At 42.9% G+C, this 60948-nt stretch overlaps 1 protein-coding gene, 1 long non-coding RNA gene and 1 pseudogene across 8 annotated transcripts; 1 reads left to right on the forward strand and 2 right to left on the reverse strand.

Annotated features, from left to right (window-relative positions):
* Positions 1-15018: 15018 nt before the first annotated feature.
* LOC100396831 (S-methyl-5'-thioadenosine phosphorylase pseudogene) lies at positions 15019-16627 on the forward strand (annotated as a pseudogene).
* Positions 16628-28336: 11709 nt separating this feature from the next.
* On the reverse strand, positions 28337-59151 carry SEMA4F (ssemaphorin 4F). 7 transcript variants are annotated; one of them, XM_078349008.1, is made up of 14 exons: positions 58910-59151; positions 55885-56036; positions 54410-54469; positions 54083-54181; positions 49243-49336; positions 39107-39226; positions 38855-39006; positions 38025-38203; positions 37666-37813; positions 37317-37539; positions 37067-37176; positions 36792-36952; positions 33336-33394; positions 28337-28443 (listed from the first exon to the last, which is right to left on the reverse strand). In XM_078349008.1, the coding sequence occupies exons 1-14, from the start codon at positions 59052-59054 to the stop codon at positions 28352-28354; spliced, it is 1794 nt and encodes a 597-aa protein (XP_078205134.1). In that variant the 5' UTR covers positions 59055-59151; the 3' UTR covers positions 28337-28351. The 7 variants fall into 7 exon arrangements, with proteins under 7 accessions (XP_078205134.1, XP_078205135.1, XP_002757633.1 ...); XM_002757587.6 differs by lacking the exon at positions 28337-28443 and adding an exon at positions 29915-33080; XM_078349009.1 differs by lacking the exon at positions 54083-54181.
* Positions 28752-31084, reverse strand: LOC144579249 (uncharacterized). Its single transcript, XR_013526435.1, has 2 exons — positions 29944-31084; positions 28752-29143 (listed from the first exon to the last, which is right to left on the reverse strand). It is a non-coding gene; the product is annotated as an uncharacterized LOC144579249 (long non-coding RNA).
* Positions 59152-60948: the final 1797 nt, after the last annotated feature.

The following is a 60948-nucleotide window of genomic DNA, read 5'->3' on the forward strand; positions in this document are numbered from 1 at the left end:
TGATTCACACTTCCTGCCTGCCTTCTCCCCTATGCGGTCTAATCTAAAATGGGTACTAGGAACTCGCACTTCTCAAGCCCTACTTTGCACCTGGCTACCACCTACAAGGTTTGTGTCTGTGCTCTTTGGGGCTCCTCTAACACAGGCTACAAGTGGGGCTTGGCCACATCTCTAGAGTACAGGTACAAACTCAAAGCCTTAAGAGATGCAGGAAGACCCTCCTATTGGCAGCTCCTGGTAGTTAACTCAGGGCAATCTGTGGCCCCCTTGGATTTTCATGCTGCAAAGATTTGGAAGTAGAAGGTGTAACCAAGTTTTCAAGGATTGGTTCCTACTGAGTCCAAAGCCTGAGCTTGACCTGAAAGACTTGTTTCCTCTCCAGCCAATTTGACCAGGTCAGGTGGGAATCCACTGAAGCCATTGTGATTGTTTTTCTGTGCCTGTTACAGTATCTCCCCATGACAGCCTCTTCCTGGAAAAGGCCAAGATTAGTGTTTCATTTTGGCCCATCACAACACAAGCTGCTTCCCAGCAGTTAACGGGAGGGGAAGAAGGATGAAAAGAAAACTTGCTTCACTATTTCCCAGCTAAGTTCCACTCCCCTCATGAGACTTTTTCCAGACCACTCCTGCCAACAAGTCCTTGGGCTGCATTCCTCCCTGCTCCCCAGCTTCTCTGAGCTTCTAGAACATTGCTTGTCTCAATGTACATAATAATGCCTTGTTTGTTCTATCACCAAAATTGGCATGTGAATGCTGTCTTGTTTCCTTAACCAAAATGGGCATTTCTGGAGGGCTGGGACTGTATTTTAATTTTTTTTTTTTTTTTTTTTTTGTATCTTCCCCCAGCTCAGAAGATGACTTCATGGTCCCCGATCACTGAACTTAAAAACTCCAAATGAATCATCTCCTCTCCTCCAACCTGGAATATAATTTATTTTGTTCGATTCTGACCCCGCAATAGAAGGTTAGCTTCAGAAATGCAGGGATTTTCACCTGTTTTGCTCACTGATTTTCCTTCAGCATTTAGAGCGTGCCTAATATACAGTAAATGCTCAATAAATACATGCTGAATTAAAGGACTAATTCAGGAAGAATTATGAAGTGAACCCTCAATATCTACGGGGGAAGATGACCATTTTCTATTTCAACTTTTCAATGAGTATTTTACATGGTTCTCTTTATGCATTTCAGGATAATTTCTTTAGGTTCCCAAATCAGTTTCATTTTTTACTTTATTTCTATCTGAGAATACCCTGTCATCACTACTAGTAGTTAACTGAGCTTTTACTATGCATCAGTGACTACACATATTCTCATTTAATCAACACCCCCCTCCCCTAGCTTGATCCTATTAAAACCACCATTTTGCTGATAAGGATATGAAGCTTCTGGAAAGCAAGTAACTTTCCTAGTCTCCCAGTCTTGCAAGCAGTAAGTGATGGAGCTAGGGCGTGAACCGAGACCATTGATCATCAATCTGCCTTCTTGCCTGAATGGAACCCAGGTTTCTAGAATTCCCCTTGATCTTCCTTCCCCTGCAGTCTTCAGGCCCTAATCAGATGAGACCAACCTTTTGATGAGAGCCTAGATCTGGAGATGCCCAGGAAGAGTTCAAAGTTCACTACTAACAAAAGAACGAACATAGAGTAAGTTTATGGAAGAAAAAGAAACTAAAACAACAGTTTCTGGTTGACAACGTTGTTTCATTATATGCTGATGAGCAATTTTAGCTGTACCATAAACATGAACTGAATAGAGATGACTGCAGATAGAACAGGTTTCAGGGCAGAAGAAGGAGTTAAGTTTTGGTCATCTTAAGTTTGAGATGTCACTTCAACACTCAAGAGCAGATGTTCCATAAACAGTGTAAACAGTCTGAACTTTAAGAGTGCTAGAGATATAAAATGGGCAGTTGACATCAACGTGGGGGCTTGTTAAAAGCAAATGCCTCAGGGCTGGCTGTCAGGTCTCTAATCCTGAAGATCGTGTCAAATGTTTTTGAGAGGCTCCTAGCCACGGAGAGACATCGGTGTTCCTGAATTGCTGCAGCTGCAGCATTATGAAGCTCAGGTTTATCACAAGGCCCTTCTCATTGGGGTCCCCCTGGAACTCCATGAGTGTATGTGTGATCAAATGCAATTGTTCAATGGCTGGAATGGTTGACCTCCGGAATTACCTTTTTCCTGGGTTTCCAGGCTGCTCAAGGCACTTGTAAATGAACAGGTTCTTTTTAGATAGGTTAAAGCCGTCATCCAGGCTTGCTTCTTTTCGGCGACTTTGCATAGCTCTGAACTGAAACAAGTGGCACAGATTCCATGTGTGAGGTGAGGTCTCTCCAATTTCCTTTCTTTTCGGACTCTGGGCACAGCATGTACCACTTCACCAACTACTCAGTCAATATGCATCTCATCCCTGCCTCCAGCTGTGAAAATGGAAGAGGTGCTGAGGAAAGGGGTGGGACTCATGGAGCATGGTGAGAGCCCAGAGCAACTGACAGGGGGTATCTGAAAAGTACTGACTAATGAAAAGATTTTTTTCAGCAGCATTGAGAACACAGCTGAGGTTGAAAATCATAAATTTGTTCTGGAACCAGTCAACCTGTGTTGAGAACCAGCCCAACCCTGCATGTGGTTGCCCTTAGTCCAGGTGGTGATGAGGGATTGAGAAAAGGAAATAAAGACAGAGACACAAGAGCAGAAGTTACAGCATGGGTCCAGGGGACCAACGCAAGTGTGGCAACTGCATTGGCCCCAAGCTCTGGGCTCCAAACACTTTTATTATGTGCACAATCTCATTGATCTTATGGGCGTGGAAGGGGAGGGTGAAGGGGTAGGTAAGATAGCTGTGTGGAGAGCGCTTGAGATCCTTGTAAGACACGCTAAACTAGTGCTCTGAGCATCCAACAGCACTTGAGATCCTTCTAAGACATGCTAAACATACTCTGAGTTTATCACCGATTGTTATCAGGGTGTGGCTGCATCAGAAATAGAGCGGATGAGGAGCCACCCAGTCTGACCACTCCCAATGCATCAAGGGGCTTTTATCTCCCAAGCATTGAGGACATAGAGCAATTAAAATCACTCCATATTCCGAGAAACTAGGCAGAGCCTGAGATGTTCCGTGATTTCTGCCCTGCAAGGCTTTTCTCCTCCTTGCCAGCTCCCATCTGTAAAGACCCTCCCGGATCTTGTGAGCAGAGGTCGCCTCCCTTCTCAGAGATCTTTGCCTGAGCCCTCTTTAAGAGACCCTCATGCAGACTCCATGTTGAGAAGGCATTCATGGGACCACAGCAGTATCCCCTGCTCTGCAAACACCCCGCGGTGTTTCCCGTTGTTAGTGTGCTCTCAGATGGTCTTTACCTTTGGCCTCCTGTTGCCACTGAATTTCTAATTAACTGCACCAGTAATATAGTTTAGTTTGGTGTATAAACTTCAATGCACCATAAGCCAATCAAGCTTATTGTTTGGAAAACTCTGCCCCTACCGCAAAATCTCTCTCTCTTTCCCTCCCCCACAAAGAGGCTCTCTTATCTCTCACTTTACATACCGGCCCTAGCCCTCCCGCCGCCCAGCTTCCCGCCGCCCAGCTTCCCGCCCAGCAGTTCAAACTGACCAACAGTTGCCCACCACCTCGGCTTTTGGCTTCCCCACCCCCCAGCCCTTCAGCCCCCTATAAAACAACCCTGCCCCTCTGAGCGGCGCGGCCATTTTTCCTTTTCGTCCTGGCTGGTCCGCCCGGAGGCTCTTTCCTCTCAATAAAGCCTGAACTTAAGGAATTTCCTCTAGCCTGCGGTCCGGTTTTTTCCGAACGAGCTCAGTCTTCCCGCAGAGGGTAGGTCGGACACTTATAATTATTTAGCTAGAATTAACATAGGTCTCCCCCTGGCCATCTTGACCCACAAACCTAGCTGTGGAATTTTCTCTAGCTGAGTTCAACCAGAGAAAATAAACGGTAGGGCTGATTCAGGACTGGGAAGTGGCCTGGCAGGTGCACCGGGAGAGCAAGGTGGGAGTCATTGATGAGAATGTAATTGAAATTGCCGGTGGGTCCCAGTCTGGGTAAGGAAGGAAGGGAAACCCAGAAGGAACTGTACACAGTGTCCCATCTCAGACAGTCCGCCGGTGAACCAGTGATCACGTTAAGAGGATGAAGTGTGGGGGGATCCAGGAAAGGCAAGGCCAGAACAGTGGAGACCAGTGCAACTGATACCCCCATGTCTGGTCCAGCTCAGTAATCTCAACAGCCCCATCATCTCCCACAAGCACAACAGCAGGGGTGCTACACATTCCCCTCTGGCTAAGCTATACCCTGACTATTAGAGATCCCCAAATATCAGGGGCTACTGAAGGCTGAGTGTCCCAGGGATGATTCAGAACCTCCAGCTGAATCTCTCCAATTTCATGTTTTACTAGAATGACACTGGGTTTTCTCATAGCATCAAGGGAATAACTGAAGAATTAAGCCTCAAGAAAGCAGGAACAAGGAAATCTCCAGGGGCCTCAAGGACAAGAACCAGGAACTGAAACACTGTTAGAACCATCACTGTCTCGCCCCTTCCTTCTCTCCTTTGTTCTACATGTTACCTTCAGTTTCTCTTACTAAAGAAAGTTAAGGTGAGCCAGGCGCAGTGGCTCACGCCTATAATCCCAGCACTTCAGGAGCCCAAGGCAGGAGGATCACAAGGTCAGGAGATCAAGACCATACTGGCTAACACGATGAAACCCTGACTCTACTAAAAATACAAAAAATTAGCCAGGTGTGGTGGCACACACCTGTAGTCCCAGCTACTCGGGAGGCTGAGGCAGGAGAATTGCTTGAACCTGGAAGGCAGAGGTTACAGTGAGCCGAGATCAAGCCACTGCTCTCCAGCCTGGGCGACAGAGTAAAACTCTGTCAAAAAAAAAAAAGAAAGAAAGTTGAGAACATGGTCTCTGGAACCAGTGCCTGAGATTTGAACCCTTGCTCTGCTCTTCCAGCTGAATGACCTTGAGCAAGTTGCTTACACTCTCTGTGACTCAGTTTCCTTGTGGAGATAACACTAGTGCCTACCTTGTATGGTTGCTTGAAGAATAAATGATTTAATACTTCCAAAGCACTTGAAAGAATCCCTGCCACACCCCCCAGGCTTTGTCTCATCTAAGAGTTTGGAATGGTATTATTTAGCAATCTATCCTACGAGGCTGAAGATAATAAACTGGGGTCCCATTCAGTCCAATGGTTGGATCCAATGCCATGGATGGGGTAGGGGGCAGCAGGAGCCATGGTGCTATTCAGGGTCAGGCAGGAGACATATCATTTAGTGAGGAGCAGGGAAAATCTATTCCAAAAGTATTTACTCTCAGACCCTTATTCTACTGTAGCAGGAGCGACCGAGGGAAATGGATCTCTCAGACACCGAATACAGGAGGAAGAAGTTTATTCGGCTGGGAGCAAGGTGGCATAGTTGCCTAACAACCAAGCTCGCCTAACAAAGGAAGGTTCCTTCTTTATACAGGCTTATACCTCAGATGTTACACATGGAAGAATCTTAGGTTTATAGCTTAACATATGAAAAGGGTCTCGGTTTACAGTCTCAGGAATTACATATGAAAAGGGTTTCAGTTTACAGTCTTAGGAATTACATATGAAAAGGGTCTCGGTTTACAGTCTCAGAAATTACATATGAAAAGGGTTTCAGTTTACAGTCTTAGGAATTACATATGAAAAGGATCTCGGTTTACAGTCTCAGAAATTACATATGAAAAGCGCTTTGGTTTACGGTCTTAGGAATGAAAAGGGGAAGTTTACAGTCTTAGGAAAAAGGGGAAGTTGATCTGAGATGCCTGGGTCTCCCTCTTCACTACCATTGCTCACTTTACTCACAACAGACAACCTCATCTACTATGTCAAGGCAAAACTGGGCATCTTGCCCTGCATCTTACCCCTACATTCATTGAGAGATGTCTGCTCTGAAGCCCATCCACATTGCCTTTCCTTCCTCTCTGTGAATGATCTGTCCTCTCTGAAGATTATTTAAAAATAATCCCCTCCACTGTCCTTTCGTGCCTTCAATGCTCTTCCTCAAGATCATGCCAGCCATGGCTTTCTGCCCACTCTCCACCTATCTTCCACCTTGTCCTCCTCCTGGCCCCTTACATTAGCATTGAAACAAGCTTGGGTCTCTCCCACCCTAAACACAAATGACACTCCTTTGACTCTCCCTTGCCAGCTAGCATCTCAGAAAGTACTCTTTACTCCCTGCCTCCACTTCTCTACTCCCATTCTCTCCTCAGCCTTCTGTTCTCTAGTTCTCATTGTCATTTCTCCTGAGAAGCTGCCCAATGCCTGGGCCTCTGCTACTTTAGATATCATTGCTATCCCTATTTTGAACACTCTCCTCCCTGAGTTTCTATGGTAACAGTCTCTTGATCATTCCCCTGACCTTCCAACTGCTCCTTCTCCATGTCTCTTGTGTGCTCCTCCATCTTCCTCCACCTACCCTTGAACAATCCATCTTCCCCCAGGTTCCATTCTCTCTTTATCTTCAGTTTCCATAGGTGACCTTAACTACCTTCAGCCACCCCCAACACGAGCTAATGATTCTGAAATCTATACCCATTTATCTTAGTCCTCCCTCTGAATGTCAGATAATTTATCTAACAGCCTATGTGGCATCTTCACTTGGAGGTCCCTCTGAGGCATTATTCCTGTTTTCAGCCATTCTCCATATGATATGGTTTCAGGAACTCTCCCCTACACCCACATGCTGAGTGCCCTGCATGTGGGTGTAGGGGAGAGTTCCTGAAACCATATCATATGGAGAATGGCTGAAAACATAGGAGGTGTCTGATCCACAGAGGTGGCTCAGATGAGTTATGGTAGTAAACTGGGCCACAGTCTGGGTCAGCTGGGAAAGGCCCTGAAGATACTCTGCGTGTACCCCAACAGGTGAAATGAAGACCAATGATTGGAAAATTGGAAAACACAGATTTCAGCTGAACCTAAACAAGACCCTTTGGAGGTCAGAGTGGCTCAAAGGTAAACTTGGCTACCTTGTAAGTTACCTTGGTTACTGAGAGCATTCAAGCACCAGGCTTTAAACTCCCTCAATAAGGCAGGGCACAGTAGCTCACACCTGTAGTCCCAACACTTTGAGAGGCCAAGGCAGACTGCATGAGGCCAAGAGTTTGGGTCTAAGCTGGGCAACATGGTGAGACACCATCTCTACAAAAAGAAAAAAATAATAATTCCCTAAAACTTGAGGAGTGTGTGATTCTGTGAGAAAGCAAAATAGAGCTTATGCAGATTTGACAAAACACAGTGAAACTGGTACTACTGCGGCTTACTAATTGGGCATTGGTTTGCTTGTGGGGGCTGTGACCCTCTGAAGTGGAAATAACAACAGGGATCTTTTAGGATACCTGATAGAAGTGAAGAAATTGAGTAAGCCCTCAAGAGGGAAGGACTGATAGTCAAAGGAAAACTCACCATGGCATGACTTTCTTGGAGGTATTTGTACTTAGTTATATTTGTAAGGAACCCCTCAGTGGTTATGGATTCAGCATGACTCACATTGCAGTAGGACCTTTGTGCTAAGGTTCTGTTTCAACAAACCTAACCAGATATTCTTTCAGACAGGGCCCCCTGAATCTGGGTGGAGTAAAATGGCCTGACAACCAGGCTGGTAAGGGCTTCTGTGACTGAGTCTACAGGTATCTCTGACTTCTAGGTAGAGGACAGAAGACTAGAATTGCTGTCTGGAAAAGGATAGCTCCCACTTACAGCCAGCTCCATGCACAACTACTTGACCAGGTACCCCAACTCTGTGACAGCTCCATCCCAGCCCATCCCCATCCCTGGGCCATCCCATCCCATAATATGTATTATACTTATATTTTCTTACTTATGTGGCTCCTATAACCTCTGACTTCTTTCTCCCAGTTTAAACCTTTTTTTTTTGAGATGGAGTTTTGCTCTTGTTACCCAGGCTGGAGTGCAATGGCGCAATCTCGACTCACTGCAACCTCCACCTCCTGGGTTCAAGCAATTCTCCTGCCTCAGCCTCCCAAGTAGCTGGGACTACAGGCATGTGCCACCATGCCCAGCTAATTTTTTGTATTTTTAATAGAGACAGGGTTTCACCATGTTGACCAGGATGGTCTCAATCTCTTGACCTCATGATCCACCCACCTCGGCCTCCCAAAGTGCTGGGATTATAGGCATGAGCCACTGCGCCCAGCCCAAGCCTTCTTATTATGAACAGATTTCTCTGACTTGCATCCAGTTTTTTTGCGCCTGAATTTTCCAGCTCTGCCTAGTGCCTTCGGATTGATGGTTTGACTAGATTCTTTCCCATAGCATCACCCTTACACCTAGACCCTATGTTTTAGAGGGCTCTTCTTTGGGGAAATCTATGGGCCCTAAGGGATGTGCTTATCTGGAGTCCAAACCTCCTTTTGGACCATCTTCCAGGTACCTGGGACCCTGGAATTCCCAAACAGTCCTGATCCTGTTTCCAGGGCCTGGACAAGCATCTTCTCTGGGTCTGGAGAGTGGACCTTGCTTCCTGTGAGTAAACTCCCAGGCCTGAGGGGTGGCTGAGGCCAGTACACAGGGCTTTTTGAGATGCAGGTTGGAGCCAGGGCCAGGAAGAGAAGGGGGAAGACTAGGGGCTGGGATCAGCTGTTTTTACTCCTGCCCTGGCCTGCTAATCCTAGAGGTTCCAGGTACTAAGACAAATGAGGTCCAGTCCCTGGCCCGAAGTAACATCAAGAACACAAGCAAACCAGGGATCAAAGTTGAACTAAAGATTGTTTCTTTCTTCTGCCTAAAGCCTGGAGCCTGGAGCAGCCTTCAATGTGCTGCTCTCTACTCCCTTGGAATTTGAGGCAATCCCTCCTCAAAGTGTTCCCCTCTCAAAATGCTCTCCAGTTCATCAAGACCCCAATCTTACAACTGGGGCTCATCTCAGAAGAGGAAGGGAGCAGTAAGAAAGTTCTAGCTCACAGGGCATAGTGGCTCACACTTGTTATCCCAGCACTTTGGGAGGCTGAGGCAGGCAGATCACGAGGTCAAGAGATCGAGACCATCCTGGCCAACATGGTGAAACCCCATCTCTACTAAAAAATACAAAAATTAGCTGGGCGTGGTGGTGCGTGCCTGTAGTCCCAGCTACTTGAGAGGCTGAGGCAGGAGCATTGCTTGAACCCAGGAGGTGGAGGTTGCAGTGAGCTGAGCTCACGCCACTGCACTCCAGCCTGGTACCTGGCGACAGAGTAAGACTCTGTCTCAAAAAAAAAAAAAGAAAAGAAAAGAAAGTGCTGTCTCTTTCCTCTGTGCCTCAGCTTCTTCATCTGTCAAGTGGAAGTCATAACTACCCCCTCACATCCCACCAGATCACTTTAAGGATAAAATTAGAATTGATCACCCGATTGCCCAAATTTTGAGGCTTTTGTTTTTCTTGAGATGGAGTCTTGCTCTGTCGCCCAGGCTGGAGTGCAGTGGCAGGAGCTTGGCTCACTGCAACCTCTGCCCATTTGAGGCTATTCTAAGCAACAGCCTCTCAAAGAGAAGTGCAAGGAAGAGCTAATCTGAGGTGAAAGACACTGATACTCTGGACTGTACATTGAGCACTAGCCATGCCAGGTTCTTAAGTCGATGCTGGTCTTCCATGTTACCCAGCATGCCTCAGGACTAATGCCCCCACCCCAGTATGTACTCAAGAGATGAAACAGAATTTAATTTTGGTCCAAGCAGACTATAACCTGGGAAGACAGATCTCCAGCAAGGGCTAATTCTAGCTGTGAAGAGACAGGTACACTTCTATTTTGTTCATGGAAATGCAAAATGGTACAGGCCTTTGGGAAGGTATTTTGGTAATATCTATCAAAAGTACATGTGCAATTACTTTTTGACCTCGCAAATCCATTTCTGGGAATCCACAGATACACATTCTTATGAGATGACAAATGTACAAAGTTAGTTATGACAGCTCAGGTTGTAACAGCAAAAGATTAGAAATAACCCCAAGGTCCATAAATAGAGATTAGTTAAACATACTATGATTCAGCCTTACAACCCAATACCTTAAAACAGAACAAGGACACTTTCTATGCATTGATGTGGAAGGATCTCCTTGATATATTGTTTAAGTAAGAAATGGTGGAAATAAGAATGCATTTTAACATTTTTTTTTCTTTCTTTTCTAAAAACATTTTTTATTTCCATAGGTTTCTGGGGAACAGATGGTATTTGGTTACATGAGTAAGTTCTTTAGTGACAATTTGTGAGATTTTGGTGCACCCATCACGACCATCATACACTGAACCCAATTTGTAGTCCATTATCCCTCACCCCCTTCCCACATTTTTATATTTGATTATATTTTCACAAAGAAATGCTAGAAGGCTATAGAAGAAATTAATAAGAGAGGCAAGGCCGGGCACAGTGGCTCATCCCTGTAATCTCAGCACTTTGAGAGGCCGAGGCAGGTGCATCACCTGAGGTCAGGAATTCGAAACCAGCCTGGCCAACATGGTAAAACCCCCATTTCTACTAAAAACACACAAAAAATTAGCCGGGCATGATGACATGCACCTGTAGTCCCAGCTAATTGGAAGGCTGAGGCACGAGGATCCTTGAACCTGGGCGGCAGAGGTTGCAATGAGCTGAGATCGTGCCGCTGCACTCCAGCCTGGGCAAAAGAGCAAGACTCCATCTCAATTTAGAGAGAGAGAGAGAGAGAGATAGTAGAGAGGTTCTTCAATATACAAATTTTTATGTTGCTTTTATTTTTAAATCGTGAATATTTTAACTTTGCAAAAAGGAAATTAATATTTTTTTAAACCACTTCAGAATGCCTTCTAGAAGGGCAAGAAGTGCTGGACTAGGTGGCAGAGGTTCAGATTTGATCTTGGGTTGGCCCCTGGCTCCTCTGAATTTGCTCTGCTGTGAGACTAGGGTGGCCCTGAATGCTCTCAGTCCCTTCTAGCCCTACTCTTCTATAAATAAGATTTTTTCCTGGCTCATACCCTATGTTATATTATTGCTCCCTTCTGTGCCCTTTCGTTTGTACAGACAATATCAAGCTTACTGAGCATGTTTGGTGTCAACTCCGGGAGAATTCCCAGCATCTCACAATTCATATCTGGTTACTTCCTGCTCTTGGATTATATCTGTCAATTGTCCACGTCATGAACTTCTCTCTTAGGCTTTTAAATTTGCAGTTTAAGTTGGATTAATCCTTTTGGAAAGCACTTTGGTCATATAAAAGGTAACTCATTTACTCTTTTGAAAGAGTTTAATCCAGCATCCTGTTTCTTGGGAAATTACCCTCTATATGACAAAGTCCAGTTGTTTTATTCACTGACTTGGAATTACTTCTGTTGAGGGTTGTAGGGTTGAGAGAGTTGGGGTAACAGAAATCCGTGAGTAGAAGAGATGGAAGATGAGGTGAGCCCACTGCTCTGCTGTGTTTGGGGAAGGAAAGGGCAAGGCTGAGGACAACGAAAAACCAGACAGGGGAGTGCTCTGCGCAGGTCAGAAGCACTGCTGTGCTCTGAGGTTGTGCAAAGGAGATCATTGTGTGAGAAGTGTGGAGACAGCGGCCGAAGGCTTAAGGAGGATGGAGGAGCTCTACGAGTATAAGACAGGAGCTCTGCAATTGAGTCTGCTCCCAGTTACACGGGAGTCAACTCGACTCTCACATCTGGCTGGGTGTCTAATGCTGGTGTGAACAGTGTTGATATAACCTGTTGAAAAAAACCAGCATGACAATTTTCTTCTTTTTACCCTAAAAACCATTTTTGCTCAAAAACAAAATTTCAAATTAAAAAAAAAATTCTCAACCCAGCTGTCACATTCCTCAGGATTTACTCAAAGGAGTTGAAAATTTATATCCACACAAACAACTGTACATGTATGTTTATAATAGCTTCATTCATAATTGCCAAAACCTGGAAGCAATCAAGATGTCCTTCAGGAGAGGAGTGGATAAACTGTGGCACACACCCAGACAATAGATTATTACTCAGCATGAAAAAGAAACAGGCTATCAAGCCTTGAAAAGGCATAAAGTAACCTTAAATGCATTACTAAGTGGAAGAAGCCAATCTTAATAGGCTACATACTCTATAATTCCAACTATATAATGTTCTTTTTTTTTTTTTTTTCCACAGTTTCCCTCTGTCACCCAGGCTGAAGTGCAATGGTGCGATCTTGGCTCACTGTAATCTCCGCCTCCTGGGTTCAAGCGATTCTCTTGCCTCAGCCTCCCAAGTAGCTGGCATTACAGGCATATGCCACTGTGCCCTGCTAAATTTGGTATTTTTAGTAGAGACAGGGTTTCGCCATGTTGGCCAGGCTGGTCTCGAGTGATCCTCCCACCTTGACCCCTCTGAGTGCTGGGGTTACAGGCATGAACCACCGCATCCAGCCATTCCAACTATATAACATTCTTCTGCAAAAGGCAAAACTATAAAGACAGTAAAAAGATTAGTGGTTGTCAGGAACTAGCAGGGAGAAAGGGATGATTAAGTGTAGCATAGATGATTTTTAGTACAATGAAACTACTTCGTATGATATTATAATGGTGGATACATGTCACTATATGTTTGTCCAGACCCATAGAATGTACAACACCAAGAGTGAATTCTCATGTAAACTATGGACTTTGGGTGATAATGATGTGTCAATGTAGGTTCATTAATTTTAACAAAAATCCAACTTTGGTGAAGGATGTTGATAATGGGGGAAGCTATGCAACCGCCTCCTGTATGAGGGCAGATGGTTAATGGAAACTCTGTACTTTCCTCTCAATTTTGCAGTGAACCTGAAACTGCTTAAAAAATAAAGTCTATTTTTTTATTCTAATTACTCTCACCCAAACACAATTCTTTTTTTTCTCTTTGTTTACTTCCGGGTCCTGATCATAAAAACTTATTCTTCCAGAAGTAGAATAATTCTATAGGTAAATTTCTGATGTCTTCATTTAATATCCCTTTATAAACCTGAGGCCTGAAAGCCTTCAAAATGATTATTTTAATGACTGAATAATGTTCCATTGCATAGATATGCTGTAATTTAGTTAACCCTTTCCCTATTATGTTAAATTTTCTTATATACTTGGTTTTCCTATCCTCAAAAAATTTTCTTTAAAATGAATTCTCAGCACCAGGCAAGGTGGCTCACACCTATAATCCCAGCACTTTGGGAGGCATTAGCGGGTGGATCACTTGAGGTCAGGCATTTGGCACCAGCCTGGGCAACATGGCAAGACCTCATCTCTATGAAAAATACAGAAATTAGCCAGGCATGATGGTGTGCACCTGTGGTCCCAGGTACTTGGGAAGCTGAGGTGGGAGGATCACTTGAACCTGGGAGGTAGAAGCTGCAGTGAGCCAAGATTGTGCCACTGCACTCCAGCCTGGGCAACAGAGCAAGACACTGTCAAAAAAGAAAAAAAGAAAGAAAGAAAGAAAGAAAGAATTCACCAGAGAAGATAACTAGGTTAAAATCTATGAATGTGGTGGATGTTTTCATTACTTTCTTACTTTTTTTCTGTCTCTAATTATCTTATCTTCAGCCACGAAGTTAGCAAGACATTTAGGCAGAGCATCTTGGCCATTACTTGGGGTCAATAATTCATTTTCCTGTGTATTTTAATAAGCTTTTTTAAACCTCTCATTTAAGTTACCATAACCATTATCTTTATTTTAAAAGTAATGCTATTACATTGATCATTTAATCTACTATGTTTTTAAGTTCTTTTTTGAAATTTTTTATTGCTATCAATTTTTTTCTTTACCACTTTTTTCTGTAGCTTTAGTTCTTATAAAATTATTCCTCCACAATAGAAATTAATACTCTTTACTGGTTTTTCCACTACTCGATTTAGAGGTTTAATAAGCTTACAAATCTGGAGTTTAATTTGATATGTGGTGTGTGGCCTTGAGAAAGAAGAAACTAGTCTTGATTGATTGATTGTACTTATTTCACAATGTATAAGTCCCTACCCTGGGAAGTCAGTTTGGCAGCATTATCCCATGGGAGCAGTTATTTACAGGTTAACCAGTCAACGTACATATTACTTGGCAAGACCAGGCTTCAGCTTGTCCAGCATGAGTCTCGACTTACCCTTCTATATTCCCTGCAACAACTAGCCCCATGCTTTCCACCTGACAGATGTTCCACAAGTGTTTGTTAATTTTACCTGATTGGCATCAAAACGAAGATAGCAACACAGAGCTGTTATTTAAAAGAATAAGCCAGAAGCTGAAGGCTACTGTTTTTAACTATTAGGACATGTTGCCACACATTAGTCTTTCCCAGCTCATTGTTAGCTAGGAATGACTGCAAATGGGAATGCTGGAGGGAAAATTCTGGATGAGTGTGGCTAATAAAGAGGATATGGCTGTGGAGCACGTAGACTTGGCTTCAAGCTCTGCATTAACTACATCCTAGCTGGGGACCTTGAGCAAACTGAGCTCTGGGTTTCTCGTTTCGTAAAAAGAGTTCAAAAGAGCTCTCGGTGTGGTTGAAATGAGAGTTTGAAATAATACATTCAGAGCACCTGGCAAAGTGTCTGGCCCTGGGAAGGTGCTCAATACCTAACAGTGATTATCACCTTCCTTGCTTCCAACATGTGCTAGAAAATATAAGTAAGGCCAGGTGCTGTGGCTGATGCCTGTAATCCCAGCTCTTAGGGAGGCAGAGGCAGGAGGACAGCTTAAGCCCAGAAGTTCGAGACCTGCCTGGGCAATATAGTGAGACCCCATTCTCCACAAAAAGGAAAAAAACAAAAAGACAAAAAAAAAGAAAAGAAAATATACATGCATTAAAACAATGAGTGACTGAAGGATATGAATCACTATGAGAAAGCATGAATATCAAGAAGAAAGCATAAAAGGCTGAAAGAAGCACGCACACACATGCACACACACGCACACACATGCACACACATGCACACACACGTGCAACAATTCCAGGCCCAACTGTCTTGGCTGCAGATGTTTTATTAAACATAAGAATATAGCTTTTTTTTCCCGTGCAGACATGGCTTCAAGCACCACCACCACCGTCGTGAAGATTGGAATAATTGGTGGAACAGGACTGGATGATCCAGAAATTTTAGAAGGAAGAACTGAAAAATATGTGGATACTCCATTAGGCAAGCCATCTGATGCCTTAATTTTGGGGAAGATAAAAAATGTTGATTGCGTCCTCCTTGCAAGGCATGGGAGGCAGCACACCAACATGCCTTCAAAAGTCAACTACCAGGCAAACATCTGGGCTTTGAAGGAAGAGGGGTGTACACATGTCATAGTGACCACAGCTTGTGGCTCTTTGAGGGAGGAGATTCAGCCCGGCGATATTGTCATTACTGATCAGTTCATTGACAGGACCACTATGAGACCACAGTCCTTCTATGATGGAAGTTATTCTTGTGCCAGAGGAGTGTGCCATATTCCAATGGCCAAGCCGTTTTGCCCCAAAACAAGAGAGATTCTTATAGAGACTAAGAAGCTAGGACTCCGATGCCACTCAAAGGGGACAATGGTCACAATTGAAGGACCTCGTTTTAGCTCCCAGGCAGAAAGCTTCATGCTCCTCACCTGGGGGGCAGATGTTATCAACATGACTACAGTTCCAGAGGTGGTTCTTGCTAAGGAGGCTGGAATTTGTTATGCAAGTATCGCCATAGCAACAGATTATGACTGCTGGAAGGAGCATGAGGAAGCAGTTTCCGTGGACTCTTTCAGAGTCTTAAAGACTCTGAAAGAAAATGCTAATAAAGCCAAAAGTTTACTGCTCACTACCATACCTCAGATAGGGTCCATGGAATGGTCAGAAACCCTCCATAGCCTGAAGAATATGGCCCAGTTTTCTGTTTTATTACCAAGACATTAAAGTAGCATGACTGCCCAGGAGAAAAGAAGACATTCTAACTCCAGTCCTTTTGGGAATTCCTGCTTAACTTGAAAAAAATATGGGAAAGACAAGACATAATGTGTATTAGAGACTCCTAAATGACTTGGACAACTTCAAAATACAGAAGAAAAGCAAATGACCAGTAAACATGGGAAAAAAATTTTACATTTTAGGAAAAACAAAACAAAAAACACACCATTTTCTTCTCCCGCTCTTAAATTCGCAACAATGAAGGGTAGAGGGTAATCTCTATTTTCCTATCCTGCCAAAGAATATGAGGAAGAAATGGGACTTTTTGGTTATTTAGTGATGCAACTGTAAATTGGTACATTATTTCTAGAAAGCAATTTGGTAAAATGCATCAAAAGGCTTAAAAATACTGGCATACTTTGTGCTGGGAACTCTACATCTAGGAATTTCTCTTTAAAACCATATCAGAGATACAAACAATTATGTATAAAGAAGCGTGTTTAATAATGATAGTGATAAAAGCAAATAATTAAAACAATCTGAATACCCAGCAACTGGAGATAAATTATGTCTTAGTTATAATTAGATTGTGAATCAGCCAACTGAAAATCCTTTTTGAATATTTTACTATCCTAAAAAGATACAGTTGCTCTATATATGAAATGAAAAAATGGATATGGTAGCATTTTATAGTACTAGTTTTGCTTTAAAATGCTGTATATATATATATATATATATATATATATATATATATATATATACAAAAAAAAACCTCAAAAGAAATATATATATAAAACCTTGTTATTGTATTTGGGGGAGGGATACTGGGATAGTTTTTATTTTCTTTGACTCTCTCTGTGTCTTCACATTTTTCTACAATGAATATAGTCAAATAGTAAAGTTGTTGTAAAAATAAAAATGGATTTAGAAAAATCCAGTTCTTGAAAACACTGTTTTTGGTAATGAAGCAGAATTTAAGATGGTAATATTAAGATGAATGTCATTTAAGGAAGTTACATCTTTATTCTGCTCAAGAATCATTGATTTCTATAGTCAGAACAGTACTTGGGTTTGCAACAGCTTTCTGAGAAAAACTAAGTGCTTAATAGTAAAGTAGTTAAACTATTTAAAAGACTTAATGCACATATTATGGTTCTGATTTTTTTTTAAGTCATATTTGATTCTATTTTTTATGAGTTAAAGTATTTTACATGAGTTGATTTTTGCTTTTTAATAAAAAAGTGGAAGCTTGCTTTTTAAACTCTTTTTTTATTGTTACTTTTATATAAATGCTTTTAGTTTTCTTCAGTTTATCATGGGGAGATCTTTTTCCTCAGAATTATTTTCTTTTCACTGTGGACTATTACAGCATACTTTAAGATCAGGATACGGAACCTTTTATTTAAAGAGTTTGTAAAGTCAATGTGTTTGTGTTTGTGAGACTGACTTCAAGATAATAAGCTGCTAATTGTAAACAAAACAGTTACCCTCCAGTACTAATCTGAGTCATTAGTGTGAGCCATTTGGGTCAAGTATGATTATCACCCTTGGATTCCCTGATACAGTATTAAATTTCAATTCTGATTGTCCTTTAGTGATCCATAGAGACCTTAATGAACCTGAACCCAGCCTTCGCTAGTGCTGTGACCTGTGATTGTTTTCACTACAGTATGATATATACGTAGATGATACCTTAATTTCCCTCATTCTTAGTGGGTGTCTAAGAATGTCACGGCAAAAATATGGGCATTTTTCTTGTGTTCAGAAAGTATAGTTTGCTCCAACTTGCAGAGGTACTTTTCTTGATTAAATAGCCTTCCCTAGCAACATCATTTTCAGACTAATCATATGAATGCAGTATACTCCTTTCTTTGTTCCCAATCATTCATTCCTTATACAAAGCCAATATAATTTTCCTCATACCTATGCTTAAGGATATTGTTGAAGAACACTTCCTAGAACACTTCTCACTTGTGATGCTGTGCTACTGTTTTTTTTAAGCTAGTAAATTGAGTGAACACCATGGTTAGTTGTGAGCATTTTTGTTTCCCCAAAGATGGATGGTGAGCATGATGGGAAAGCTGTAGTTTAATGACTTAGCATTAGATTTGCATGTACATAGAAGTCTTTGTTGGCATTATAATTTGCTGTTGTGTTTGCCATTGAATTTCATGGTTTTGAGAATGACAGCCTGGCCCTGTGGTCCCTAAAGGTCACAATTCTTGTGACCTGGCCCCTGTTCACTGCCCCCTTTGCTGGCACAAGTCACTATGCAGGGCCTGAAGTAGCTACCATGGCTTGTATCAAGGAAGAAAGCTCCAGGACAGCGGCGCCCTCATGAGTGGAGGATAGTGAACTTCCCTGAAGAGGGAGTGACTGAGGCAACCTCTGAACTGCCCCCAGCCAGCCACCCTGCAGGTGCCATGTGAGCCTGCTCTGGCATCTTCAGGATGCTCCTGGAGCCTCTCCTCTGGCTGTTCCCTCAGAGGCGTGGTTGTGGCCACACCAACACCTATTTTCCAAATAAATCATTGTTCATTCTTGTGACAGTAGCCCAAACATGTTTTGAATTTTTTCAACAAGCATTTAGCCAGCACTTATCCAGTGAAACAACCTGATAAGGTTTTGAGGAGCATCTGCTAGATTAGGAAGTCATAAACTGAGGAGTTTGTGCCTCATTTGCAGAGTCCCTCCTTGATACGGTTTGGCTGAGCCCTGACTCAAATACCATCTCGAATTGTAGTTCCTCTAATCCCCCTGTGTTATGAAAGGGACCCAATGGGAGTTAATTAAATCATAGGAGTGGTTACCCCCATGCTGCTGTTCTTGTGATAGTTCTCACAAGACTTGATGGTTTCATAAGGGGCTTTTCCCGTCCTTTGGCACTTCTTCCTGCCATCATATGAAGAAGGATGTGTTTGTTTCCCCTTCGGCCATGATTGTAAGTTGTCTGAGGTATTCCCAGCCATGTGGAACTGTGAATCAATTAAACTTCTTTCCTTTATAAATTACCCAGGCTTGGGCAGTCCTTTGGAGCAGCATGAGAATGGACTAATACACTCCTCAAATGTTTTGAAGATTGTTGCACCTTGGAACTATCAGTGTGCACAGAATCCTGCTCAGGAAATGTGTTGGCTCAGCCAGGCAAAGAACTAAAGTTTCAAGATGGAAGAACCTATGTTGTCCTCATATTAACATAAAATAATTGAAGATAGGCAAGAAGAACAGCAGTGAATGAAGACCATGGAAGAAAAGAAGAAATGCCAAAGATTGAGGAAATCTAGCAAGACTAGGTGGGTAGTCCAGAGGAAGCTGTTTCAGGGCCTATTGCCAGCTGTGCCTTTGAGAACCTGGGGATCTCGAAGAATTAGGGGAATTTCTTCAGAAAGGCAATCTCAGCATGCATTATTTCTTTGTTTTGGAGATTCACTCATGTTGTTTCATGCATCCATAACTTGTGCCTTTTTATTGCCTAGTAGTATTCTGTCATATGCCTATCTTACAGTTTGATTATTCACTTGTTGATGAATGTTTGAATTGTTTCCATTTGAGGAATTTTATGAATAAAGCTGCTATAAGCATGAAATTACAAGTCTTTTTGTGAACCTATTTCTACTTGTACAAATGCCTACACTACTACCAGTAATTTATACGAATTCCAGTTGTACAGTATTCTTTCCAAAGCTTGGTATTGTCAGTGTTTTTAATTTTAGCCGTCTATTGGATGTATTTTGATATCTCATTGTGGTTTTGATTTGCATTTTTCTGATCAAAGACATTGAACTTCTTTTAATATACTTATTGGCCATTCACATATTTTGTGAACTATCTGTACAAATATTTTTGTTTATTAAAAAAATTAGGTTTTGTTTTATTAAAAAAAAAGAATATATTATAACCAAGTTGTCTAAACTGTTTATCTGAGTCTATCAGAGTTTATCTGTTAGTAATCTGTCTCCAAAAGATTGAAAGCTTCCCGGTTCATTCTAACACAGCAGTCCCATTTCTGAGAATTTCTTTTAAAGTATATCCACATGCCTACAAAGTAATGTATTTATGAGGTTACTTACTGCAGCAGAAGACTGGAAACACCTCACATATGTATCACTAGGGAACTGGTTGAATAAATAAACTGTGACACAACCACACAAAGGAACACTCTGTAGCTATTTTAAAAAATGAGGAAACACCCTATGAACTGATAGGGGACAATTTCCTTGATTTATGGTTAAAAAGAGCAGGTGTAGCACAGGTTATAAAGCATGCTACTTTTTCTGCAATATTTCCCAGAGCAGCAATTTCCCCTTCCCGAGCTGCAAAACCACTAACACGGGGCTGATCTTAGGAACCAACATGGGTTCAGCACTGAGACATTCACAAGCTAAAGGAGAAAAACAATACCATCACCTTACTGTCTGCTTAGGAAGATATTTGGCATAATTCAACCTCCATCCTATCCTCTGAAAAGAAAAATATAAAACCCTGTTAGTGTTAAAGATAATACAAAGACTCCCTCTATATTATAAACCTATTAGGAATCAAGAGGAAATGTGAAAAACAATGGTGAAATACTAAAGGCGCTACTGTAGAATCACGTTCAAGTCAAGAACTTAAGTTCTATCTGGACCAGTTGTGGAAGTTCCAGCCAACACACTGAAGTAAGAAACGAAGAAAGAAACAAAGGTATTATTTTCAAATGATGTGATATTAACCAATGGAAGGTGAGTTAAAATAAGAAATATCAAGCAATAGAATCTTTTGCAGGATGATGATATAGAATAAAATGTATTACTGTGAAAAAGTATCCAAGATATAGTATCAAATGGAAAAAGCAGTTTACAAAACAGTATCATACTGTGTCTATTTAAAATACGTATTTATATCCCCATGCTGAATATATACATAGAGAAAAGTCTGGAAGGAAATTCACCAAAATATATTTAGAGATTGTATCTCTGGCCTGTGGGTTTTGAAGTGGATCCTTATTTTTATATGCTTTTCAGCATATCCTAAATGCTTTATTATGAGCGTATTTACATAATTTTTTAGATAAATATCTTTCACCCACAAACACACACACTCATGTGTGCACATGCAAAACTTGTTTCAAGGTCAGTGGGATGAGCTGCATTTCTCTTAAAGCGGTTAGTGTTTGTGACCTAAGGCCACTTTCCAACTCACTCCCACCCTTGTGAAAAACCAAGCTGGTCTGCTCTGCCTGGTCCCCGCCCCTCTGAAGGGAAGCCTCAGATCTGTGGGCTCCAAAAAAGCTTACTCTGGGCTCACTTCATCAGGTAACCAGGGACCCTGTCCTCAGTAACCACACCCAGTGCTAGCCCTATCCTAGCAGTTTGCAAAGAACTCCCAGCCCTCTGAAGACTGCCCACTTTGCCTGAGTGAAGAGGTCCCCTCCTTGTGACACATCCAACAGAAGCCGTTGCCTCCCCAGTGGGTGATTTTGGAGGTCACTTTGGCAGCCTCAAGCTTCCAAATGCCAGACTTCTCAGCCCCACAACAGAGCTGAAGTTCATAGGCAGAGCATACCAGGTCCGGTCACTTCATCCCACATCTCTTGGGACCTTAAATGTCCCTCACATGTGTTCCCTCCCTTGGGTCCCTGCCTTGTACTTCAGACAGCTGGTTGGGTGCATTCTGCTGCTTCGTTTCTGTTGGCCACATTTCATGAACCCTATGTCTGCCTTTCCCCACCTCATCTTAGGCACACTGCCTGGCACAAGCTGCTGGTATGTGAGGTGCATCTGATCCTTACCTATTCTCCAATCTGCACCCTTAAGTTGTGAGAAGGGCCCTACCAGGTCTCAATTCCTCTGGGGAGAGGGCTGGATTTGCTATCTTCCTGTGTCAACTTGAGTCAAAATCCAGCAGCCTGCCCCAGAGCCTGGTACTTCTTTTGCCTAGTACTTGCCCCACACCCCACCAGCTTCCCTCCTGGCCCAGTGCCTACCACACCATTGGAGGGTGGTCAGGCCTGCTCTGTAAGGCTGGACACCTTCACCCAGACAGGAGCATTCCCTTCACATGGCTGCAGCAGTGAAGTGAGTGACCAAGCCATACATATGCCCAGCATGACTCAGTAGACTGAGTCAAAGCTGGCCTTGATCACTTTGGATCTCTGAAAAATACTGGCATAATCATTCCTCATTTATCCAGAATCAGCTTTCTATCAGTCAGTGTCTCCTTTCCATAATTCAGTTATGAACCAGGAATTAATGCACAAATACAAATGTCTTCAAATAGTGTTGCTTTGAACCTGGAGAAACTTGATGTTATACTCATTTCCACCTAGCTTGGTTATTTGATTTCTAACTCCAAAATGTTTTAGGAAAAGCAAACTAGAAAAGGAGCTACGTGGCAGGCATCAGGAAATGACTGCTTGATAATTGATAACATGCAAGGTTTGGGAAAGTATGAGACCTCCAATAGAGGGAGCAAACAGTCCTTTGCATCTGATACTACCACTCAGCACAAAACTTCACGTTTATAACAAAACACCAAGTCATGCATGTGCAAACATGAGTCACCTTCAGCATGCTCCCCCAGGAGCCTCGCTGTTTCTGAGTAACTCCCAGACCTCTGAAGACTGAACACCTTGTCCACAGTTGAGAGGGCCCCTCCACATAATGCACCTCCAGAAGCTTTTGCATAATCACAGTATGCAAGCAGCATGGTCAGTTCTCATAATTTGTACCTCAGTTCTCAGAAATTGATAGGAACATATTTCTATGGTTGATATATTTACACCAATAAATATATATTCATATATTTAAAGCACAAGTAGTGCTGTATTTGCTGCATTGTTTCTTGAATTAGATAATGGAGGGGAAAGAAAGCTTGACCAATTAGTTGTTAATGACCTCAGTTTTCTGATGAACTTCGCCCTCCTCATCTCTAAAACAAAGCTAATAATACCTACCTGAAGCACTTTGGATTACCATGAAAATCTAATAGGATGGCTATGTGAAAGTTCTCCAGAAAGAAATAAAGAATGTGTAGTAATTTCCCTCATCTACATTGGATCGTGGATCTAAAGTACAGAAGGAAGGAAAACAAGTACATATTACTCAAAGGTTAGAGATTAGGCAAATCTTGAAGACAGATAATTGACAGAATTGGGTACAGCTCAGAGCGAACTTCCGCCCCCATTAGCAACAGGCTATTCTTGGGGAAAAAGCGACACCTACTGCATCTAACTATACTACAATGGACCTGGAAAACCAAAAGTCTTCAAACTTGTCTTTAATGTCAGTCAGGCACAAGATCCCTACTTCACTACTGCAAAAATAAAAAATCAGAAACAGTCATATTGTATTTCCCTGGGAAAATCACAATCTTCTTTTATTTAAAAATAACTTGTTTTTCATATGCAAGTGTAATGCATGTTAATTATAGATATTTAAAGAAAAACATAAAGATCCTCTAATTAACATCATTATCAAACATGTCTTAGAGCTGCTGCCACTACCATCTTCATCATCATTATGCCATTTTTTCCTTCCCTTATTCTCCTTTCCGTCCTCTTAATTGTCCTCCTCCTCTCTATCTCAATTCGTACACATTGTAAAAAATAAAATAAAATAAAAAGACAGCAAATCAAAAGTAAAATCCCTCATCAGGGGTGACCATTGCTAACAGTTTGTTGTGGGCTATGCCACACAATTTTATGACAATGAAAATACATATCTATTACAAATAATTATGAGATAGTACTGATTGTCATTGCTCTCCAGTCAAAGATCACTGGGAATACACCTGTAGTCAAGCAAGTGGGGTTATTAGTTTTTCTGTGGGGGAGAATGCATGACATGGGAAATTGTGGGGTGTTTCAGTAAGAGGGTATCGGAAATAACTTATTATGGGACTCAGACTTGTGTGAGTCAGGTTTGCAGAAGGGTTTAAGGAAGCAGAGTAATTCTGTGCGTGGGTGTCTTAATAACTCATCTGGGAGGAGAGAAGACTGCTGCAAGGCTAAAGCCAGTGAAGAACTGGTAAAGCAGCAGCAGTCATTCCTATTAGCCCAGAGAAGAGGATGCTAGGTCATTTTGTGGTCTGGACAATGTTCCTGTTTTGTCTATGTTCAGACAAGATTACAGAGTGATCTCATTTTTTTTTCTTGATCTATCATCAGCACTGAGTGTCCTTGTCTGATGTTGGTGTTCTACGAAATCCTTCATGTTCAACAGGAGAACACCGAGGCCTGGCTCTGAGTGCCAGGCCAGCACCCAGCTGTCAGGAACTGCTTTGCTCTTTCTTATTGTTTTCTCTTTTTTTGCTTAACAATGTGTACATTTTTTCATGTCAAGACTGATGGTTATTTACCCAAATTTCTCTTGTTGAATAATTGATTTTTTCCAATATTTTAGGCTTATAATTAATATCAAAATAATTTTTAGAAGTATGTCTTTGCAGAGTTTACTGCTATTTCCTAAAATAAATTTCTAAAGTGTACTGGATCAAATTATATATATTTACTTTAAAGCTTTCAGTAGATATTACCAGAATGCCCTCCATAGAGTGTATACTAATTTCATTTCCAACAATAGTATAGAATGCTCACTCTCCCCAAACCCTTGTTTGGGGAGCACACAATGTCACCAACCTTTTCTTTTTGTCTTTTCTGGTTCTATAGACAAAAAAAAATTTTACTTTAAAGTGTTTTATTATGTAAAATTTGATACACACAAAACAAAATGAGGCATGTATATGTCTCACTAGACTACACTACATTAGACTTTCTCAGTAGCTTCAAGGTAGTCTTGTTAGGTGGTACAAAGGCTTTGATTGGCATCTGAAACCTGTTTCTCAAACTGCTAGTTAAGAAGAGAGGTCAATAGAATGAGATATCTTTGGGTTCCTCAGATTTGGAACACACCTTAACAATAGTGCCTTTCAAAGTGTGTTGCTATCTGCTTACTCTCTCCCTATTCCCTGAATTATGAGCTTTAAGGGGAGAGAGACTTTGCTCTACTCACTTTTGTGTCTCCAGAACCTAGCCTACAATCTGGCCTAAATAGACCTAAATTAATATTTAATGAACATCCCCCAATGTATTTTTTAATTAATTGATACATAAGTAGTTGGAGGGTGATAAATTAGACCCATAGATTTTCTATGTAAGGAACATGCTTATACATAAATTTCATTTGTCCAACTACTCTGTTGGAATAATTCCTGTGGATTGGAACTGCCAGGATAAAGTATATACAAGATCTAAATTTTGAGCAAATTTCCCAAAACTGGAGTAAATTTTTCCAGTGTTTAAGAATTCCCCACTTCCTAAAATTATATACAAATGTTAGATATCTGTATTTGTGATCATTGATAATGTAATAATATAAAGAAATTGCTTTTTCATCTATTAATGTTCAGCTACATCATCTTCATATCACCTTATTAATCATTTGTGTTCATTTTCCTCTGTTCCTTTTATTTTCATTTCCCTTGTAATGTTAGTCTTTGTTATTGATCTCTAAGAGCTCATTTATGATTAAGAATGTTAACATTTTTTCAAGTATTGCAAATGAAATACCATGTTTTTCTCATTTATTTTACTATGGTGTTTTAATTTTTGGTTTTACAGAAGTTATATATTGAAATAGGATCATGTTCTGTTTTATATACATGAAGTGAACAATAAGTGAAGGAGGAAATACCACTCTGCCATAGGAAGGCAAGACTCAGTACTTGGAAGTTGATCCCTAATGGGCACTATTTGGGTACTTTGTATACCGCAGGGGTTCTGAGCACAAGCTTTGGAATCTGAGAGACCTGGGTTTTTGACACAACTCACCTACAAACTAACTGTATGACCCTGAGCAAGTTATTTCTCCTTCAAGCCTCAGTTTCACTGACTGACAATGTGGCTAACACCACCAGTCTTTCTGAGATTGAGTTTGATGTATAAAATGTTTAGCTCAATCCCCACACCATATCTAGCACCTTATTATAGTTTAGGGCATTATGATTACTATTAAGGGCAACTATGATCAGAGAATTTATGCTTGCAAAGTAGTGTTGTGCCTTCTAGGGATACTTTGATTCTTTCACTCTGAAAGAAAGAGCAGAGGACCTACCTATGAACACCAGATACAAATTAGGGCCCAAAGCAAAGAAGGGTCCAGGATGGAGTTCAGAATAGAGACAGGGAGAGGTTGTTTGAGATCCAAGAGAACGACACTCTAAAGCTGTCCCTTGAAAAGCATGAACCTGTGAGCAGAGGATCCCAGGGGCTGCCACTTAGTACTGCAGAACCACAGGAGCTGGGAACTATGTGGGCTCCTATAAGAGAATTGACCAGTGGATGATGTTGGCCTCTTAGCAAGACCTGCGTTCTTTCCATCACCCGGTGGGTCAGCTCGGCAATGGCCATATTTGTTCACTCAGCAAATATTGAGCATCTACTACGTGTTCAGGCACTGTTCACTGTTCTAAGGACTGGAGAAACAGCAGTGAACAAAAAAGCCAAGAACAAAAAAAAAAAACCTCCAGATTTCATGGAGTTTGCAATCTAAACAAGAAGGAAAATAATTAAAATAAGGAAACAAGAAAATACAAATTAATGATATGCTATGCTGAGAATTAAAATAGGAGGATGTGACAAGAAGTAACTGGGAGCTACTCTATACAGAGTAATCAGGGTGGGCCTCTTTATGGAGGCAACATTTAAGATAAAGCCTGACTACCCAGAAGGACGCAGGCTTGCAAAAATCAGGGGAAACAACTATTTCCCTGAAGTTGGGAACAAGCTTGGTGTATCTAGAAAGCTGAATGAAGGCTGGTGTGGCTGTTGCCCTGAGTGAGGGGAAAGTAAAAATAGTTTAGATAGATGGACAGAGCCTAACATGTAAGGCTCTGTAAATCACAATGGGGGATTTGGATTTTATTCTAATTGTAACAGGATGTGTGATATGAATGTTTTAATTTGGAAGGAACAACATGATCTTAGTTTTCAAAGGTTACTGTTGATATCTAACTCTAAGACAGCTGTAGTAAATTACAGTACCTATGGTTTTTATTTGCCCAGCCAACTTAACCATGTCCCTTGTTCTGACAATTTAATCCTGTCTTCCCTGGGCACGCATTTGACTCAGCCCTGACCAATCATAGTATCCCATTTCCTTGGACACAGTCATTGGTTCAGTGTGGGCATGTCAGAATCTTTCTGACCAATCAATCTGGGCCAATCAGAATCTTTCCCTGGGATTCCTGGATTGGAGCTAAAGAAGTAGCCTTGCCTCTACTGTACAGAGCTGAGAGAATATGAAGGATAGATGGCAGCCATCTTTCCTAGCTCTAGGAATATGTCCATTTACAGCAAGCAGAACATGCAGAGATGACAGACTAATGGAAGACAAAGAATCCTGGTGGCATTAAACCCTGATTCCAGTGGCTAAGGCCTCAGGTCCTGAGGCCCTTCCTGCAATCCTGGGAAATACCTCCTCCTTATCTTTACTACTAAGTGAGTCACTAAGTTTCTCTTTTTACTGAATGTGGTCACTGTGAGTCCTCTCCAATTCAGCAGCCCTTCTTACCTAGGTATTTTTTTTAAATATCCAGTAGCCATTTCTCTAAAAGGAAATTCACTTTACTTCATGGAGATGGAAGAAAGGAGAGGAAGTAGCAGGTGCTCAGTAGGAGAGGTGAGATTATGAAGTGCATTTGGTATATGTTTCCCTTCAGTAAAGAAACAAAAAGGACATCAGCAGCTCTTAGTCCTACCAAAAGGGACTGAGGCCATAATTTTTGTTTTTGTTTTTTTTGTTTTGAGGCAAGGTCTCGCTCTGTCACCACTGCTGGAGTCCAGTGCCACAACCATTAAGCCTCCACCTCCCAGGCTCACAGGCTTAATCCATCCTCTCACCGCAGCCTCTGAAAGTAGCTGGGACTATAGGCGTGTGCCACCATGCCGAGCTAACTTTTGTATTTTTTGAGAGACAGGATTCCAACATTTTGCCCTGGCTGCTCTGGAACTCCTGGGCTCAAGTGATCTGCCTGCCTTGGCCTCCCAAAGTGCTGGGATTACAGACGTGAGCACCACGCTGGGCCTGTGGCTATCCTGCAGGCACAAATGCTTAGTACGGTGGTCTGAGCACAAGGCTATGACAACCCTCTCCATCTGCTTGAATTTGCATAGTCACGTGGCTTGCTTTGGTCATTGAAATGTGATCATGAATGTTACTTCTAGACAGAAACTTTAGGAGCCTACCTATGGCTAGCCAAGTTCCCTCTTCCTGTCTCTACAATCATGGAAGCTTGTGTCAAGATGGAGCCTCCCTGAGCCTTGGTTCCTGAGTGACTACCAAGGCTAGAAATACAGCATGAGTAACAAATGTTTTAAGCCACTAAAAGAGTGTGGGGTTGTTACTGCATCATAACAAAGCCTTCCCTGGCTAGTACCACAATAAATACCCAAAGGAATAAGAACTTATCTAGCAAAGATCCTAATGAGAGCTGTATCACAAACCTTTGTATAGGGAAGATGTGGACACCTTATTTTGTTGACTGGAATCCTGTAGGTTCATATTCCCTTTTTCCCAAGGACATTTACCTAGGAATTGTAAGGCAATCTCAATCTGTGATGACCTATATTATGATGATGAAACCACAGGCTTTGAGTCTGGTAAAAAAGTTAATTTGGTGGATATGTGTGAGGAGAAGTTGCATTAGGGGAACGGCCCCTGTAAAAGGTTGGAGGAAGGTCCTCTTTCTTCATTTTGGGAACTTGCTGCTCACTCAACTCCACCCTATCTTCAGCTATTCTTCTCAATCTATAGGTAGGTTCATCATGAATATGCTCCAGACAATTTTTAAAATGCTGATTATTAGTAGGCAGAAATTTTTCTCCACAAACCCATAGGTACAAAAACTATTTCTGTTTCTTTATTTAATCAAATTAACCTGATTCTAAGCATCCAGTCACCTGATGATACTTGATCTCAGCCATCTTGATGGTGGTCATCCCTTTCCCTAGTATTTCACACGAATCCAAGAGGTGCATGTGGCTCCCAGCAAAGGGCAGAAGATCCTCTGGTTCTTATGACTGCTGCTGAGAAGCTCCTCATCCAAGCCCATACAGAGGATGGGCAGCTCCCTCCTTCCACAACAAGCATGAAACCCTTTCTCACAATCCTCCAGATCACAGCTGTCTCAAGCAAACACATTCCATCTCAGCAGAGGTCTGTCACCTCTGGGGAAATGGCATGGAAGCAGGGCGTAGGTCTGTGCCGCATCCCGCACTGTACAGGGGTCTAAGAGGGAATGGTAGGGGATAAAGAAAAACAAAGACATAGAGAAAGCTGTACCAGGCAGCCCAGGTGAAGATGTCCGTCTCTCCAGCCCCGACCTGTCTCAGTGTACTTTATTTTATATGTTCACAAAGCACATGGCTGAGGGAGGGCGCAGTTACTTAGAACAGCCTGTGGTTATTATTCTCATACTTTAGTTAACATACTTCAGCTAAAAACTATCTTGTAGCAAGGTCAGCAAAGGCTGGTTATCTCTCTGTAGGCCCATCTGTTCTCTCCAAGACATACACATCTTCCTACTGTGGTTTCATTTCCCTGAAGTTCACCCAAAGTTTATAGCAGCCTTGCTGCTGTCCCCCCAGAGTGGGTGGGCTACTCTGGCTCCCTATATAGGTCTACATCACTCAAAGAAAAAACACCCATCCCTGTCCTCACCTCAGGGAAGGCCACTTCTGCCTTCTCACTTCTTATGGAGGAAGGAATTGGAGCTTACCTATCAAACACACTTAAGCGTATCTTAAGAATGCTGAGAATGGGTGCCACGTCGTTGTGTTTCAGGTTGGCAGAGAATTCAGATGAACCCATGTAAGGTAATTAGTGGCCCTTACTTGACAGACATGCAACGTGCCTAATGAAGGCCTGAGGCCTCAACCTCCCCGATTAGACAGGTCCAATCAGCGTTCTTAATCATTAACCTTCAGGGAGTCCCTGGTGTTTTAAAATGTACCCAGGATTTGTTTCAATAAGGTATAATAAGACACATAGACACAGAAATGACTTTCACCAAGGAATTTTATACTCACAGGTCCTTAGAAACAGGAGGCAAGGCACACTATGCAGGGGCCACATGGGGAAGCACCAGGGTCAGTCAGGATGCAGAAGAAGCAGGGAAAACGTGGGCAAGAGTGTTTATTGTAGTTTCCATTGGAAGGAATGGCTGAGGCAGGGTAGGCAGACTTAGGATTGGCTAGTTTCAGTAATTTCAGCAGGCTTTGGGGAAAAGAGGCCATCCCTAGCTGCCTGGCCCTAGGTGATTAGGGCAGGGAAATAGTGGCTCGGAGCATAAGAGCCCTGGTCTCTCTCCTCCTTGAAAAACTCTTCTCTCCCACTCCCCACAGAAACCCAAGTCACCTTTGACATTTCCCTACCTTTCTTCCTCCCCTAAAGTGGAACTAGGCCATAACCTTGAGTGGGTTGAAAGATAGGCTGAGGATAAACCAACGAATACATTGCCTTCCTCGATTCTATACAAAGGCACCTCAGGCCACTAAGGTCAGACAGATCTGAGGATTATAAAAATCACAGATCTGCCTCCCAAAACATAGAAACCAGCAGCCAAGAGCTGGCCAGAGGTGACCAAGAACAGGACACCTGTGAAGTAATGACTGTACTTTTACTAAGTGAGGCTTAATGGGATTGCATGTGTCATGGTTATCATATAGTTAAGCTATATGATTATGGATAATAAGCCCATTTTTGCAACAACATCCATTGGTACAGACAGGTCTTTATTGTTTACATATTTTCTCATTTTAATCCTTGCAGCAACCCTGAGGTAGGTTTTATTATCCCCACTTCACAGATGAGTAAACTGATGTCCCTAAGGTTAGGTTACTTGCTGAAGATCACACACTTTTTGGTGGCAAAGCCACTGGTAATTCCAAACCCAAGGGGACTCTTTTGAGTAGTTCACAGGCTGCTGCCAAGGAAAGTAGAGCAGAAAACTTCAAAGGGGAAGGACCGGATCACTGATTGGAGCTTGAAGGCCTCAAGCACCAGGGATGAAACGAGGCACGTTCACAGGCCAAGACTGGGACTGAGTATGAGAAGCCTAGAGCATGTGCAAGTGTCAAGCAGGAAGAGGTCTTGACGTTTGGTGAGAGTTGACAGTGTCATCAAATACACACAGAGCTCAGCTTCCAGGGACTGGAGAAACAAGAAGGCCTCCAGCAGCTACCAGTCCAGGGACTGGCCACAGTCAGTCAGACTCAAAGAGAACTGAGAGGCCACGACAGTCTTCCAGACCCAGCAACCTCTGATATCTCAGTAGTCACTCTGTTCCAGCAATCACACTGTTCCAGGCAAAGCAAGGCCCGGGAGAGCTGCCACAGAGTGACTCCATCCTAGCTTGGCCTCAGTGCAGTGATCCTTTAACTGTGTTAAGGCCTTGGAAATCTGACAAAAGCCATAAAACCTCCCCACAGAGACATACAGACACACATGTACAAACAACATTTTGCATACAATTTCAGGGAGTCCATGGGCCCCAGGTAGGGGGGACTCCTGCTTTAGGGCAAGGGTGTCACCCTGAGTAAAGTCACTGATGCAAACCTAACTTTATACTGCTTGTATATCCTATGACTGTTCCCCTTCTGTTGTTCCCTAATCATTAGAATGTTGTTAATTTTTAATGGGAGCCAAGGAAATGGGGTGCAGCCTACACTCTAGCCAGAGAAAGCAGCTGTGACATGGCAGTGGTGGCAGCCAGAGGGCAAAAACAAAGAGAAGGATAGGGTCATGTGTATTGCTGCCCTTCCCACCCAGAAGGTCACTTTAGGAGCTTTTCTCTACTCAAATTTAGAGTAGGGTTGTGGGGTAATGAGGAGAAGGGCAGTGTTTCAGTTCCTTTTAGAAAGGAAAGCCATTCCCTCACTGGCTACAGGGTCTAAAGTTCTGCAGGCAATGCCCTCATTCCAATCTTCTCCCTCCCCACCTCCCATAAATATTCCTAAGCATTGGCCCAGTTATTCATGCACATGTGGCCAGGTGTCCTATGAACACCATGTATTTACATGCACTCTTTCATGGAAGAAGGAAAACTGAGATGGAGAGCATCTCAGGGCAGAGACTCCATGTTGCAACATGGGGATCATGCACTCCCCGCAGAGATTCAGATAAACTTGAAGAATAAGCAGAACCACCCCAAGGACTCAGTGCACATTAGCCCCCACCCACCTCCATGGCTCTTCCTTCTGGCCAGGCTCCAACCAGAAAGCAAAGTCATAGCTATGTCCGTGCCCCATCCCCAAAACTAATGGGCCCAAGACAGGGGGCCAGGGATGAAGGGTCACAGGGATTCAGATATTGGGGGGAAGCCCCAATTTCCTGCAGAAAGCAGTTCTGATCTCTCATGGGAATCAGGAATCAGACAATGGTCTGGCCCCAAGCCCATCCAGGCTCAGCAAGAACAGACACTAAAATCCCAGTAATCACTCAGACTCAAAGAGAACTCAGAGGCTGAGATGGTCTTCCAGGTCCAGCGACCCCCGGCATCTCGGTGGTCACTCTGTTCCAGTGATCACTTATATGCTAGTGGTCATTTGCCCAGCTTAGATGGATGTTTCATCACATGTGGCTAGAGGAGCCCCAGTTAGCCGAATGTGGGCTGGACTTGGGCAAGGATCAAGCAGGAAGGGTGGAGAGAATCCACCAAAGCCACTGCTCCTCTTGGCCAGGGCCAGGGGCAACCGCTCATCTTCAGGAGAGGGGGAGGGAGGGTCTTGGCTGTAGCTTGTGGTCCCAGAAGGTGGAGCCCCCAGGTCCAAGCCCACCTTATCTCTAGCCAGAAGTTCCCTCTGTCGCCGTCTCTGCTGACGACGACCAATCAGGAGGAGAGTCAGGGATGCTGCGAGAACCCCCAGGAAGAAGCCAGCCAGTCCCGCCCCCACTGTGTGGGCCCGGCTGGGGTCATCTCGCTGGCTGCCCGATACCAAGCTGTAAGCTGCCACAACACGGGCTGCCCCACCCTCCTGACATTCACAGGCATAAGCACCCATGGCCCCTGGGGTCACCACCACCTCCAGCCCATCCCGCCGAGGGGTGAGTGCAGTCACTCCACTGGGCTGGTGCCACACACAGGATGCCCATGCTGAGCTTGGGGAACACGGCAAGACCACATGCGCAGCTGTAGCCACGGGAACTTCAAACACTACTGGACGTTCTGTGAGAGACAGCAAAGGCACAAAAGGAGGTGAGACTAAAGGCTAGAGGTATGATGAAGAAAAGTGTGGAGTGATGTCAGACATGAGAAGGGGCCATCGAGACTAAGCTAAAAAGGGGATTCCCAAAGAGGGTAAGGCCCGAGGTCCCTGGCTGCTTCATCTTCTAGGATCCAAGGTTTACAGTGGTTCCAAAATGGACAACTCTCTAGCCCCTTTCCAACCACTCCACCCGCACTTCCCTAAGCCATACAGACCTCCAGGCTCTTTGGGACACAAAGAGGAGACATCCGCTGACTCTATGTCTTGGACCAGCCTATAAAGAAGAGAATGCGTGGTAAATCCAATGTCAACATTCCTTTCAACCCTGAGTGTTCAGTATTACTGAACATTCCCTCATTCATTAGATCTCCCATCATCTCAGAAATCACTCCTGAAATTATCAGTCAACTTTCTCCTCATCACCAAAATTTTCCCCAATACCTCTTAATATTACTCACAACATTTCATTTGCCATATCAAATTCCATGCATATTTCTAGAAGACTATCGATAGCTAAATTTGTACTAGGTCTGTTGGAAAGATGTTTATTGGGGGTGTTTTAAAGGAAACATGGGAATCTTCTAAGAAATGTACCTAGATGTCCACAACCACAAGATTTTGCTAGGAAGAAAAAAAGGATAAAAACTATAGGGATTTTTTTCTTTTATTTAAGAGAAAGAGCAAACTTCTTCTCTGTAGAAGCTAATCAAAATTCCTTTAAGGTTAGTGAGGTGACTTTTTGTTTCCTAAAAGCTACTTGTCACTACAGAGGAACTCTTCAATAGCAGTTGAAATATACTGGCCTATGTGTTTTTTGAACGGATCTGTTTCAAATAACACAGTCCTGGCACTTCCAGGATTTGGGTGGACTATATCTGATGGAGGATAGCAAGATGGACTGCTCACTGCTGAACTCTCTGGCACCACTCCCAGAGGCAGGGAAGCCAATGAGACCCCTAATAGGGTTCTCAATGAAGTCCAGGTAAAAAGTCTGAACACACAAAAGCCTCAATCAAAGACAGACTTATCTGAATATGAACTCCTTCAATATGAATTGAGGTCCCTGAAATGAGCTCCAAGACTAGTACCAATAGATGGAAGTTTCTTAGGTAAAACCAAGGTTGATTACTCTAGCTGGTTGAGTGCTCTTCTTACTCTAGGAAGATCACATGTACAACTGTAGCCACAGGAATTTCACAGTCTATGCTCTTCTCCCTTGGATGAATTGAGGTATGGAGAATGTACACAAGAACCAACCCAGAGCACTGGCATAAACACACACCCCACACTCCCCACCAGCACCCTCCACTCACATACATCTTAAGGGAATCCCTGAGGCTCAAGTAGAGCGGATATTGAGGACAGTGAATTCTTATTTTAAGAGAAATTAAAACAATAAAGGACAGAATAAAGCCCTTTCTTTTGTCTTAAATGTTTAAAAGTTCTCCCCCAAAAAACTAAAAGACCAGGTTAAAGTTCTTAACCAAACATGCAAAGCTGGTTGAGCCAGTCATCCAAGAGTCAATTTATATCCCCAACTGGAAAAAAAGTCAAGAATTCGATCAAGAGATGGCATAAGATTTTACATTTATAATTCAAGACAAATATCAGAAAAACAAAATTAAATGTTATGACTATTCTAATTATATGTCAGTTTTTTCTTTATACCTAGGCCTACAGATCAATTATCATTTTAAACATTTCACTCTGCTTTGACATGCTGAATTAATCTGTTTTATTCCCAAAGACAGGTACTTTTACCTCTAAAGAATTTATAACCATAAGATTCTGTAATATTCTGGGGTTCTGCATACACTTGGGGTTCTGTAGTATACAAATATGCTATAAATTAACTGGACTTCAAAATAGGAAATCTCAAGGTCAGTTTGCAAAAATACTTTCAAATCAACTGATTAAAAATACTTTACTGGAAGATCTCAATTAAAGATTAAAAGACACTTAAGAAACATATCAACCAGTTATGATTAATAAGCATTATTTGTACATAAGCAGAATATATATAAAAAATAAGCATTATTTGGATACTGACATAAACTAGTTTTTAAATATATGCAATTGAAGAAATCAGAATACTGACTGGATATTTGTTGGCATTAAAAAAGTAAGTTTTTGGTATGATAATGGTAATATGGATATTTTTAAAAGCCTTGAATGTTAGAGATATATACAAAAAGATTTGTGAATGAAGTGATATGATGTCCAGGGGATTTACTTCAAAATAGTTGGGAATGAGTAAAGGTACTGATGAGGCAAGATTGGCCAGGAGCTGATGGTTGTTGAAACTGAGGGATGGATGCAAGGAAATTCACTATACAGTTCTCTCTACCTTTGAATATGTTTGAACTTTCCCACAATAAAATGTTTTTAAGAGTCCTGGGCTAGGCGCAATGGCTCACACCTGTAATCCTAGCACTTTGGGAGGCTGAGGCAGGTGGATTGCTTGAGGTCAGGTATTCCAGACCAGCCTGGCCAACATGGTGAAACCTCATCTCTGCTAAAATACAAAAATTAGCCAGGCATGGTGGTGGGTGCCTATAATTCCAGCTATTCAGGAGCCTGAGCCAGGGGAATCACTTGAACAAGGGAGGCAAAGGTTGCAGTGAGCCAAGATGGCATCACTGCACTCCAAACTGGGTGACAGAGTGAGACTCTGTCTCAAAAAAAACAAGAGTCCTCATCTGGTAGAGGTACATATTGAAATATTCCGGATAAGTATAATGTCAGGGATTTGCTTCAATGTGACATATGCTTTTAAGCTGTTAAATGGGAAAATGGATGGTAGGAGCCCAAAATGGTCAAAGGAAGACCAATTAGGTTATTAGAGTAGTCCAGTTAAGTAGCAATGATGGCTTGGACTAGAGTGGTAGCAATAGAGGTACAGAGAAGAGGGTGGACTAAGGATGTTTGGAAGCTAGGATCAGCACAAATCATAATACAATGTGGGCAATTTCTGGCTTGAGCAACTGGATGCATGGAGGTCCCTTTGCTGGAAAGAGGAAAACCAGAGGAGGAGCAGGTGAGAGAAAGAGGAAACAACAGTGCATACTTTGACTTGCTAAGTCTGAGTTGCTTGTGAGGCATCGAAAGAGAATATCAATTAGACAGTTGGATGGGTAGTTCCATAGCTCCACTAGATATATTTGTGGTTATCATTAGTACTCAGATGGTACTGAAAGTAATGAGAATGGAATTGCCTAGAGAGAGCATGGAAGTATAAAGAGAATGGGTCCAGGACTGAACCCTGAGGAATATCAACATTCAGTAGTTGGATGGAAAAGTAAAGGAGACCAAAGAATGCAGAGTCATAGACAGCAAGAGGAAAGTATTTCGTGGAAGTAAGGAGTGGATAACTGTGAAAACACTTTCAAGAGCTCCTGTAAGACAAAAACTAAGAAGTGTCCACTAGAGATGGCACACTGTCAGGTCAAGGCACGTTCAGCAGAGAGGCAAGGACACTGATGAGGTGGCACTAGATGGACAAACAGTTAAGTTAGTGTGGACTGACAGAAGGACACACAAGTGATATAGACACTAACAGGCAGAAAGAAAACAGCCTCCGATAGGGCAGCATTAACCAATGAGAAACATAGACATGTGGATGGGACAGAGCCTTGGCATGGCAAGTAAGAAATCCAGGCAGCTACACTCACCCTCGGTGCTCCCCAGTGTGGGCCACACACTCATATAGCCGGAAGCTCCAGGCACAGATGGGGTCCTGGGCCAGGATACACTCTGAGCAGCTCTGGAGACGGCCACAGTTGGTCATATTCACTTGTGTCACCTCAGTACGGGAGCCAACCAGGAGCCAGTTCTACAAAAAGGGAGTCAGGAAGGGGAAGACACTGGATTTCCCAGACCTCAGGGTCACAAACCAGCTCTGGACTCAGATATCTTCCCAACAGACTCCCCAAAATCTACAACTTACATGGTACAATTTCATGTTCTCAACTGGCTGTGGCTCTGGGAATAAGGCCAAATCCTCAAGAACGCTGAGCTGGGCTCCAATCCGCACTGCTCGGTGGAGGTGTCCATCCTCTAGGGGGCAGGAAAGGAACAAGAATAATGACATAACTGTCCCTATGCCTGGGACTCAGACCTATATGTATTACAGGACCCTCTCTGTGATGAGGATCTGTATGCACTAGGTGGGCAACCTGCTTGACCATTAAATATACCTGTCCCCAGGTAGAGTACATCATACTCTTTCCCTGAGAGGCTGGTCACCCTGTGGGCCACGACTCTGAGATAAGCTGTATCCGTAGTGACCAGCAGGGGGTGGCCATCAGCTGGAAACACTGGCCTGTCCATGAGTGGATGGTCCCGGATGAAGGTAAGCACACGGTCAGGCAGGGAGAGAGATGAGCCAAAGTGCCGGAGCTTCATGTTGTTGGTGATGCACTATAGGAAATACAGAGCTGGTGACAAAGTTTTCCAGGAAACAGGACGTTCGAGTGATGCTTAGTGGGGCTCTTGCCTTAATAGCAGCTCTTTACTTCAGGCCTGGAATGAAGATCTGCCCCTCACCTCTCCAGGTCTAGGCTGAGGCACATCATTGTCCATGACAGGCAGTCCTCTGTTGCAGTCATGTTTTAGCTCTCTGAAGGGACCATTCAGCGCTGTCCGAATGTCTTGTGGTCGGAAGGCACAGACAGCAGAGATGGCAGCCCCCTCCCTGGAAGTCACAGGTTGGAGCTGGATATCTAGAGAGGGCTGGGAGACAGCAACTCATCCCTTGTCGAATAAGATGACCCCCGAGAAATGCACAGGGAGCCATGCAGCCAAAGGCGGGAAAGGCTGCCCCCTCTGGAAGAGACAATGCTGACATTGCGCCAACCCCACATATCTCCCACCCTGTAACTTTCCTCCACACCAAGACCCCTCACCACTGGGAAGAAAAGATGCCATAAAAGATGGGAGTCCCTGCCCCAAGCTCAGGTCGAAGCACAGCAACATCCTGCAGGACACTGGAGGCCCGGCCATGCTCAGGCCCTGGACAGAGCAAGTCAGCTTTCAGAAATGTCGTCCATCGCTGCTGGAGGGTCTTCCGGCCCCCGAGGTCTCCCTAGGGTGACAGACACATGGGAGATTCTCTTTAGACCATCATCATTAGGCAAAGAGCATGGAGGCCAATTTAAGTTTCCTCCCTGACTTTAGGGCAGACACAGATAGATGGGGAGACAGATGCATACAAATTCAAGGACAGAGAGGCACACAGAGTAGCTGTGGGAATAATGAAATACGGGGTGAAGGGGTCACAATAACAATGACAGTGACTAAGTTAACTGTGCACTTATAAAGTACTGTATTATATGTTTTACATAAGTTACCTCATTTAGTCCTCAAACAGCCCTCACAAACAGGCACCATTATTATTCTTTTTTTATAGACAAGTTTCAAAGATGCTAAAGAACCTGGCCAGAGTTGCAAAGGCAGTTAAGTGGTAGGTGGGGCAGGGATGCGAACCCTGGTCTGTCACCAGGGTTTAACCTCTACATTAATCTAACTCCTGTGGACAGTGTGTCACAAGAGTAATTGTGGGTGTCAAAGAGACCAGAGCATCTCTCACACATTCCTCACACTCCCAGAAGAGAAGTCAAAGCAGAGAAAATAGGAGAGAGCGGAGAGATTCAAAGACAGAGACCCAAGAGGAAAAGATAAAACAGGGACAGACAGAGCAGGAGACAACAGACAGATAGCTGAGGTAGAGTCTCACCGCACACACACGAGCCACCCGTGGGACTTTAATGCGCTCGTATGAGTCAAATGCTCGAGAAGTCTCCGTAAAGAAGAAGTAGATTTCGTCGTCTCCATCTTCATCCCCCCATTCGGCTGGGCTCAAGGCCACGGCTGCGACAAAGGCTGGAGCTGGGAAGACCAGTGGCCTCAGATCCTCAAAGACACAGCCTGAGACTTCCCAGACTCCACCCCATCAGTCCCCTCAGAGGACCCCTCTCCCTTTCCCCACCGTTCAGCCAGGACGGCAAGGTGTCTGTCCGAATCCAGTCCTCGGCACGACCCACTGCTCGTGTGATAATCGGCTCTGTCCCCAGGTAGTTTTTTACAGTGGCAGCATAGAGGACACCTCCTGCAGGGCGACAGGAGATGGGCTGTCAGGGACCCACTGAGGGAAGCAACAGAGGTCACAGGCAGAGTAGGGCATAAAGTAGGGCAGCGACTCTCAGGGACTGAGCACCCATGAGTGCCAGACACTGCTGAGCATGTCACAGGCATTGACACAATTAAGGAAATCTAGACATAAATTGCTCCAGGGCAGTCAGGGAAACCAGGGTTAAGAAAACACTGCCAGAATATCTATGTGTATGAGAATAAAGGCCTCTCTCATAAAAAGTCAAGCTTAAATCTCTGGGGCTTTTTGTTGCTGTTTCAGTAACCCTGTAATGTGCTGATTATACTATGACTCTCCGAAGGGGACATTTGCTCTATACCATGTCCCAATCTTATTTAAGTTGTCCCACTATGGTAAATGTCTCAGGGAATGAATGTTCTTTCTGAACATTAGTGGCATACACTGCTCTAGAACAAGTCACAATTTTAGAGAATACTAGAATCACTTGGGGAAGTGATTTAAATGCAGATCCCTGGACCAGCAATTCTCATTCAGTAGAGCTGGCGGTGGCCCAAGAACCTGCATTTTGAACAAGCAATTGGAGTAACTGGATGCAAGTGATTCAGGACCTCACTCTGAGAGATACTAGCCTCGGAGATGAGTGGAGATTTCACAGGCAGCCAGGAGAACAACAAGGAATCAGGTCTCCCCTCCTAGTACAGTAGAGGGGCAGAGGTGCTCCAGGGATATTGAAGATTGAATAAGAGACAAATCACAGACATCCTGGGAAGGAAGGGAGGTTCAGCTCTGTGGGTTGAATGGGAAAGAACGGTGGCCCCTCTGAGTAACAGCACCTAGGCCTCTGACACGAGTAGGAGGAAAATGAATCAGAGAGTAGTACAAAGTTGTGAACACCCTGGAAGTGTGTTGAGTATCACAGGCACTCTGGAGAGAACAAGGTGGCATGCCTTCACCAGCTACTACGTACAAGGAACTGTGCCAGGTGCTAAGTACATACCTGACCCCAAGAACTCCCATGTGAACCAGGAAGACAAGTGTGTAATCAGATCCCTGGAGGCACAGACTAACAGTTATGGGGACCCAGCTATAGCTACCTGTGGGAATAGCAACTCAGAGGCAACATGTGAGCTAGGTATGGGAATGAGAAATTTGCCAGATGGAAGGAGGACTTCAGGGAGGAATACAAGCAAGCAGCGAAGAGGGGAGCCATGCTCAGGCATGTGGGAGCAGAGGGGTTGCTGGGCAGGGCCAGTGAGCAGAGAGGACACTGGAGGTATGGGGATGGGCACTCAGTTGTGGTTAGTCTGCTCTGCCATGCCAGCAAATATGCACTCTACCCTGCAGGTAAGAATAAAACTGCAGAGATTTTTTTTTTAGGAAGAAAGTGATATAAAAAGTTTTGTTTTTAAGGAAATAATGCTACTTAAAAGGCTATTCAGTCGAGGCAAGAGTGAAAGGCTCAAAGTAAGGCAGAGGCAGAGAGAATAAAGGGGCTGGATTTTGAAGGTATTTCTGAGGTAGAATCCACTAACAGGATTTGAAAATCAACTGAATATGAAATGAGACATAATGGAGTAAACCAATGTCTCTCAAAGTTTCTAGCTTATAAGACTGATGATAGTCAGTGGTGACATTATTAACCGAGCCAGCAAATGATAGAAGAAGGCCCATAAAAGAGGCAGCTGGAGAGGAAATGAGTTCACTTGTTGCACACGCTAAGGCTGAAATGCCTTCAGGACATTGGTCAGAGATCCTGGAAAGCAATTAAGGGAAGGGCCTGGGAAACAGGGCCAGAGTCAGCAACTTGGGAGTCATCACACATCATGCTTAAGTCATGATATGAAAGTCATAGCCAGGGAGAAAGGTCAAGCCAGAAGAGAGCCCTGGGAACACTCCCATTTAAGGGGAGAGCTACTAAAGGCAACAGAAGATCAAGTCATAGAGGCCAGAGAAGCCAGACAGGCTGGTGTGCTGGAAGCGGGTGCATGAAACCTCAGCCAGAACCACAGGGCTCATGCACACTGGGGAAAGCAGTAGAGAGTGGGGGGCCACAAACAGGGAAGCATGATCATCCTGGGGTCACAGATGCTCCAGAGAAGCTGCATGTCTCAGGCACCAGAAAGGTAACCAACATTGAAGAAACACTACACAGAGAATAAGAGGGCCAGAGACCTACAAGGCAGCAGTGCAGGGCTGAAAGCCTTCTTTTGGGGTGGGGAAGGGAGACTATTCCATTATTTGCAATGATAAAAAGAATTCGAGTGTTTGGGAAGACTTGGTTTTGAACCCTGACTACTTATTAGTACTATTAACTTGAGCAAAGTAGCTTTCCTAAGCCTCAGATTCCTCAAATGCAGAATAGAGATAATGCCATCTTCTACTCAGAACAGTGCTAAGGGTTAAATAAGATAAAGAGCCTTAGCTAAAGCCTGGAGCAGGTTGACATTCAATGCATGCTAGTTATAGTTCCTTGGGCCATATGCTTGATCTGCCACCAGAAGAGAGGGAAGCTATACAAAGATATTCCACTCCCCCTAGAAAATTTCAGGAAAGAAAAACCAAGTATTGGTCAAAGGTCCTGGCAGGAAACGGAGCAGCAAATGAGCCAATCCTCCGCACTTCCAAGGAGGGAAAAAGTTGACACAGAGGCCAGAGTTTGAAAATGTTCCCTAAGAGCATGACACATTAAATGCTCTAAAACCAAAACCCTCGTAGAAGCTGTATCATGGATATCCTAAGAATAGGAGACATGGTAAAGGAGATGCTGAGAGCATGACTTGGTAAGTAGGGCTGGAGAAAAACAATCATATATATTCTGGAAACAGTATTCAAAGATTCGGCAGTAGACAGAGGTCACAAAACTTCCTTAGTGACCAATGTGGGAGTCAGCGACACTGGAGCCCAGAAATGCTGAAGGTGTACAGTCACTCAGAGCGGAAAAGCAGAGGATCACTGACACTACAAAACAGCAGGAGGATCAGAAGCTTTGAGAGAAAGTAGCAGGGCTCCAGGCGCCCTAAGAGTACCAAGGGACTTGCAGTACATCTTATAGACAGACACACACACATACACACCCCTACACAGCAGAAGGAAGAGCAACCATTACAATCCTGAACACAGGCATCCACAGGATCACCATATGTCCTGGTCTCTCCAGGACACTCTCAATTCCAAATATTGTGATTGTGATACATTCTTTATCTAATAAAATAACACTGACCATGCAACTGTTTGGCAAATTATTGCTGAATGGATCAAGGCCACATCTGCCACTGGCAAAAGATGATGTACGAAAATGAGTGATTCCCACAGTGATGAGTTCACTCAACAAGCAGGTTAGAAAACACCCCAGGGGCCGGGCATGGTGGCTCCCGCCTGAAATTCCAGCACTTTGGGAGGTGAAGGCGGGCAGATCATCTGAGGTCAGGAGTTCGAGACCAGCCTGACCAACATGGAGAAACCCTGTCTCTACTAAAAATACAAAATTAGCCAGGCGTAGTGGCTCATGCCTGTAATCCCAGCTACTGGGGAGGCTGAGGCAGGAGAATCACTTGAACTGGGAGGCAGAAGTTGCGGTGAACCAAGACCATGCCATTGCACTCCAGCCTGGGCAACAAGAGAGAAACTCTGTCTCGAAAAAAAAAAAGTGAAAACAACACCAGGGATAATTCAACCCTATTATTTTTTTTTAAATATGTATAAATGCCTGCAAGCATAGGAAATATTATTCATTGAATGATCCTTGTTTTTTTGTAGTTAGCATCTTTAATAGTGCAAAAAAAAGATATTTTCATTTTGAAAATATAGCTAAAGACATTGAAAGCCACAAAAGATCAAGAAACACAGCCAAACAAAAATCATAATGATGTGTGAAAATAGATCCCAACTAGCCCAGAAGGAAAGCTTATAAACACGTGTCATGGAAGTGAATATTTCTCTACAGTGCAGGGGTTTCAATTTTCCATTCTGGTATTAAAATGCTTCCTTTTAAAGGAGACTTACAATAGGAATTATCAGTTCATTAGTTTTTTGTTTGTCATTTTTTATTTTTAAGAGAGGGTTTCACTCTGTCACCCAGGCTGGAGTGAAATGGTTTGATCAGCCTCAACCTTCCATGCTCAAGCAATTCTCTTACTTCACCCTTCCAAGTAGCTGAGACCACAGGCATGTGCCACCATGCCTGGCTAATTTTTTTTTTTTTAAGACAGGGTCTCACTATGTTGCTCCAGCTGGGCTTGAACTCCTGGGCTAAAATCAATCTTCATGCCTAATCCCAAACTGCTGGGATTACAGGTGTGAGCCACCACACCTAGCCTTGTACATTAGTTTTAAAAAGTGAATTTTTTTTTTTTTTTTTGCCAGGGCATGGTGGCTTACACCTGTAATCCCAGCACTTTGGGAGGTCAAGGCAGGTGGATCACCTGAGGTCAGGAGTTTGAGACCAGCCTGGCCAACATGGTGAAACCCTGTCTCTACTAAAAATACAAAAATTAGGCATGGTAGCATATGCCTGTAATCCCAGCTACACGGGAGGCTGAGACAGGAGAACTGCTTAAACTCAGGAGATGGAGGTTGCAGTGAGCCGAGATCACACTACTGCACTCCAGCTGTGTTACAAAGCAAGACTCCATCTCAAATAAAAAAAAAAAAAAAGTGTATTTTTTATATGCCCTGGACTTTCTTCTTCCATTCCCTTTTCTTCTCATGGACAGATATTTTTCAGGATAGACAGCTCCTACTCAAAAAGTTTTTTCCTTATTCAAGGATTGAGCCAACTAGATACTTTATTTTTTTTTTTTAAAGCCTATTACTGGGGCATAATTAGATGGTTGGAGATGCAGTGTTGACTCTATCTTTCCCTCCATTGGCCACTGAGGATTTCTGTAACTGTCTTTTTTGTATGTGTGAATGCTAGTTTCAGAGATTTAAGAGGTAGAATTGGCCTCAAAATGCTGGCAGCACGCAGTGTATCTGGAACATTTGCAAAGCTCCTTGGCAGATGCATTCACAAGATACAATGACACCAAAACCATATGATAAAAATACAGGATGGTTTCCCAAAGAGAAAGAGCAAGGTCTTCTGCTCTTCTTGATAGAAACCCTATCTATTATAGGATGTGATAGGGAGGACCAAAGACGACTGACTGCTGTCTCTAGCTTAGTACCTGAGGGAGTATGGCACTATACACTCAGAGGAAGGAAGAATGATGAAAAAGCAGATTTGGGGGAGATGAGTAAAGATGATGAGCTCACTTTGGGACATGTTGATTTTGAGATTCTTGTGGGACATCCAACCGAAGATGTCTGGAAGGCAGTTGGATATGTGGTCTGTACCTCCAGGTAATGTCCAGGAGACAGATGCAGATTTGGGAGACATCAGAATGCAGTGGAAACAGAAGCCACGGGGCTCATTGTCACAACTACATAGAGTGAGAAGAGTAGAGTCTCTTGAGTAGAAGCCTAAGGAACTCCAACATGTAAGAATGAGTAGAAGACAAAAGACCTATCAAGGAGACTGAGAAGGAATCACGTTGTTTTTAGGCTAATGTGAACATCAAAATATTCATATTTTTCCAAATTAGAATAGCGCAAATAAAGACAATAAGATCATTTTCTTAATTGTATCTAAGTACAGTACATATAAGCTTCATATTTTAAAATAAGATTTCTGAGGCTTTCCCAAAAGAAACAGAAGTACCAATAAACACATGAAAAATTGTTCAACCTCACTAACAGAAATGCCAATTAAAAAAAAAAATATATATATATAAAATATTGAACTTTGGAGGAGGTCACTGTACATATTACTTAGGACTGGCGAGGTTGCAATGGGACAGGCCCTTTAGCCACTGCTGGTAGGACTAACTGGAGAGCAACTCATTTGTCCAAATCTATCCAGCACCATTAAAATCTTTACACTTTTCTACCTAGCAATTCCACTTTTGGATTGACTCATATGCAATTAAAGTAGATTAATGCAGAAAATTATGCAAAAGGATTTCTGCTGTAGCATTATTTATAAAAACAATAATTTGTTTTAAAATTTGAGTGTATAATTATATGGAAATAATTAAATCATGTTACATCTATGTATACAGTACAATTTATGTAATTATATGCAATTGCTAAAAATCATATTTTGAATAAATAATTTTATGAGAAAATGTTCAGTACACAATAGTAAATGAAATATACATAATTCCAAGTTATAATAAATACATAGACATATAGACACAGTAGAAGAAAACACTCAAAATACTCCAAAATAATAATAGTGGTTATATTACAAATAATAGTGGATAGAATTACAAATAACATTTTTACTTTCTTCTTCATATATTTCTACATTTTCTCAATTTTCTACAATGCACATTGTAATTTTTATAATTTTAAGTAAATACTATTATATTCTAATCATACTTTCATTATTAAAACTTCTTTTTATTTCAAAATACTGCTACTATCTTTAAGGACATTTTTATAGAACCTAATTGGGAATTTTAGTTCTAATTGTTTTATAATGTTACCACTATTTCTAGAATGCTATTTTCAAAACAAAGGCAAAACAAGGCATAATCAATCATTCTTGAAAGCCCCAAGTGATAGCTGGAAGTGGTGGTGCATGCCTGTAATCCCAGCTACTCGGGATGCTGAGGCAGGAGAATCACTTGAACCCGGGAGGTGGAGATTGCAGTGAGCCAAGATCGCACCATTGCGCTTCAGCCTGGGCAAGAGCAAGACTCCGTCTCAAAAAAAAAAAAAGCCCCAAGTGAATGCTAGCACTTATGTCAGACCAGGAAAAATTTTTTAATTATAACCCTGTAAAGTAATAACTGCAGATGAAAATGTATAATATTAGTATTGACTATGATTTGGATCTGAGACAGCCAGAGACACAGTTTCTACATTAACTGAAGCTAACCATTCTAAACCATTAGGAAGTGAGTCCTGATCGCCTCCATCAATTATCAACTGAAAGGCAACCCTGAATTTTATTTAAAAAAGACTTAAAACTTTTTTGAAAATGTTCCTCCCACTTTGTCATTTAATGATCTTCTTTATGAAATTCGTATTCTTAAACTACATTCTAATACAAATTCACTTGCTGACTGAACAAAGTGAAATTACTCACAGAGGGCTCTACATGCTTAAAGTTTACTGCTTGAAACAAAAGTATGATAATGAATTATCTTAGCTTGTTGCAAGTAAGAAGTCATTTTGTTGATAAACAATTTTATAGACTCAAGAGACATCAAAACCACTAAAACTCAGAAATCTTTCTTAATGACTCTGAGTTTAGCCAAAGATGTTGATAAAAAACCTAGAAAAATAAACTGTCAACTAAACCGTTTTATTCAAACATGTATGAATACAAGCAAGGTCTCATAAATTTCAACAGCAGATAATGATAATCATGACAACTCAAAATATTGTATTTAAGTTAATATATACTTTATGCTCATTTTCAAAAACTTTTTTATTTTTCAGAAAAAAAGTCATAACTATAAGACTAAAGGGTGATTTAATCTGTATAGCTTTTAAGACTTTCCCTAAAAAATAAAGTCATGCATAAGAAAAAATTTTTCATTGTTTTTGATCTTGTATCTCAATTTTTGTTTTAAATAAAGCATTTCATGAAAATATAGGCAAAAATTAATTTTATGATAAAGTTGGCAAAAAAAAGTCAGCAAGGAAAGAAAAAAACAGTGTGATGAATGATGCTGAGTCAACTGATTAGCTAGCTGGGAAAAACTAACTTAGATCCCACTCTCATTCAATTCATCAAAATAACTCCAAATATTAATAGATCAAAGAGTTATATGTTTGCAAAAAAAATTAAGAAAAGGTGTTATCTGCTCTTTAAGTGAAGGAATGAGCTTTAAAATTATATCTAATCACAAAAGAAAAGATACTGAAACACTGATATCCTACCTGTTAATTGGTCCAAGAACATGAGCAGAGGATTTGCCAAAGAAAAAAATAAAAATAAATACTAAAACATGAAAAATGTTCAAGTTCGCTAGTATTCAAAGAAATACAAATAAAAACAAGGTACCATTTTTAGTCTCGAAATAGCAAAGTTTTTTTTAAATGACAACAATACATTCTGGTGAAATTTATATGAGGAAAAAAACACTCTCATTCAATGCTGATTTAGGGTGTAAATTGGTACACCCTTGAGAAACTCAATTTGCAACAGATAATGAGCCATTAAATGTTCACACCCTTTGATACAGTAATCCATTTCTAGGAATCTTACCAGGACAACCTAAAATGAGAGCAAAAATTTATGCACAAAGATGTTCAGTACAGCAACATGGAAAATACCAAAATCTTTGAACTAATGACAGTAAATTTATATGAATAATTTGGAATTGTTTAATTCATGGTATGTTAGCAGAATAAGTACCATGATGTCATTAAACATTGTCTTTTCAATGAATTTTTAAATTAGATAGAAATGCTTGGGATATAAAGCTATATGACAGAATTCAAAATTACATCCATGTAGCCTGACATTTAAAAGTTTTATAATGTGCACATGCTCATAAAATTTCTATTGCCTGCTTGTTTTATACTACCACAAGAAAATGGCCTTTCACTGAATTTGGAGGGTATATGTTGGGTGGTTCGAACTAAAATTCAGGCTATGTGGCTCAAAAGAAATTTCCTGTGTGGCAGCTAACAAATTAGACTGTCATTCTTCAGAAGAGGTTTAGGTTTGTGATAGAACCATTTCATGCTTGAGCAAGCAATCAGAGCTTGATTAAAAGAAGCACTAGCAGGAATTTATTTAATAGTTATTACTGACTCCCCTGAGCAGTAAAGGACTGGCCAGCAAATGTATGTGCATGAATGTACATGGATGTGCACACACATTAATATCCATTTAGGATCTGATATGGCTTGGATGTTTTGTCCAACCAAAACTCATGTTGACATGTGACCTCCAAGTGTGAGGACCAAGTGTAAGGTGTTTGGGTCATGGGGCAGATATTTCATCAGTGGTTTCATGCTGTCCTAGCAGTAATGAGTGAGTTCTCACACTGAGTTCACAGAAGATCTGGCTGTTTAAAAAAGCACCTCCTCCTTTTCTCTCTTGCTCCCTCTCTCAGTATGTGACATGCTGGCTCCCCTTCACCCTCTGCATGATCGTATGCTTCCTAAGGCCTTCACTGGAAGCAGATACCACCACTATGCTTCATGTCCAGCATACAGAACTGTGAGCCAAATAAATCCCTTTTCTTTATAAATTACCTCACCTCAGATATTTCTTCATAGTAACATCTATGAAGATGGATGTTACTAATGGACTAATGCAGAATATTAGAAAATATCCTGAATATGGGTTAACACAGAATATTAGAAAATAACCTAAAATTGACTAATATAGAATATTAGAAAACATCCTAAAATATTAGCAATACTTTTCTAAGTAGGGATATTTTAGAATTGTACTAATCTGGTACCACTAGACACATGGGGCTATTTACATGAAATTAAATACAATTTAAAATTCCTTTCTTCAGTCACACTGGTCACATTTCAAGGGCTCTACAGCCACAATAGCTATAGTGACTACTGTATTAAACAGTGCAGATCTAGAAGATTTCCATCGCTACATAAAGTTATGTTGGACAGTGCTGTTCTAAAAGTTTTTTTCATGTTCTTCTTTATACTTTTTCCAAATTTATTACAATTTGCATTGTAGTAGATTCCACTTATTAACAGGAAAAAAACACTATGAGAAAAGAAAATGAGGTTAAGAGAGGAAACATTACACTAGAGGTGCAGAGGACACATTCTGTAGAGAGAATCCTAGGTATATCATACTAGGTGGGGAAAACCAGGCGGTCACACAGGCACTCAGGGAAGAACAGGAAAGGCTAAAAAGAGACATGGGTATAATAGACATTCCAAGGTAAGAAAGAACACAGAAATTCTAACAGCAAGGGTGGGGAAGGAGGCAATTAGAGCAAGAAGTTACAGGTTTCTTGTCTCTCCCCACTCACCAGCCATTACAGCTGCTGACCGCTGAGCTGGCTCAAAAGGACATTTCCCCCGGCCACTCTCAAGTCTTTCAACCTGCTGGAAACTGGACACGTCCTATAGACCAGAAGGGGGCAATTGGTTTAAGGGTCATAGAGAAGGTTCATGGTGAGAATTACAAAGATGGTCAGATGAAGGAAAAGGTCAATTCCCATTCATCTCCCCTTCTACTCCCCACCCCAACTACCATCCTCATATTCCCAGTCAGCTATTCCTGATGCCCCCATCTACTCCTGCATTTCTCATCTCTGCTATCTTTTGTTCATCAGTTTATTACTCTTCCCTCAATCCCCCCAGTAGCCAACACCCACATGCCCTGATGAAGGAATTCCTAGGACAGCCCAAGAAGCACCTAAGAGGCTGAAGGTAGGTCTTTCCTCTGAAACACTGCTGAACTGTAGGGTTTGCAACTGGCTGGAGAATGTGCTACATGACAAGAAAGATCAGCAAGGAAGCAGGCCTCTTGAGGGCTGGAACCCTTAAAAGGGACAAAGAAAAGTACAGGCTGATAAAGGACCATCTGAAATCCAGACACCTAGAGAGACAATGGTCATCCTCCTCCTATTCCCCACCCCAAGGATGAAAGACAGAGCTGCATAATGTGACTAAGAGCAGAGGACGGGGGAACCTGCAAAATCAGTAAAGAATGATATGAAGCTCAGATCAGAATTTGAGAGTTTGGTATGTAAGTACTTTCCTCACCCAAGGACTCCAGAGGGACTGACACGGGCAAGGAACAAGAGATGTAAGAGCTCCATCAGGGCCAACCAGAAGTTACCTTAGTCTAGCATTTGGCACTAAGAGAGGCTTCAAGATAACATCGAAAAACAAGGATGATTTCAACCTAGGACTGACAGGGAAGTTAACAGTGGCTGGTCAGGAGTCAAAGTTATGGCATGGGAATGCCAGGCATGACATTTTTCGTTCACAAACTGGGGTGAGCATATGGTGTCACTGGAGCCTAATTATTTCCATGGTAGCTGGAGCAGAAATATCAATATATATCCCTTGAACATAAGTACTACTGGCCCATTATGATTGCTCATCTCTTGCTCTAGATGGCAAACAAGGTTCTATTTTACTGAGAGTCTTGAAGAAGTCCTGTTAAAACTTTTGAAGACCCCAAAAAGGGAATACTGGGTCAGAAGAGTCTGCTAGAAAGGACTCCACAGAGGCCCAGCACTCCACATGTGTGGTAGTGGGAGCATCCTCACCTGAGGAGAAAGATGAGTTTGGTAAGAGATTAAGAAGATGGTTGGGCACTCTAGAGATGTGATCCATACCTCCTGCTGCTTCCCTTCTTACCTCTCACCTAAACTATGGCAGTAAACTCCTTTTCTGCACATCATCTAGCCACCACCCCCAACCAAGTTATTCTAATATCCACCCAAGATTAATCTTCTGAAGTATCAGTCACTGAGTTAATAATATATTTTTGTGCAAGAGAATGACAAATAGCCTACCATTGCCTGGAGTATAACCTCATTAGCCAAACCTACTTACTTTTGACTACTTCTCAAAATGATCTTTGTTCTATTCAACCAGATCACCTGTTATTCATGGAAAATAAATTATGTTTTCTATGCCTATAACTGCTGCCTTACATTTCTCCAAAGACTACAGAGATGAACTTGTGCTCAGTTCTCATTCTCTTTAACTGTTAGGCACCATTTGATACTTTTGACTCACTCCCTTCCTTGAAATATTCTATTCTTTGACTCTCCTGAAACTCTACCCTTCTGGAATCTCTCCCATCTGTTATTTCTCTATTTCCTTCTTCTTTCTAGCTCCTCCATGTGTATCCTAAGAATCTATCCTTAGTCGCCTTCACATATGCTTCAAAGATCTCATTCATTCTTTCAAGCCAGACAATCTATGCAAATCATTCTCCAAACTCTCCAAGTCCGATATCTTCCAAACTCTAGCCCATATTTTTATTTGACTGCTGGACTTCCTCACAGAGAATGTCTATCTGCCCCTAAAACTCACCATGTCAAAACTAGTTCTCTTTTAGTTTCCCCAGTGGTATCATCATGTCATCCAGGTTTCTAACCTTTGAGGAAGTGAGCCTCCTATTAACTAGATAGGTTATGATTACTGCATGGTGAAAATGACATTTAACTCGGGTCTGAAAGAGGCATGACCACTCCACTACATTCTCTATCTGAATGTTGAGATTCTTCATTGTATCATCATTGCATCAGTCAGCACAGTCTCTCAAAACCAGCTGTGGTAAAGCAAAATCCCTGAAGCTGAAGGCCAAAGCTGGACAGAAGGCTCTCTCTGAGCTATGGATTGGAACTGGTCCCTTGGCCTTGGCCAAAAGGAGTACAAGGCATAGAAAGGACCTCTCCCAGGTGGTTAAGAAAAAAAAAAAGAAAGATGGTTCCTAGTACATGAAACACATCAAATGCCACAAGAAATTGAAGACAAATAAGGTCTTCTGGACTGCAGGCTAGACTAGAGGGACGGGATACTGGAGCAGAGCCAGAGACAAACACAGGTTTAAATTTTGGCTCTGCCTCTGCTAGCTATACCATCTTAGATGTGATACTTAATTTTCCTGAACTTCAGTTTCCTTACTTATAAAATAGAAATAAATAATACCTAAGTATCACGATGTGGTGATGAGAATTAAACTTAATCATGAATGTAAAGTACCTAATATGAAGTCTTCATCAGAGCAGACACTCTGGTTGTCATTGTTATTGTTTGTTATTGCTGTTAGAAGTCTAACATTTTTCTCTGTTAACTCCTGGAATTCCCTCAACAAAACAAATTATCATATTTTCCTCCAATATCCAATGAGTTATCACTGAAGGACAGCACCCCACATTGTGGGAACCCTTAGATCCAATGCTTGAACTTCCTTTTTATAAGAACCTTCATTTCTCCACAATCAACTTTGAACAAGTTGCTGTGTCTGGAACAAAGCTCTCAGATAATTGTTTATATACAGTCTCAAAGTCGTCAGTATAGGACGCAAAAGGTTTGGCAGTGAGGATAAAGGAAGAACTTGGTGAAGCAGACTGGGGTTGCTGGGTAGTAGGATAAGACAGGTTAAGGCAGAAGAGAACCTTCAAAACGTCTGTAGAGCAGACAGGATGTGACTCAAAGAGTTACCAGAGCTGATCTCTTTGGGGCTAGTCTCTATATTCTCCTTCAAATAAGCCTTGACCAAAGGATGGGCCCTCATTTCATAAGCCTGCTAGACAGGAGGGTTCAGGGAAAGAGCTGAACTCATGGGAGTGCAGGTTCCTTGGCTTCACTCTTCATTGCTGATGTTCCTTGAGAATAGATAGGCATCCAAGTCACACCAATCCTGACAGGTACATCCAGAAAGAACATTTTCTGTCTAGATACCTTATGTAACAACTACTAGAGTCCCACCTCAGAGAAACAATGAAGAATTAAAGGCCCAAGGAGACTAACTTGGAAAAATCACACTGTCTATAAGCCATGCCTCTGGAATTCATAGCCATGGGATCCCAGAGCCTGGCAGAATGGAAAAAGACAAATATGGCAATGGCACTACCACTGCTACCTTATGAACTTAAGGAGAACTGTAGGGAAATTAGACCTCAATGTTACCTGAGGGAATACAGAGATTTTCAACACCACCCTGAACTGGGAACCTTTACAGAATGGGAGCTATCCAGACGCTAGTAGGGAGACTATTATCACCTTCATTATGGAAAGGACTCAATGTAAGTCCAACCCACCCCAAGGCAGCCCAGGGGGACTAAATGAAGCAATCATGCATATACAATTGTAGCATTCTAAGCCAGAGATATAAGGGTAGTCTGTGACAAAGAGTGGTTTAGAGATATATGACTTGATCCAGGTGGCAAGGACTTATGGACTGCAGAAGAGTCAAGAAAAGATCTACAGTTAAGGATTAGGTCAAAAAAGGAAGCTGCTATATTCCCTCCTATTACTCTATAGAACAGAAAGGGAAGCCACTGGATATAAAGGGCGTGTGAGGCTTCTGACTCACCCCAGGGCCTTGTCACAAATGTGAGCTGCCAAAAGACCAGTGCTGACTCCTGTATAACTGATGGGAAAAGCTGAGAGTTCAGAAACAGTCATCAGTCCCAGAGATTATGACTAGCCGAGATGTGATTAGGGATACACATGTCCCAAGCCTGCCTGTGTTTGACGGTGGTGATGTCCAGGCCTTCAGCAGCAATAAACAGGATCTATAAGAAACCGTGATTGACACAGTACCCACCCTGAAGACAAGATCCAGAGTATAAGGCCAGCAGATATTACATTAGTAGAAGTGACATCAGAACCCATGAGAGGAGACAGTCACAGCCCATACACAATAAGGTTGGCAGTGGAGGTTAAGAGAAGGTGGTAAGAGACAGTCACACACTATGGGAGGAAGAAACAGGCAATGGGCTGCACTAATTAAGAAATGGACCCAGGCTGCCTGGACAAAGAATACACAGGGCAAGGGAAACACGAGTTTCTGGTTTCCGAAGTCTCTCCTAGATTTGTTGTTTCTGCAGCCCAACCAGCATCTCTAACTTCCTTAACTACCCCACTACGTCTCTCTTTACATTTTGGATACCTCACCCTCTACAGACAACCTCCCTCTTCCTCCCTCAGTGGCTTACACATACCCTCATCCCACGATGACAGCCCCTACACCCGATGCTTATCATGCACAGTGGTTGCCTTGACCATGCTCCCATCATGGTCACTCACAGAAGACCCTTCCCATCCCCCCACCACCACCCCAAGCAACTCACACTGGTGCAGCCACCCTCTCCCTCTCCTCCCACCCCTGTCACTCACAATAACCCCGCACTTCGGATCAAAAGCGAAGGTGCCACAAGTGAGGAGGTGAGAGGCATTGGCAATGGCGAGAATCTGGACAAAATTGTGACATTCGTCCTGAGGGTCAGAGATGGTTAGAAAGAATCAGAAGCAGCAGGTATGAGGAAGGGTAAGGTAACATCAGGACAGTTAGATGCAGCTTTAGGATCTGAGATGATGGGTGATGGCATGGTGTTAGAGTCTCTGCCTGGGCCCATTGAGATGGGAGCATTATAGGAGACTGAGAGTCAGGGCTGGACCAAGGTCTCAATTGACACTCAAGACAGGGCTCAGATTTACACTTACCTCTTTCTTGCCTTTCTTCCTACAGTTCTGTCTGTGAGCCTCAGGAACCATCCAGTCAATCTGAGAAAGGAGGAGTGATCATTTCACCCAGATTCCCCTAACATCAAACTCCCTTGATGTTAGAGAGGATTAAACTGTTCCACGACCTCCATCAATTTGGGAACTTCAAAAGTCCCCCTAGAGCATTGTTTTTCAAATGGAGGTCCCCATCTTATTACTCATTAATGAGTAATAAATTCTGAAATCATGAGCAACATTTTTTTTTTTTTTCGAGACAGAGTTTCGCTCTTGTTACCCAGGCTGGAGTGCAATGGCGCAATCTCGGCTCACAGCAACCTCCGCCTCCTGGGTTCAGGCAATTCTCCTGAGTAGCTGGGATTACAGGCATGCACCACCATGCCCAGCTAATTTTTTGCATTTTTAGTAGAGACGGGGTTTCACCATGTTCAGGATGGTCTCGATCTCCCGACCTCGTGATCCACCCTCCTCGGCCTCCCAAAGTGCTGGGATTACAGGCATGAGCCACCGCACCAGGCAAGCAACATTATTTTTAATGAAATAGAATATATCAAAATGTATCACATACAAGAGAATACATATTGTTTCAAGAAAGGTTTCTTTCAGTACATAACTGTGTACTGAGCCACAATACACAGTACACATTGAGTATCCTTTATCTGAAATGCTTGTGACCAGAATTATTTTAGATTTCAGATTTGGGGATATTCACAGAATTTATACAGGTTGAGCATCCTTAATTTAAAAATCCAAAATCCAAAATGCTCTAATGAGCATTTCCTTTGAATGTCATGTTGGCACTCACAAAGTTTCAGATTCTGGAGTATTTTGAATTTTGGATTTTTATATTAGGGATGCTCAAACTATATAGTTCTTTTTTTTTTTTTAATTTTTTATTGGATTTTAGGTTTTGGGGTACATGAGCAGAGCATGTAAGACAGTTGCGTAGGAACACACATGGCAGTGTGCTTTTCTTTCCTTCTCCCCTTCACCCACATTTGGCATTTCTCCCCAGGCTATCCCTCTCCACCTCCCCCTCCCACTGGCCCTCCCCTTTTCCCCCCAATAGACCCCAGTGTTTAGTACTCCCCTTTCTGTGTCCATGTGTTCTCATTTAACTATCTAGTTCTTAATAATAGTAAAAAAAAACTTTGAAAGCTGTTTCCCTAGAACATTATAATTTCAATGATCCCTCTGCTCACTGTCACCTGAAACCTGGTCACTGTGGCCTCTTCCCTATCATCATGAACTTCCTTCATATTCTCCCAGTCACCCTAACCCCTCATCACTCTTAGCTAAGAAAACAAAGTGGATGATCTCCCCCATTCATGTCTCCCAACTCACCCCCTCCTACTACCCCAGCTATTACATCTTTAGTTATTATGAAACCCCCCACTGACACACTCATTTAATCACATGCTATGGGGCCAGAGGTCCTTCCCTCTTTCTTCTCTCACCCTGCGGGGTTTCTCCCCTGAAAAGGGCAGGGGTAAAGCGAAGATGGTGTCCCGGGCGCCAATATAAAGTGTGCGGGAAGCAGGATCCACAAGGAGAACGGAGTAATTGTATATATGAGGGACAGTGAACCGGGTGAGATAGGAGTCAGCCTCTGGCAGGAAGAGAGGAGAGAGTGACGTTAGCCATCACTTCCTAAGGGTTGAGTCCACAAGAGCAAAACCAAATGGGCCAACTTTTGTTTTCTTCTAAGTACCATTTATTTAGCAGCCATGGGGGAAAACACCAGAACCTCGACAAGTTAACCAGAGACAGATGAGGCCAGAATATTTAGCACACAATCCAGTGGGTAAGTATGCTTTTTCTATAAAAATAGAGCACTAGCCAGACACCGTTGCTCACGCCTGTAATCCCAACACTTTGGGAAGCTGAGATGGGCAGATCACTTGAAGTCAGGAGTTCAAGACCAGCCTGGCCAACATGGTGAAACCCCATTTCTACTAAAAATACAAAAATTAGTCAGGTGTGGTAGTGCATGACTGTAGTCCCAGCTACTTGGTAGGCTGAGACAGGAGAATTGCTTGAACCCAGGAGGCTGAGGTTGCAGTGAGCCTAGATCGCACCACTGTACTCCAGCCTGGGTGACAGAGTAAGACTCTGTCTCAAAGAGAGAGAGAGAGAGAGAGAGAGAGAGAGAGAAAGAGAGAGAGCACTCTAATAAAATCACAGCACAAATATTAAATCTGTAATTTCTATTCATAACAATGTGACACATAATTTGAAAATACCTATAGAAGGTACAAGCACTTTCCTCTCCTAAATTTGTTTCTTTTTTCAAATCACTACTTAATAGCAACTTTTTTACTTAGAAGGGAAATGTTTCATTCTTTTCACCAACACATTAGGAGTCTATCTCCTCTCTCCCTCACCACCCTTGGCCTCCCTCCACCCCATTCCATGCAAAGAGATAGAGACTGTAGAGACTGTGTGTTCTGGAAATGGTCCAGCCTGAGTTTAAATGTGGCTCTTCTACTTACCTGATGTATCATCTTGAGTAAGTTATTTGCCCTCCTGAGCATCACTTTCTCCATCTTTAAACACCACCATCCAGAGTTGTTGGGAGAATCAAATGAGATAGCCTAGGTGAAAAGCACCTGGCACACACTACATGTTTCACAAATGGTGCTGTTCTTCCTTCCTTAGATGTGTGTTGTATTTTGGTTAAATCTAAACCTCAGCCAGCCACAGTGGCTCACATCTGTAATCCCAGCACTTTGGGAGGTGGAAGTGGGCAGATCACTAGGTCAGGAGTTCAAGACTAGCCTGGCCAACATAGTGAAACCCCATCTCTACTAAAAATACAAAAAATTAGCTGGTGTGGTGGCAGGTGCCTGTAATCCCAGCTACTCGGGAGCCTGAGGCAGGAGAATCACTTGAACCCGGGAGGTGGAGATTGCAGTAAGCCAAGATGGTGCCACTGCACTCCAGCCTGGATGACAGAGTGAGACTCCATTCCAAAAACAAAACAAAACAAAAATAAAAACAAAAAAAACTAAAGCTCATATCAGCATTCAAAACTCTTATTTAAAGATTGGAATAAGTTGGCATGAATTTACCTTCTTAGCTCAACCTCTGGTTCTACGGACCCTACCCCTACAACAATACAGCTCTGCTCTACCTGCTTCCTCTGATCAGCACCCTGAAGACCGTAGGCCACCAACCCATTCCTAGATGTGCTGATGTGACTCCCACCTACTCCATCCTCCCACACCCATTCTCACCTCTGTGTTACCCTGCCTACTCTCTCATGCTTAGTATAAGCCTGGATCACCTAGTTTCCCCTCATATCCCCAACTCTGCTTCACCTTGCTTGCCATCTAAACATCTCTGGATGCCTGGACATCAATTCAGCCTGGCAACCTCAACTTACTTTGTGGCTATTGCTCGGTCACAAAATGAAACCCCAGGCTCTGACCACAGCTTTGCCTTCTGCAATATTAGTCTGAGTTTAAAATCTAAACTACTACTGCCCAGTCGGGAGTTGCCAACAGGTTGTACTCTTGGCTTCACTGGTTCTGTCTGCCCAAGGTGCTAACAATCAACGCCCATTGAGAAGAAAACAAGTTCCACGGCCATGCTCATGCCCACCTCAGCGGAGTCTAAAACATGAATGGCCCCAATGATCACTTTTTTAAGCCTGTGACATCTCCTAGCTTCTTCCACATCTTTTCAAAGGGTCATGTGCCCCTCCTCTATTTTTCCTTCTAAAGGCTTGAAAAATCATTTAGGCAGAACTTTACATCAACATATTGAATGGTTTATCAATATTCAATATAAGGAATGGGCGAAGACAGCAGAGAACGTTGAGGAAATTAGGAGAGTTAACGTGGATCCAACAATGGGAGAACGTGAGCTGGTGTCAGATATGTCAGGGGAGCAGGAAGAGGGTTAGGAAGATTAGGGCTGTGAACAGGGCCAAAAGGCTCCGAGGATGTGTAGAACTGATAGGCAAATGAACGAGAGAAGATGAAAATGCTGAGCTGCGGATCAGGATGAACAGCTGCAATAGAATGAAAGACTGATGGGTCTGAGAGCAGAGTAGGCTTCAAGCTGGAATGATGGACCCAGGTGTATGTGCGGGGAAACAGGGGAACACGGGAGATGGAACTCCGAAATGGAAGACCTCGAGCAGCCCCCACCCGGGCTCCGGGCCTCAGTGTCCGGGTCTGCACTGAGGAACTGGACGCTCCTGCAGCTCTAGGAATAGGGCCCGCTGGAGCAGCCTGGGCGTGTCGTGGGAGCCGAGGCGCGAGATCCGGGCTGGGGATGCTGGGCCGGGGGACGCGCGCTGGGGATGCAGAGGGATGCGGTGAAGCGCGAAGGTCTCGCACGAGGCCCGGCGGGGCGTGGGCGGCGTGGAACGCCATAAGCCAGGCTGAGAGGCCCAGGTCCCGCCGCGCGGTCTGGGGAGCAGGTGGCTGTGGGTATGGGCGCGAAGGGCTGAGGGCGAGGGCGCCCGTGCCTTACCAGAAATGGGAAGCGAGGTCCTGGGCACCGAGCGGGGGACGCGGCTGTATACCGGGCCGCTCAGCACCGCGAGCAGTATTAGCGGGAAGGGCGAGGCTGTAGGCGGCCCGGGACCCGGGCGGGGCCGCGCGGCAGAGGCCGGCATCTTTGGCTCCGCCTGGCCGCGAGTGCGGCGCCAGACAACGCCTCAGCTCAGGGCCCCGGAGCTATCGGCCTCGGCCCCACTCGGGTCCCGTCGGCTCGGTCTGGCTCGGCCTGAGGGTGAGGGATGCAACACCGCCCGACTCCGCCCTCTCTAAAAGGGACCAATGGGCGAGCCTTCGTCTTCCTTCAGCCAATCGGAATTGAGTGGAGGCGGGGCTGAGGTGAGGCGAGGCCTGACCCAGGCAGAGGCGGAGCTAGACCCAGGTGAAGGTGGGAGTCCTGCCTTGGAAGTGGGCATCCTGCCTTGGAAGTGGGCTGGGGCTGCCACACAGTGATCTCGGGTGCTGAGTTTGCTCCTGCTATTCCAAAAACTCAAATGCCAGCATCTGTACTAATAAGAAAAACTTACTAATAAGGGGACGTGGGTACACGCATCAAGTTTCTCAAAATTATTACTTGGCAAGCATTTAAGGAGGGCTGCCTGTGTACTGGGCAGGCACAGCGTAACGCGCGCGCGCGCACATACCACACACACACACACACACACACACACACACACACACACGATTCTACAGAAAATACTAAAAATCAGGGCCCTAGCCCTAAGGAATTCACAGGAATGGGGTGCCCAAACGTGAAAAAAATAACTGCAAATAGATTATTGCAATACGAAGCAATGCATGTTTGCTATCATAACGTGCAATAAGTGTGCGGAAGGGCCAGGTTTTGCCGGAGGAAATCAGGAAGGTCTCACAGAAGAGGCGACATTTGAACTGAGTTTTCTAGGGTTAGTGGGCCTTTGAGGTCGAGGAACAAAGACTGCCTATAGGCATATCCACTTGGATATCCTACAAACAAGGCAAACATGGGTCCTGAGCATAACTCACTATATACTCCATCCCAACCCTAGCTCCTTCTTCAGGCACTTAGTCTTCTAATTTATAGCCTTGCAAGTAATCTTTCCTTTCTCCTCTTTCACCCCTCATTGTATTAGTTATCTAGGTTGCAGAACAAATGTAACAAATTAACCTCAGAATTTGGTGGTTTAAAACAACAATAAACTTTTATTATCTCTCACAGTTTCTCCGCATCAGAAATTCAGGAGTAGCTTAGCTAGGTGGTCTGGCTCCCGGTCTCTCACAAGATGACAGTACAGATATCAAATGGGGCAGCAGTCCACTGAAGGTTTGACTCAGGCTGGAGGATCCACTTCCAAGATGGCTGACTTTCATGCCTGCCAAATTGGCAATGGCTGTTGGCAGTAAGTCTAGGTTGTTCTCCACATGAGCTTCTTCATGGGACTGCTTAAATGTCTTCACAAAATGGGGTGACCTCAGAGCAAGTGATCCAAAAGAACAAGGCAAGAGCAACTGAGGTATTTGTGACCTCGTCTCAAAAGTAACACACAATCACTCTGCCATATTCTATTTGTCACACAGGCAGCCCTGATGCACTGTGGAAGGGGACTTCACCAGGTGGTATACCGGGATTTCAGTGGGAATAGAAGGATTTCAGCCTCCTTTCTTGGAGACTGGCTACCATGCCCATATGTAAGAAGTCACTATGTCCTTATAAATCTAACTTAAAAATAACTTAAATCCATCCTTTTCTTTCCATTATCATCATAGTTGAGGTCATCATCATCATTCGCCTGGACTGTGTGATAGTTTTATTTAAAAAACAAAAACTTTGCCCCCAATCTCTTCCCTTCCAGGGTGCTATCAGGATAATCTTTCTAAAGTGCATTCAACAGTTATTAAGGGCCTACTATGTGCCAGGCATTTTACTAAGTACTAGAAAAAATAAGAAGACTTGGTCCCTTGGCTGGGCATGGTGGCTCATGCCTGTAATCCTAGCACTTTGGGAGGCTGAGGCAGGGGGTTCACTCAAAGACT

This window comes from Callithrix jacchus, chromosome 14 (genome assembly GCF_049354715.1).
Source record: "Callithrix jacchus isolate 240 chromosome 14, calJac240_pri, whole genome shotgun sequence".
NCBI lineage: Eukaryota > Metazoa > Chordata > Mammalia > Primates > Cebidae > Callithrix > Callithrix jacchus.

Bases quoted from the DNA above. Each gene is read 5' to 3' on its own strand.
- SEMA4F (XM_002757587.6), bottom strand. From the start codon at position 59,054: ATGCCGGCCTCTGCCGCGCGGCCCCGCCCGGGTCCCGGGCCGCCTACA. The intron at 39,007-39,106 runs GTGGGGAAAGGG...TGGTCTTCCCAG, and splicing joins CTTGCCGTCCTGGCTGAACG to CTCCAGCCTTTGTCGCAGCC. The intron at 33,081-33,335 runs GTCTGTATGGCT...TGTCTCTCACAG, and splicing joins GTGTCCCAAAGAGCCTGGAG to AACGTCCAGTAGTGTTTGAA.